A 72,089-nucleotide genomic window follows, 5' to 3' on the forward strand; every position below is an offset into this window, starting at 1 on the left:
AAATGAAAGCAAGAACTCAAAGAGATATTTGTACACCCTTGTCTATAACAGCATCATACACAAAGCCAGAAAGTAAAAAACAAAACAAAAAAACAACCCAAGTGTCTAGACAGATAAACAAAATGTGGATGCAGCGAAGTTATTAAGCCTAGAAAGGAATAAAGTTCTATCACAGGCTACAGAACACAGATGAACCTTGAGGACATTATGCTGGGTAAAACAAGCCAGACACAAAAGGACAAATACTGTAAGAGTCCTCTTACATGAGGTGCCTAGACTAGTCAGATTCATAGAGATGGAGGGTAGAATGGTGGCTGCCAGGGGCTGCAGGAGGGGAAATGAGAAGTTAGTGTTCAGTGGGGACAGAGTTTCAGTTTGGGGATATAAAACAGTTCTGGCCATCGATGGTGATGATGGTGGCACAACACTGTAAATGTGCTTAATGCTGCTGAACTGTACACTTAAAAATGGTTAAAATGGGGCACCTGGGTGGCTCAGTAGGTTAGGCATCTGCCTTCAGCTCAGGTCATGATCTTGTCCTGGGATCAAGTCCCACAAAGGGTCCCTGCTCAGCGGGGAGCCTGCTTCTCCCTCTCCCTCTGCCTGCCGCTCCCCCTACTCATGCTCTCTCTCTCTCTGTTAAATAAATAAGTAAAATGTTCTTTTAATAACGGTTAAAATGGCAAACTTTGTATTATGCATATTTTACCACAATAAAAAAGATAAAGAAAAAAGAAGCATAAGCCAAGATGACTAGAATAGTGTTGTTTTAATGAAGCCAGTGTAAGAATTAAGAATTGAATGTATATAAAGTCCTTGGAACAGTGTCTGATAACAAAGTTAGCATACACATGAAAATAGCCATTACCATCACAATCCTTGTTGTTAATATTACTATCTCCTACCAACATGTTTTATCCTACAGTTTTGTTCTTTTCTTAAGATTTTATTTATTTATTTTAAAGATTTTGTTTATTTGTTTATTTGACAGAGAGAGAGGTCACAAGTAGGCAGAGAGGCAGGCAGAGAGAGGAGCAAGCAGGCTTCCCGCTGAGCAGAGAGCCCGATTCGGGGCTCGATCCCAGGACCCTTGGATCATGACCTGAGCTGAAGGCAGAGGCTTAACCCACTGAGCCACCCAGGTGCCCCTTATTTATTTATTTATTTTTAAAGATTTTATTTATTTATTTGTCAAAGAGGGAGAGTGAGAGAGAGGGAGAGAGAATACAAGCAAGAGGAGCGGCAGGCAGAAGGAGAAGCAGGCTCCAGGCTGAGTAGAGAGCCCTTGTGGGACTCAATCCCAGGACCCTGGGATCATGACCTGAGCCGAAGGCAGACGCTTAACTGACTGAGCCCCGAGGCATCCCTAAGATTTTATTTTTAAACAATCTCTACCCCCAGTGTGGGGCTCAAACTCATGACCCCAAGACCAAAAGTCACAGGCTCCACTGGCTAAGCCAGTCAGGCATCCCTAGTTTTGTTATTTTAAATACAAAAATTTCCTGGTGTAATGAAAAGTAATCTCAATAGATGGCTCTCTCTGGCACTTTTACCTTTCTCAACGGAAAATTGATTGCTTTGTCAGAGGGCAGACTCCAGGATTTATTCCAAGCCCTGAACCTTGAACAAAAGGGCCTGAACTAGAGCAAGTTTTACATGAACCTTCATCTCCCCGACATCTGGAGCCACGCCAACTATTTCTTGGGATCATTTATAATAACTCACTTTAAAAGATAACAGAAAATGCAAGTGAAAATAATACTTCATTTTCAGGCCATACAACATTTATTCAATGCCTATAGATAAATGCTTTCAAGCAGTTCTGTTTTTTAATCTTAGGAATAATTTCTCCATTTTCACAGTGTTATCGCCATTTTACAGTGAGGAAACTAAACTTCAGAGCAGGTAAACACTTTGTCCAGTGGGATACAACATGTCCCACAAGGAAATAGAGAACACCCAATCCCCCTGACTTACCAGTCTATTATTTGCAACATGTACCTCAAAAATTAGAAATAAATTTCTTTTTTTAACTTCAAAGCTAAATAGGGCACCTGGGTGGCTCAGTCAGTTAAGCATCTGCCTTCAGCTCAGATTATGATCTCAGGGTCCTGGGATTTAGTCCCACATTGGGTTTCCTGCTCAGTGGGGAGCCTGCTTCTCCCTCTCCCTCTGCTGCTCCCCCCGTTCATGCTCACTTGCTCTTTCTCTGTCAAATAAATAAACAAAATCTTTAAAAAAAAAAAAAAAACTTCAAAGCTGAATAACATTTCATCAAACTAAAATGTAGTGCTTGTAAGACAAAATTTGAGACCCTAGAATTTGATGAATCATACATCATATGTGGCCCAGCCAAAGAAGGCCAAAGAAGCCTTGTGAATTCTAATCCATTGTGGTGGATGAGTCAAAAATCCAATTATTTGTCTAAGAAATCTGGGCAAACCTACAGACTGGGGAAATAAACAAACTTCAGAAGAATTGTTCCTAAGACAACTCTGTCCGACCTCAAAGAAACACAGAAGCAAACAGACTTAGAATCTCCAAACTGCAAGTGTGATAAAATAGACCACTAGAAACATGCATCCCTGGGGGAGGAGCCAACAAGTAAGCCAGCGTCAGGTGAGTCCTGGAATGGGGAAGCCAGCACATGGTCTGAGCCTTCCTCTTCAGGTCAAGTCTCCAGACTGTCCAACTTAATATACCTTTGTGGTGATCAACTCATCATGCCTAATATTTTCAATACTGCCATCAACAGCTTATGAAGTAATCTCTTACTATTGCAGGTTTCAACAAATAAGGCAAAGATCCCAAGAGATCAAGGAAAATGAGAATATAAAGTCATTATTTTCTGACCAGGAAAGAAACACACACCAATAAAGAAATTCACTAAATAGTTCACTCAGGGGGAGATGAAGGGACTAAAAATAGTGGGGTATGGGTGTGGTAGAAGGAATGAAAACTGGCACTCTGATTAGGGCAGAGTCCACAGTAAAAAACTGGTTAAAACAAACTCCATTGCTGCTCAAGAAAATTCTTCAGTGAGGCCTAAGCAGGGTCTGACGTACAAGGGTCCCTCAAAATCCTCCATGTTTTATCAATATCAGTCAGTTGGAATCGGTTCTGATGAAACACAATCTTCAGTTTTGTTATCTTTTAGACAAATGCTGATGGAAATGGAAATTTTTCCTTATACATAACAACCACATATAATGTATGACATCTGATTGGACACTTACTTGCAAAACCAGCAGTAAAGATATTTGGGGAAAATCTGAACATGATCATGGCTTAGATAGTACATGAGCAGAAAATGTATTAAAATGGAAATGGTTGGCTGACAAAACAGGTCACAAAACTGTACACTATGATATCATTTTTATAATAATGGACGTATATGTACATATAGAAACACAACTAGAAGGGTATGCACAAGTGTGACCACAGCGAGTTTAGGCAGAGGGAACATGATAGGATTTCATTTTTATTTTTGCTCTACTTTCTAATTTTCTACAATGATCACGGGCTGTTTCTGTATTATTGTGGATTGATGCAGCGTAAATGAGCTCACGTGTCTCTCTCTAGACAGACAGAAATGGCAACTTGACTTCTGAAAACTGATGAATATGTGCCTCAAACCCACAGCTCAAACCTCACTGCGTGGCAGCCCTGCCTAAGTCAGATCTCAAAGTAGTCACGGAACCCAAAGAAAACTTCAGGAAAGTGTCCAGTTCTTCACCTGCGTGAATGCCTGGAAGCACAGCATTACTGTGGTAATGTTCTGGGCCAAGGCAACTGGTCACTCAAACGGACTAATGGTGCCCTGACACCCAAGACCAGGAATTAAAGACCAAGTACAAACCAGTAGGTGACCGTCAGGCTTTCTAACTCTCTGTGCCAAAGACTAGACTTCATGACAAGGAGACACAATCCCCACTGATTTATCCTTCCTTTATCCTGTAACTGAACTGGTGATTTCAAGTCTGCTCTGTGATTATATCAGGAACTACTTGGGTGGAGGTTTAAAAATGCACAGGAATGTCTTTTCTAAACCAAATCAGATCTGTAATTTGCAAATCCCAAGAGCCCAAGCAGGATGGTAAGGGCAGACCCCAGGTTATCAAGAATAAAGAGAGGGCAAAGTTCAAAGTTTCGGGAAAATCAAAATAGGCAACTACCGGATAGTATTAACTTAAATAAACCAAATGTAGGGTTAAATAGGCCCTCTGGTGTTAAAGGTTACATCATTACTCAACTTCAGCCTTGTAAAACAATGAAGAAATGTGAATAAAATTACCTACTAGCATAAATCATTCTTACCCAACCCAAATCCCAGAGAGGACTAAGGAATTACCTACTTGTACAAAGATAGATGAGTTCTCTAGGCTCTTTGCAGGAGCAGCAAAAGATTAACCTGGCCTCACCACAGAAATTCAAGCAATGATAAAGGGCAAAGACCACAGGAGTTCATAGCCATCCAGAATGTCCCACAGAAAGACGGTTTTTGTTGCATTTAATATTCTGTTATTTTAAGGCTATAAAACGGAATATAAAAAATTAATCTTCTTTTAAGCCAATTACATTTTTGAAAAGGTAATACATGTTTAAATTTTAAAAAGCTACCACATGGTTAAATAAGACCTAAATTTCTAACAAGAACAAATCTTCTCAATCAGCTTTACCTAAAATCATTATTTTGAGGTTCTTTCCACTTACAGTAAAAATGATATATACACCTATTAGATTACAAACTTGGATGACAAGAGTTTGTATGGTATTACTTGCTATCCATTGCCACAGAAAGTGTCCAGTAAATAGGAATTCCATCACTGCGATTGCATCTTGAATTCTTTAGAATTTTCAGATCATAAAGAAACTACGCACCAACTAAATAAGCTTATAGTATAAACATTTGAGGGTGCCTGGGTGACTCAGTTTGTTAAGCAACTGCCTTCAGTTCAGGTCATGATCCTGGAGTCCCTGGATCGAGTCCTACATCAGGCTCCCTGCTCGGCAGGGAGTCTGCTTCTCCTGTGACCTCTCTCCTTTCATGCTCTCTCTCTCATTCTCTCTCTCTCTCTCTCTCAAATAAATAAATAAAGTCTTAAAAAAGAAGATTTAAACATTTGACTTACCAAAGCATATATGCTGACATAACGGTTAAATTCTTATTTAGGGGTGCCTGGGTGGCTCAGTGGGTTAAAGCCTCTGCCTTCAGCTCGGGTCATGATCCCAGAGTCCTGGGATTGAGCCCCGCATTAGGCTCTCTGCTCAGCAGGGAGCCTGCTTCCCCCTCTCTCTCTGTCTGCCTCTCTGCCTACTTGTGATCTCTGTCCGTCAAATAAAAAATAAAAAATCTTTAAAAAAATTCTTATTTTAGGACACAGCCAACATAACTCTTCAAAAACTCTAACAAAAGGGCAGGTATATATCAGCATTCAATTCACTCCATGAAGTAATTTAGTTATCCGCTCAAGGAGAAATTAAAGTAGAAGATCCACGATAATGAGTAACACAACATACTTATGAGAATGGCTAAAAGCCCCCAAAATGACAACACCAATTGCTGGCCAGGGTGGGAAGCAAACCACTTACTGACTGCTGGGGGGGAATGCAAAATACTATAGCAATTGAGAAGACACAATTTTATCGTATGACTCTATAATCATGTTCCTAATTACTTATCCAACTTATTTGAAAATTTATGTCTACATTAAACACTTGCATGTGAAAGTTTGCAACATCTTTATCCATAAATGCCAGATACTGGAAGCATCCCCAAAATATGCTTCAATAGGTGAATGAGTAAACAAACTGGTACATCCACACAATGGAATATTATTCAGAGATAAAAAGAAATGAGCTCTCAAGTCACAAAAAGACATGGATGAATCTTAACCCACATTACTAACTGAAAGAATACAATCTGAAAATGTTACTTACTGTATGCTTCCAGGTATATGACCTTCTGGAAAAGGCAAAACTGTAACAATGGTAAGAATGAGCACTTACCGGGGTGGGGGTGAGGTTTTGAATGGTTGAAGCACAGGGCATTTGCTTTAGGGTGGTGAAACTATTCTATATGATACCATGGTTGTGTGTATACAACACTGTGCATTTGTTGAAACCCACAGAACTTTACAGCATAGAGTGATCCTTAATATATGCAAAATTTTAAAAAATCACTTAGGAGGCAGGGTATCCCAGAGTGGAATTCAGACTCTGACAGGAGACTCTAACTGTACTACAAATGTATGAAATACCCTTACTGAAGGTTCAGGGAGGGGGAGAGGTACTGACCTAAGTAACCCTGGAAATGACTGAAGTCTGTAAGATTAAAGGCAAATAAAACTGTACCTGAGCCACTGTCCTCTAATTGGTAAGGTGTTTCCCATGGGGTTAATGTTAACAATTTTGGTCCCATACTCTGTGCGCACTGGAATGGAACAACTAAGCAAATGGATGGCTGATGAAGGGGGTCCTATTTCTCCCTGCGGGAAGAGGAGCTGAAGGAGAAGTGAAAGGATGACATGTTTGATCCATGGGGTAATGTGTGCAGTTGGAAGCTTCAGCATGGACTCATATTTAGTTTAATTACAGGTACAGATGGCCACATTTGGAAATACTTATAGGTATGTGTATATACACAGGCTAGATAGATAGATATATATAGCCCCACATAAGGCCCTCTGCTCAGCAGGGAGCCTGCTCCCCCCCCCACCCACACCTGCCTCTCTGCCTACTTGTGATCTTTGTCTATCAAATAAATAAATAAATAAAAATTTTTTAAAGTTTTTTAATGTATTTGACAGAGAAAGAGAAAGCACATGCACGTCTGTGCCTTGTGTATGAGTGGGGGGAGGGGGAGGGGGAGAGAATCCTCAAGAAGATTCTCTGCTGAACACAGAGCCGGAACCAGTCTCCACCTTATAACTGATGAGATCATGACCTGAGCCCCAACCAAGAGTCAGCCACTTAACAGGCTGAGCCACCCAGGTGCCCCACGACCTTGGTTTCTAATATCTTCCACCAATAAAAGGAACCAGAGCTTTTTGGAGAAATGGCTGATTCTAGGACTGGGGTAGGGAATATACAAGACAAGCCTGGAGCATTTTGTAGTACCAGGAAATAAGGAAATTATCAAAACAAAACAAAAACCTACCTTGATGAGAATATGCCAAGGGAGCCGATGAAAGAGCACTTCATAGCAAAAGTTAGAACAATTTGAGCTACAAAGTAAATAAATTAGTATTAGGTTATAACTCCAGTTATAAAATAAATATCCGTGAGTCCATACTGATACAAACAAATGATTGAATAAATAAGTGATTGGGGGAGAAGAGGCCAATTTCTTGTGCAGAAGAATTCCAAATAACTTATGTCGATACTATGCCTTTAGGGAGGTTATGCATGGTAATGCACTTTCCATTCCTGAAGTGTTCACTGCACACAGTAACTTAATTCCAAAGACGACCATGTGGAAAGTGGGGGAAAGTAATCTTGCAGTGGAGAAACCTGACAAGCAGTACCTGAGCCAGGTGGTGAAGGTCAGTACTCACAGTGATGTCATGTTGATACTATACAGTCTTGATACAATGTGATGAAAATAGCACTTTCCCTCTGTGGTCTTCCTGTAAACCCATAACCCCATGCTAAATGAATCATGAGAAAAGCAGCAAGAAAAAAAAACCAACTGAGGAGTATTTTACAAAATACCTCACTAGTATTCCTCAAAACTATGGAGGTCATCAAAAACAGGAAAAGTCTGAGAAACTGTTTTAGCCAAGAGAAGTCTAAGGAGACATGATCACCAACTGTACCATGGTGTCCTGAATGGGATCCTGGAACTGAAAAAAGACATTGAGGAAAAACTAAGGAAATCTGTATAAAGTACGAGCTTTAGTTAATACTAATATATTGGTTCATTAATTGTAGCAAATGTGCCATGCTAACATGAGATGTCCATCACAGGGCAAACTGGATGCAGGGTATGTGGGAACTCTACTATTGCCACAATTCTTTTGGAAATCGAAAACAGTTCAAAAAAAAGAAAATTTATTTTTAAAAAGTCAAGCAATGCTAGACAATACAAAACAAAAACCAAGTGAATTAACATCTCTATTATCCAAAAGAAAAAAAAAAAATAGAAGACTTGAGGGCAATTTGTCAGTCCCATCAGAATCTAACCCCAGGCTAACTTAAACATCTCTGCCTCTCCTTTAAAGTGAAGAAACAGAAAGAATATTCAAATTGTCAATGAGAGTTATTAGTTATTATTGTAATCTAATACTAACTCTAACAAAAATTAAAAATCAAGAGATAATAGGGGATGTTGCTTGTTTACTGAAATAACTAATACGTCTTTTGTTTCACAAACTTTGTTACTGGCCAAACACAAAACAAAATAAATCACCAGAGGCAAAGGGCTTTGTTAGCTGTATTTTAAAATACTGACCCAGTGTCCAGGCGAGGATGACATGATAGATATAGGGACATAACTCTCTAGAGGTCTCCCCTCCAGGAAAGGGTGTTTTAATGAACCTCCCAAAGGAGACTCTGAAAGTGGTGTGAAACAGTTTGCACATTTAAAAAAAAAAAAATACAAACTAAAAGAAACCTTGGAGGAACATTTTAACTAAGGGGAGAAGCCTAGAGACACTAAAGAGGAAGGGGCTATAGAAGTGGGCAGCAGACCCAGGTGACCAGGGTCTGTCATCTAAGCACGGAGATGTCCAGTTCTCTCAATCTGCCTTACCCTTCACCTATTTACATCTCTTCTGTGTGTGTGAATCCAGAATGACAGTATTTTAAAGATTTCATTTATTTATGTATTTATTTGAGAGAGAAAAAAAGAGAGAGAGCATGAGCAGGTGGAGGGGCAGAGGGAAAGGGAGGAGCAGGCTCCCCCTCACTCACCAGGGAGCCCCACGTGGGGCTCAATCCCAGGATCCTGAGATCATGACCTAAGGCAATGGCAGATGCTTAAACAACTGAGCCACCCAGACGCCCTTATCACTACATTTTTTAAAACATACTAATTTCATAATTTGTGGCTCCATTTACATGAAAGTTTTCTAAGAGTCTTAATTTCACTTTTTAAATTTTTTTAAGGATTTTATTTTTTAAGTAATCTCTACACCCAGTCAATGTGGGGCTCAAACTCACAACCCCAAGATCAAGAGTTGCACACTCCACTCACAGAGCCAGCCGGGTGCCCTTTAATTTTGATTTTTTTTTTCAAAGACTGTTACCTAGCATCCTATCAGGGTTCCCTGACTGCTTTCCAACAAGAGAGAAGAATCTCCCAAGAGAAAAATCAAACATGAGAATAATTTATTCAAAAGTGGGTGGGATATTTCAAAAATTTGCTGTCTATAAAAATTTTCTTCCTCTTCTTACTAAGTAACAGAAAAAAGAAAGTTCTATCATTCAGCATTCAGTGATTCCCCAGATCTTATTTGCCAGACTAAAACTTGCATTTCTTGTCCACTTAACACGGACCTATCTACATTTGTGGTAAATAGGAAAAACTTGTGTTTGAGAGCAATTTCAGGGCTTACCCAGTTTCAGAATATGAACTTTTGCTTTACAGTTGAGCTTAGGAGTTTGATCAGTTCTGGGGAAAATGGACTGGACCTTAAATTAGCAAAACAACAGCAAACAAACCGCAACTGTGAGTGAGGACAAGAGACAGTTGGTGAGGACTCCACGTGTTGTGGAAAATAAAACTTCTTCCCTCAAGATGACAGCAGTTCTGTTATCACAATTATCCAAATCCCTACCCGGCTAAGAAACATCTCACTAAGGCAAAGTCAAGTCTGGCCTAAAGTCAACAAGCTACTCCCAAGATCCTGGACGTGTGCTCTGTGTGCCAGAGAGCCCCTGGGGTTCTCTGTGTGGCCAGTGGTGGTGCCGGAACTAGGACAGGGCAGAAAAATCACTGTAGCTGGGACAGGTGTAACAGGTTTCTCCAGGAGCAACCACTGAAACAATCCTACAGAGTGAGTCACATTCCCTGGGACCATTTCTCCAGCTGTGTGTGTGGTTTTTTTTAATAGCTTACATTTCCTAACATGTTAAGGAGTTAACAAATTCGCTGGGCATTGAGGAGTGGCAGGGAGAGAACCCAGTGCCAAAGTTCCCAAGAATGATGAATACGGGCTTCTTGAAAGCTGGGGTCAGATCAACCACGAGATTTTTTTTAAATCTTAGCTCTCACCATGTTGTCAAGCACTTTCTGCAGTGAAACCAGGCTGAGAATTGAGCCTTCTTTAGAACTGAGCAAAGTGAACTCGTGGGCTTGGAACAGAAGCCCTAAGTTATTAGCATTAGCCTGGAGCAGCCAAGTACAGTGAGCCTGGCTAGAGGTATCCTGGCCGAGGACCGGGGTCTCCTCCTTAGGCGTTCCAAATTTGTCTGGGACCAAGGAAAACTGTGTGTCCTCCAGCCAGCCCCTTCCATCCCCCATTCCCAAATCCTAACCCTCCTTGTGAAACTTCATTAGCAGGATTTAAGAAGTCTACCACCCTTTATTGGGAGCAGATTGCTCTTTGCAATTGCTTTATACAAAATAAGGCATCCATAAATGTTTGTTCTAACGGTCTGTCACATAATATCTGATCCTTAGAGGGCCTCTTATCCTGCCTCCTCACTAGCCTGCAGGTGTGAAAATAAAGTGCCTTGTCTTTGGAGGTGGAGGGTCCCTCCTAATAGGTGGATAGGCTAGGTGATAGATAATGCAAAAAAAAATCTTAACTTGGAACCGGAAATTTGCATCTGATTGGACCCTCACTGGGAGCACCTGCCTGGTGCTGGGGATGCTTTTCAAATGGGGGAGAGGGAAATTTGGGGGGTCAGGACTCAGAGCTTGCAGATTTGCAGGAGCCTCAGGCTAACTTTTGAAACCTTCCACTTTTTTTTTCATCCGGCACTTGGTCAACTTAGTGCATTTCCAGTTTGAGTTCTGAGAGAACAACAATAAACAAGTGTTAAAAAATCGTTCAGTCACTAGGAGAGCAAAGAGGACAAGCACAGCTTGAATTCAGAGGGCTCCGAATGCGCGCACCACTGCAGCCTGGGGACCTCGTCCCCTCCAGTGTGGTTGATGTTGCCCAAATCGTGAAGCCACACAGAAGCTTGAAAATGATTAGAAGAGAATTATCTGAGCTCTTGGAGATTTTGTAAGCCCCAAAGTTTTCCCTTCCAGAGAAGCACGAGCATGTGGTGGTTGAGAGCAGCTCACAGACTACCCCAGTTCAAGACCAGTGTGCAGCTTTTGGGCTATGTGGTGACACGTCACTTGTTCACTCTGAGCCACAGCTCCCCTGTATAGAATGAGAACAGTGATAGCACCTACCCCCATAGGTTTTTTGGGAGGATTAATGTATATTAATGTATATAACTGCCTGGTGTTATTATTCCCAGCGCCTTCGCTTGTGAGTTTTGACTACTTAAGCAGTCAGTCTGTGACAGGTACACATTCCACTTTATGCATGCATCCAAAACAGCCCAGGCCCGAGACTGATGCATACCAGGAACCAGATATCTGCATCCAGTGAATTGGCATGACGCATATATCCTTCCCCAATTCCCTATTCAAAAGTATATGTGGTTACATATGACTCATTTATAAAGTTCTATCTGTTGTTTTGCCTTTTAAAATATTTTATTTTTTAAAAAATGGGGTACCCAGGTGGCTCAGTCGGTTAAGCATCTGACTCTTCATTTCAGCTCAGGTCATGATCTCAGGGTTGTGAGGTCAAGCCCCGTGACTGCCTATGCACTCAGCTGGGAGTCTGCTTGAGATTCTCTCTCTCCCTCTGCCTCTGCCCCTCCCCTTCCCCCCCCAATAAATTAAAAAAAAAAATCTTAAAAAAACAAAAGAAAAACCTGGAGATCTAAAAAATCTTTTGCATTTACATCTTGGTAATGATAAATGGCAAGTCAGAAATCGGTTTTGAAAACAGTGGAAAATTTTAACAGTTATGGTAAATCATGGAAGAAAATATGTTAATAAAGTAAATGTATACAGTTGAAATCTAAACAGAACATTGAGGTGAGGGGAGTTCATTCCAGATAAAATTCTCAGAACTTCAACATTTGTACATCCTATTCACGGCTAAAGGTTTTTGTTTTCCATAGTCAAGGTTAGGTAGTGGTAGAATTCAGCCCTCTTAATAGATACCATCCTCCTCACCCACTTCTCCTCTCCACACCTGGAATAACTTTCAATAGTATTCTGTTGTTCTGAAATCTCTTTAAAAAAATACATCTCAAATCTACTAAGTTGATCCATGACCAACACAGGGGTAAAATCTTCAGACCCCCATGCAGTCAAAAACCAACATATAATTTTTGACTCCCTAAAAACTTAACTAGTAATAGCCTAGGGTTGACCAGAAGCTTTACCAACAATATAAACAATTGATTAAACACATATTTTTTATATTATATGTATTGTATACTGTATTGTTACAGTAAAGCAAGCTAGAGAAAAGAAAACCATAACAAAGAAAAACACATTTACAGTACTGCACTATATTTATCCAAAATATCTGGGTATAAGTGGACCCACACAGTTCAAACCCATGTTGTTCAAGGGTCAACTGTACTTAGCTTATGAAATTAAAAATCCAAGATACCATATCATCATTTCAGTCTATTTCTAGCTACCATTTTTCCTGCCTGAACAAAGAAAAGATCAGGACACCATGTAACATCTCTTTAGAAATCTTACATTATTGGAGAATAAAAATGTGGACTTAGCAATACCATACCTGCTGTTCCTTCTCCTGGAAGTTCTCTTGTCCCCTCCATGCATAAGCTTCTATCCCTCATTTCAGTCAGTTATCTGCTCAAAGAGCAGCCCTATCACTCTCCAATTGCTCACTCTTTTGCTTTTTGCACTGTTGTCATTACACATCTGTCTAGCTATTACCAGTCTATTTTCCTCACTGACGATTGGCTGTACAGAGCACACCATTGATTTGTTCATTGTCAGATCCCCAGCACTGAGAAGAGGGCCCAACATAGAACAGCTACTTGATAAATATGCGTTGGTCACCTGCGCTGATTTAACAGCGCTATTCACTGGTAAAATCTTTGTTCTATCATCATCAAGTTAGGTATTGTTAGAACTCTGCCTTCCTAATGTGTATTGTCTTCCTCACCTTATACCTTCTACACAGTTGGTGCTCAGCAAATGTTTTGTTTGTTTGTTTGTTGTTGTTTTTTAGCAAGTAGGCTCCACCCCTAGCGTAGAGCCCAACACGGTGCTTGAACTCAAGACCTCAAGATCAAGACCTGAGCGGAGATGGAGAGTCGGATGCTTAACAGACGGAGCGACCCAGGCACTCCTCAGAAAATGTTTTATTAATGCGTTTTTCTTCATCAAAAAGTACTCCTTCCATTAAATATTATATAAAAAGGCAAGACATAATGATATATGCCTTTTTGATTACAAGACTAGCAAATGTGCTTTTGAAAAAGACTATAAGGAGGCCGGACAAAATGGTAACAGGATTATGATAACTAGGTGTTAGTCTTTCTCTTTTTCCGTATTGTTTTATTAGGTGTCACTACCTTTTGGAGAAGGGATGGGTAGGAAGCATCCACTCTTGTCCTTTCTTTTCCCGAAACGTAGCACAGAACTTTATGAGAAAGGGGTAATATCTTTTACTTATTACTAAAGATTATGAAACAAAAAGAAAAAATTACTCTAAACTTCTTGATTCTTATAGGCAAAGTGCTCTCAACAATATTGACAAGGTGTTTCATATAGATTTTTATTTTAGTTTTTTAAATGTATCCCAGATATATGTATGTGTATATATATGTATATGTGCCTGTGTACACGCACACACACACACACACACACGAAATATACATAATATTATGTACAGGTTTGGTTTTATTTGCATTTCTTTGATTATTGGTGAGTGGACATATGTACAATATTCTTTGTGAATTTCATTTGTGTGTGTATCTTCTTTATTCATGCTTTTTATCAATTTTACTTTTGGAGTGCAGAAACATTTACATATTTTGATACAGGAATTTATTCTAAGAATGTGCTATTATAGGGGTGCCCTATTACAGGGGCTCCTGGGATGGAGCCCCCCATCGGGCTCTCTGCTCCTCCGTGGGGAGCCTGCTTCTCCCTCTCCCAGTCCCTCTGCTCTGTTCCCTCTCTTGCTGTGTCTCTCTCTGTCAAATAAATAAATAAAATCTTTAAAAAAAAAAGAATGTGCTATTACTCTTAAAATTAATATATATATATACATACATATATATATATATATCTCAAAAATAAATTCACTGAGTTCTATAATATAACCAGTACATTAAAGAAGTAATGGGGAATATGGTTATAATTTAACCATTGCTTCTGCCCTCAAAATGAGTGCAGTCTGCTTTGAGGAAAAAGGCAGAAAACACCAGAGAGAATACGATACTATTCCATGGCACCACAGAATGGAAATCCCCACTGTTGGCCAGATCATACCCATGACAGTTTTAATGACCAGGGAGGAATGTGAGGTGTTGCATTTAGCCAAAGCTCTATGAGAAGAGGGAGACCTTGAGCTGGGACTTTAGGAACTGGGGCAATTTGTTCATGGTCGAATATGGACTGGATTGCAGTGGATTATACTCTGGGGAGTCAGATTCTAAGAGATGGGACAGTGACAGATGACCTGATTGAAGCACAGGAACTGGTGGGGAGGAGCAGGGGCAACGTGGTTTACGAGCCCAGGAATAGGGGAGGGTTCTACTTGCTGAGCTGGGTGCTGACAAAGCCACGGGCACTTTTGCTTGAGAGGGGCAGGGCAATGAAAGTGCTGCTCTGTTAAAAGTTGACCTGACAGTAATAATTGACCCAAATCTTATAAACTTGGAGGACAGAAAGAAAACTTTAAAAGCGAGCTTCCAGGGGCACCTGGGTGGCTCAGTGGGTTAAAGCCTCTGCCTTCTGCTTGGGTCATGATTCCAGGGACCTGGGATTGAGCCCCACATCAGGCTCTCTGCTCAGCAGGGAGCCTGCTTCCTTCCTCTCTCTCTGCCTCTCTGCCTACTGTGATCTCTGTCTGTCAAATGAATAAATAAAATCTTAAAGAAAAAAAAAAAAGGCGAGCTTCCAAAATACATAAATAAATAAATAAATAAAAATAAAAGCAAGCTTCCTGTATGTACAAACCCATCGGTTTTTTAAATGGGGACAGTTTTCTTCTTTGAATTATAATCATAGTCTGAATTTCATTTTTAAAAAAGAACCGCTTTCTGGGGCACCTGGGTGGCTCAGTGAGTTAAAGCCTCTGCCTTTGGCTTGGGTCATGATCCCAGGGAGCCTGCTTCCCTCCCCGCTCTCCCTCTGCCTGCCTCTCTGCCTACTTGTGATCTCTGTCAAATAAATAAATAAAATCTCTATATCCTTTGCTCATCATTTCCTTTTTGTAATCCAGTCTACTGGGTTTTTAAAGCATTTGTAAATCTCTTTTATTACAAATATAACACAAGCATCTAAAATATAAATGTACAACTTAACCATTTTATATAATGTAAACAAAACACTGCACCTCATGCCCGAAGCTCTTTGTCTGTCTTCCTCTTCCCAATCACAAACTCTTCCCCCCCACAACAAATAACCAATATTTTGACTTACTAGTCATTACTTCCCAGCTTTTCCTTATAATTTTAGCAGCCAAGTATTCGACCTAAGTATTATATATATATAAATATAACTAATATATTTAGTTATGACTATTTTGAAAACTTTATATAAATGAAATGTCCTCTTGTCTCTGATCTCTTCCACTCAACGTTATATTTGCCGGACTCCTTCAAGTTGTCGCCCATGGCCTTATTCATTTCAGCTACTATAACATACTCCTTTTTATAAATATGCCACAATTAATTAATCCATTCTACTGTTGAAGAAGTCCAGTTTAAAGCTATTATAAAAGTAAAGGTGCCATGAAAATACACACATCAACTGGGAAAATGTTCACTTAATTCTTTTGATTGTACGTCTAAGGGTGGAATTCCTGGGTCATAGAGAAAGTACATCCTTAAGTGTAATAATTCCTGCCAAGGGGTCTTCCAAAGCGGTTCTCAGCAGGGCACACCCTTAGCTCGTGTTCGTGTTTGTTCATCCCCCCCAAACTCAGCGTTGTCAGGTTCCCATCTGCCCACCTTTCTTAGGTGTGTAGAAGTAATCTCATCACTGTGGTTTTAATTCACAAGTACCTTTCCACGTAGGACCCTGATTCTCTCTTTCGTGAAATGCTTTTTCAACGGCTCTTGCCCATTTTCATGCTAGTTGTCTTCCTGATTTTGTTAATTTGTTTTCCTTTATACATTCTCGACATGAGTGCTTCGTCAAATGAAAAGTTCACTTTAAAATCAGCCTCTTTTAGGGGCGCCTGGGTGGCTCAGTGGATTGAGCCTCTGCCTTCTCAGGTCATGATCTCAGGGTCCTGGGATTGAGTCCTGGGTCTGACTCTCTGCTCAGTAGGGAGCCTGCTTCCCCCTCTCTCTCTGCCTGCCTCTCTGCCTACTTGTGATCTCTCTGTGTCAAATAAATAAACAAAAATCTTAAAAATAAATAAAAAAATAGATAGCAATATAGTACAACTTTAATTGGAAATTAAATTTTGTTAGTTCGAGCACCAAAATAAACAACCAAATGGGTAAGAAATCAAAATCTAGAAAATAAAAGTGTTCAAATACTAGAAGATAATTCGGTAGATTCCTTTATAACCTGCACATAGGGACAACCTTTCAATGATTCAGAATCCAAAAGCAATAATAAGAAAGAGTCATAAATTTCATTTCATAAAAAAATTTAAACTTTTCTGTAATGACAATGACAACAACAAAACCTCATGAGGAAATTCAAAAGACAGATGACAATCTGGGACAGAGTGTTTGCAGATTCTATCACAGATCAAGAACTCACGTCTCTGATTTACAAAGCATTTTAAGTATTGAGAAAAAAAATTAACAAAACATCAATAGCAGTTTACAGAAAAAAATAAGTAAATGGGAGTTAAAAATAGTAAAAGATGCTCAACTAAGTAAAATGTATCCTGAGACAACATGTCTAACCTATCAGATGGCTAAAAATTTTAAAAATTGACAACATACTCTCCTGGTGAGCCTATGGGAAGATAGGCCTGCTATTAAATTGAGGGTAGGGGCACAAAATGATACAAACCCTATGAAAGGAAATTTTGCAATATCTGGTAAAACTATATACTCTTCAGTCAGAAATTCTGCTTCTATAAATTCACCCTGAAAGATAACATCCCAAATATAAAACAAGATGCCTGAGGTCACCCATCATATTATATTTAGTGCACAGTAATAGGAAAAAACTAAATGACCATCCTTAGAAGAGTGGATGAAAATTATAGTGCAATCACATGATAAAATTCTACACAGCCTACAAAGGAATGTTGAAGATCTCTATGAACAAATATGGAGCAATTTTAGGACATAATATCAAATAGAAAGGGCAAGATATAAAAAATGCATATTTCTTTCTTTTTATAAGAAAGAAAGGGAAGTAAGACTACATATAAGTATAGGCTTATTTTCTTTAAAAACAAAACACAGGAAAGATAAAGCAAAAATAAGAATAATTTTCTATAGTAGGCAGGTAAGAGAGGAATAGAGGCAACAGGGATAGAAGTAAGGGTCCTCTGAAGACACGTCTTTATAGTTAAACAAAAATCAAATTACAAAAAAAATGGATTAGAACAAAACCCTAAAATTAAATACAGATGGAAACATATCAATCACGTTGTGTATCAAATTGATCACATAATCACACAGATAAAAGATTAATTCAAATAACTTTTGATCACAGTACTCTGACTATATACTTTTAATGAAATATGTATATTCAGGACAAAAATTTGCAAAAAAAGGGGCGCCTGGGTGGCTCAGTGGGTTAAAGCCTCTGCCTTTGGTTCAGGTCATGGTCCCAGGGTCCTGGGATCGAGCCCCACATCAGGCTCTCTGCCCAGCAGGGAGCCTGCTTCCTTTCCTCTCTCTCTGCCTGCCTTTCTGCCTACTTGTGATCTCTGTCTGTCAAATAAATAAATAAAATCTTTAAAAAAAAAAATTTGCAAAAAAAAATGTTGAACCTAACCTAGTAGGTTTGTTGTTGGCAAGGGAACAAGTATTACATTCTGAAAGTATTTTCTACATATCAAAGGACAGAGCAAATGAATTGAATACCTACTGTTATTGGGAACCAGGAGTTTCACAGTGGGAGAGGAGAGGTACCAGTATTTAGTGGGCAAAACTCTGTGATATTAGAGAAAACCACTATATGGTGTGAGTGTATGTGTGTGTGTGTACATATATATATATAATATTTCCAGCTCTGGCCCTTGAAACAGCCTAGAAACAGTGATGCCTCTTTAGCCATAGGTATACCCAGGACCCAGATCTTTGTTTCTTTTTTTAAGATTTATTTATTTATTTATTTGTCAGAGAGAGAGCGCGCGCGCGCAAGCAGGGGTGAACAGCAGAAGGAGAGGGAGAAGCAGGCTCCCTGCTGAGCAAGGAGCTGAATGTGGCACTCGATCCCAGGACCCTGGAATCGTGAGCTGAGCCGAAGGCAGACACTTAACAGACTGAGCCACCCAGGCATCCCCAGAGCTTTGTTTCTATATACATGTCCCCTCTAAAAGAAAACAAGGCTCCCTGAAGAAATGGCTTCCAGATCTGGGCAGAGAAAGTATGCGGAGCCTAGAGCACCAGACTGCCTCAGACAACAAGACTCAAACATGGAAAGGGCATGTCAATAGACAGAGGGATCTAGCTCAAAGGGTTTCTCACTGCACAAACTTGGGAGTACTTGAACATCAGAAAATAATGATCGCGATGGATTATAACACGCTGAATTTAAGCAGAAAATCCATAGATTGAAGTAATCATAGGGATGCTCCCAAGGAAATGAAAGGGAAAGAGAGAGAGCTCTTCTGTGTAGAAGAATTCTGTTAACAAATGTAGAAGTAATGACAACTAGAAAATCCCCATTTGGACCCCCCATTGTCATCACTGATTCAGGCAATGATTATTAATGGATGCAAAACCCACCAGGTCAATGTTATAGGGATATAGGTTATTCCAAAGTCTAAAAGGCCCCTACAGATTATCTTTGTGATAGGGGGACTGGCAGTGACAACTTTAAGGGAACAAACTCAGCCTTAGCAGGAGAGGGTGACATTGGTGTCACCTGATGGGATACATCTATCAAGAATTCTTGCCAGGGGGCGCCTGGGTGGCTCAGTGGGTTAAAGCCTCTGCCTTCGGCTCAGGTCATGATCCCAGGGTCCTGGGATCGAGCCCCGCATCGGGCTCTCTGCTCAGCAGGGAGCCTGCTTCTCTCCCGGCCTCTCTGCCTGCTTGTGATCTCTGTCTGTCAAATAAATAAATAAAATCTTTAAAAAAAAAAAAAAAAAAAAAAGAATTCTTGCCAGAAATGTTTAACCTTGAATTTAGTCATGAAGAGGCAATCAAACAAATAAAAAATCCAGAATATGGGATATTCTACAGGATAACCACTCTAGGCTCTTCAAAAAAATTCAATGTAACAAAAAATCAAAAGAGAGTAAACTGCTCTAATTAAAAGATACTTGTCATGTGTGTATGTCACATTATTTGAGAATGTTAGAAACTGTATTAGAGATGAGAAAGCAAATAAGGTAGGTAAAGAAATTAAGCATCGAAGCAAGTGGTTTGAGACATGGTCAGAATTCATAAGATGTTTTAAGTATAGTCCAACCAGATAAAATACAACCTAAATGTACCAAACGTACAAAGAAAGATATGGAAAAATCCAGAAGGTACTAAATATTCATGCTCTATAAAACATACAGATGTATATTGGCATTCTATATTCACAAAGTCTTAAAATCAGCTACTCATTGATGATATTCACCTTGTAGCCCCTCATCAGGTAAATTGGAGAGCTTTAATTAGCTCTAGCTATCTGTGCTTCTCTCACAGAGCAAGCATCTGTCTAGGTCCCCAAAATCTCCCACTGCTGGGGCCACTGGCTCAGACCCTGTCTCTGGCCCATATAACCACAGCATCAGCCAGGAAGACAAAGCCACCGAGAAAGGATTATGTGTGTTCTGTGTCCCCTTGCTGTTGAGATATATATATATATACATATATGTGTATATATATATTTTTTAAGTTTTATTTATTTCTTTATTTATTTGTTAGAGAGAGAGAGAGAGAGAGAGAAAACACGCGTGCCCACAACCAGGGGGACGAAGCAGGAGAATCAGCAGGCAGAGGGAGAAGCAGACAGCAGACTCCCTGCTGAGCAGAGAGCCTGATGTGGGGCTCGATCCCAGAACCCTAAGACCATGACCTGAGCTGAAGGCAGAGGTTTAACCCACTGAACCACCCAGGTGCCCCTCTCAAAACTAATTTTTTAAAAAACTGTCATAAATTGGGGCGCCTGGGTGGCTCAGTGGATTAAAGCCTCTGCCTTCGGCTCAGGTCATGATCCCAGGGTCCTGGGATTGAGCCCCAGTCAAGAGCTCTGCTCAGCAAGGAGCCTGCTTCCCTTCCTCTCTCTCTGCCTGCCTCTCTGCCTACTTGTGATCTCTGTCTGCCAAATGAATAAATAAAATCTTAAAAAAAAAAAACTGTCATAAATTAAGCTCAAGGTTTATTCCTGTATTTCCAGCATTCTATCCATTGGTTCGGTCCAGTTAGGTGGACAGCACACATTTCTCTCGCTTCCTCCTTTCTTGTCCCTCATGGAAAGTGAAAGTAAGGCAATGTTTGTCATTGAGATGTATTGAGTTTTTATGTATAAATTCATAGCTTTGGTTTCTTACTAATTCTTCATCAGAAATTTTCTATAGTTTGGGATAAGAATTTCTTTGCCAAAGTTAAACCTTAATATTTTGATGTTACTTGGTCGTCATCAGGTCTATTGAAGTGATTGCTTTCTTTACAAAAGCATCACATCTTGCACTCTTTCACTGAATATGGCTAGCTGACTTTTAGTTAGTAAATGTGAAGTGAAAAATGTGTCCACAGACTACTTGAAGTGTTCATGCAACACGCATAGAGACTAAAGTACTGTCCAAATTCTTTTATTTTATTGCAATATTGTTGCATTAACTACAGTATCAGTAACTTAAATTTTTAAAAACTAGGAACTTAGTATTTAGTCCCGAGACTTGGTCAGTACGGTGATAGTTATAGTTAAGGAACACCTGATAAGTGTCCTACTGTAAGATTCACCATACACTTCCAGGCAAACCAAGCCAAAGGTTGTTAAACACCGGCAGGAGGACATTGTATGAAAATGCAATGCTAACAGCTCAGGGCACGCCCTTTGTTCCACCCAAGCTGTACCTCAGCTGAGAAACCCACAGAGGAATCAGATAGCCATGGAAATGAGATCAAGTGCACAATAGCTGTGAAGATAAGAAAAGTTCACAGGAGGCAGACATCAGAGAGAAGGAGTGGTGATTCTTCTCTTGGCATTTTCCAGCTTTGGAGAGACACAAGAGATGACCATAGGGGAGGCTGCTTATAGGTTAAAACAGAAATTCCCTATAGGAAGACAGTTTTTACTAACCTCAAGTAATTCAGGAGATGCTAACAATGGGATAGCTTTTCAAGTTTTCATCTGGTTTAAATTGAATGACTTTAATTATTTTTTAAAAAGGTGCTACTTGCAGGGGCTCCTGGGTGACTCAGCCCCTTAAGCATCCCACTCTTGATTTCGGCTGGTGGGACTGAGCTGCATGAACCTCAGGGTGATGGGATTGAGCCCCATGCCGGGTTTTGCTCTGCACTCAGTGCAGTCTGCTAGACTCTCTCTCCTCCTCCCTCTCCTCTTCCCCTCACTGCATGTGCAAGCACATACACTCTCTCTCTCTAATAAATACAACAAAAGTCAAACGGAAGAGCAAGATAAGCTGTGAAAAGTCGGTTTCTTTTCTTCTTCCACCTGCCCAACTACACAGTTCTTCCCAGAGGAATGCCTGCATCTAAGTGGTAGAAAGACAAAAGTATGTACATATTTTTGTGAGTCCTTTTCAAAGTTGAAGAAATAGTCCATATAAATCCTGCCCTTCTCTTCTCCCTAAGACTCCCTCACCCTCCCTAGGACTCTCCTGAAGGCCACTTCTTCCTCCCCCTCCCCTCTCCTGACACCTGCTCTAGACAGTGTTTCTTACCCAAAGGGAAGTGCTCCCCGCTCTCCAATGTACTAGAGCTAAAAATAAGGTTGAGGCGGTGTGCCTGGGTGGCTCAGTCGATTAAACATCTGCCTTCTGCCTTTGGCTCAGGTCATGATCCCAGCCAAGGTCCTGGGACTGAGCCCCACATTGGGCTCCCTGCTCAGCAGGGAGTCTGCTTCTCCCTTTCCCTCTGCCCGTGCTCAGGTACGCTCTCTCGCTCGCTCGCTCACTCACTCTCTCTCCCAAATAAATAAATAAAATATTTTTTAAAAAATGTTGAGGCCCACTGAGTTAAATTCATGAAGGTACCATTGTTTGCTGAAGAAATGAAGGGGTTATGAATAATGTACACAAAACATAATGACATACAAAATTACTCATTTCTTCACCTGAGCCCGAATCAACTTGTTCATGTAAAGAGAATAAGACTGAAAACTGTAAACCCTATAAAAAGTCCTGGAAGAGCTGAGAACAGTTTCTATCTTGTTAAGAGAGAGACTCCTGAACCCCTTAAGCCATTAAAAAGCAAGTATTCCTGATATTTTCCCAATTCCTATTCAGTATGCATTTGCTGTTGCCACTCACAAATGTTAGTTGGACGTTGGTAATATATATCTACGTTTTAAAATTGCAAGCCAATCAAATGGAGGTCAAGCAGCATGGGTGATTGAAGAATTCACCAGAGGCAGAATAAAGGAGATAGTTTATTGAATGTCCTGCAAGGGAATTGCGGGAAAGATAGCAAAGGAGAGACTGTCTGCCATGAGGCAGTGGTAGAGGGCTGCAGTTAAAAGGGGAAGTTAAGGGGTATGGGAACATATGGAATTTTCCTTTTTTGGTAGCTGTGCCTGGCTGTAAAGTAACCCATTGGCCAGCTAGGGTTTATGGTTGATTTGATGTGGGTCACCTAAGGGGTCTGTTTGCATTCCGCCCGGGGTCACTGAGCCTTCCACCTTACTCAGGTGTCCGTTGCTCAGGTGCTGGTTGCCTAAAAGCAGCCTCCATGTTAACAAGTTGCAAACCTCTTGTTATTAAAACATCTTTTGTACAGATGGATAATCAAAATTGTCCACCTCTTTCTGCCATCTTCCTGGGCCACCATAATAGTGTACATAAACGTCCTGGCTGATGTTCTAAGGAGCATAAAGAATGCCCAAAAATTCTTATGAGGTCATGCTCCAAAGTCACCCTCCAGATTCCAGCTGTGATGATGAAGCATGGTTACATGGACAAATTTGAAACCACTGATGATCACAGAGCTGGAAAAATTGTTGTGAACATTATAGGCAGATTAAATAAGTGTGGAATGATCAGCCCCAGGTTTGATGTGCGACAGAAAATTCTAGAAAAATGGCAGAATAATCTGTTCCTGTCCCATTACTTTGGTTTAGGTATCGACCATCTCAGCTAATATCATGGACTGTGAAGCCTACAATAATACACAGGAGGGAAAATCTTGGGATTCTTTTTCTAGGGATCTGAAAATACACACGTGAAAATAAAATGTCTCGATGGAAAACAAACAAAATTTTTCAGTATAAACAATGCCTCCCACACTGATCACCACACTTGCTCACAGAACATCTTCTACATAACTGCCTATGCAAAGGGAAGTCAACCATGTTGCCATATTCCAGGCATTTGGGAAAAATGTCTTGGGGAATATAGAAATTAATATTTTCCCAGGCTCATACTCCCCTTGATATTAAAAACCTTCAATATTTCTTTTCTTCTTTTTTTTAAGATTTTATTTATTTATTTGACAGAGAAAGACACAACAAGAGAGGGAACACAAGCAGGGGAAGAGGAAGAAGGAGAAGCAGGATTTCCACTGAGCAGGGCTTGATCCCAGGACCCTGGGATCAGGACCTGAGCCAAAGGCAGACATTTAACAACTGAGACACCCATGCTTCCAAAAAACCTTCAATATTTCAAGGAAATTATATCTCATCTCTTCTTCATCTATTTTCCCCCTGAATTCCATTGTCTTGTTAAACTGTGATGCCCAGTGGATCTTTGTTAGTGTTCTAACGCTGCATGATCCAATAAGATAGACACTAGTTTATCTTATAGGTGGCTACTTAAATTTAACCTAATTAAAGTTATTTATTTATTATTAGTTAAATAATAAATAATTAAAATCAATTATGTGGCTATTTAAATTTTAAATTGACTAAAATGTCACAAAATTTAAAATTCCATTCCTCAGTCACACTGGTCAGATTAAAAGTGCCCAGGAGTCATATGTACCTAGTGTCTGTATACTCCACAGCACAGATGTCCATCATCACAGAAAGCTCTATGAAACAGCACTACTTGAAAGGCACTCTTTATTTTTCTTTCTTCTTTTTTTTTTTTTAATCAGAAAGTTACATTTTGGCATAAATAAAGTGAATTTTCAAAAAACTAGAGGTTACCAGCGAATTTGAAACACATATTCAATCCCAAAATCTTAAAAGAACATAATTCCAAATATCCGTTACCAGAGCAAATGAAAACAATAAGCCAACACAGGACTTACGCATCCTTTTCTACTGATTGAACACCAAGTCATTTTTTAAGATTCAGATGTCCTAGGTGCACCTGGTTGGCTCAGTCGGTAGAGCATGCAACTCTTGAGCTTGGGGCTGTGAGCTCAAACCACACATTGGATGTAGAGATTACTTAAAAATAAAGTCTTTAAAAAAGAAAAAATTCATCTGCCCTAGTAAGGCTTTCCTGACTCAGTCCAATCCCCCAGGATCTTCAAGGAAATAAGCACTATCTCTCTCACTGACTTCTGTATATGGGTCCAGCAAGGCTCCCAAATTTAAAAAAGAAAAATTTATTCTACATAACTGTCCCTACCTCTGTCTCTAAGAGCTTTAAGAACAGGCACCTTATCCCATAGGTCATTATAACCCTAGCCCACATTACCTAGTAGGGGCATAATAAAAAAATAAGCCAAAAAATTGATAACATCAGGGACACCTGGGTGGCACAGTTGGTTAATCGTCTGACTTTTGGTTTCAGCTCAGGTCATGATCTCAGAGTCATGAGATCGAGCCCCCTGTGGAGCTCCACACTCAGCATGGAGTCTGCTTCAGATTCTCTCTCCCTGTCCCTCTGCTCTTCCTGCTCTTGCTCTCTTCCTCTCTCTAAAGTAAATAAATAAATATTTTCCTAAAATTAATAATAAATAAATTAATTTAATGTATAAACTGACTACATCAGTTACTGAGCATCTGTGTGTGCCAGGACAGGAGCAGTGCTAGATTCCTGAGCTCTGGCTTGACTACAACAATCCAGTCCCACCCTCCACAAGCTCATAATCAGGCATTGATTTCCTTAAATCAGATTTAAAATGTTATACGAACTCATTTAGTCTGGCTCTGCTCTGCCAGAGGAAGAAAGTGTTCTACTTCAGGCTCCTTGCTTGGCAGAGAACTCTTCTTCCTCTCCCTCTGTGTGGTCTCTCTCTCTACCCCCCCTCCAATAAATAAATCTAAAAAAGTTTTTTTAAGAATTTATTTATGTGACAGAGAGAGACACAGCAAGAGAGGGAACACAAGCAGAGAGGGAGAAGCAGTCCTCCCACTGAACAGAGAGCCCAATGTGGGGCTCAATCCAAGGACCCTGGGATCATAATCCGAGCCAAAGCCAGACACTTACCAACTGAGCCACCCAGGTGCCCCTAAACAAGTTTTGATAAAGAAGAACAGTCTTGGGGCACCTGGGTGGCTCAGTCATTAAGTGTCTGCCTTCCGCTCAGGTCATGATCCCAGTGTCCTGGGGTAGTGTTCCACATCGGGCTCTGTGCTTGGCAGAGAGCCTCTTCTCCCTCTCCCTCTGTGGGGTCTCTCTCTCTACTCCCCTCAAATAAATAAATCTAAAAATTTTTTGATAAAGAAAAACAATCTTTGCTCTCTGAAAGGAAATTATTTTCTTGGGTTTTTTTTTTCAATCTTTTCTCTTTTTCAACAATTTGCAAGAGGAATGGAAAATTCAATATAATAAAAGTATTAGGAGTGTTGAAGTAAGTAGCGGTTGGACATGATTACCAGTAAAGTTGGTGGGGCATGCTTCTTACACTTGAAGGTTCAAGCAAGTCCCCTGAGGAGCTTGGGAAAAGGCCACTGTGATCCAGTGGGGCCCGGGTGGAGCCTGTGACAAACTGCCTGGTGATGTCGCTGCTACTGGTTCTCAAACCACGGATCGAGGCAAAGAGGAATTTTCAAACCATAGACTACCACCTTCATCCACAAGCTGGGACTTGCTTTCCCTACCCACTGTCCACTGTCTGCCCCTGGGAACCCATGCCAGCTTACTGGTTGCTCCCCCCAGGTACAAAGCTGAACCTGCCTTGCCACACACATGTGTGCGCACACACACATGCACACACATCCACACACATTTTCCTTTTGTTGTTCTCCTTGCCTAGTATGCCCTCAACATGAATCTGTGTCAGGTACCAGTGCTGGAATGACAACTGTCTGTCAAAGAGACCTACCACAAAGAGCCCACTATCTAACAAGAGATCCAGTGTTTAGATGTCCAATTATAATACAGTGTGCTAAGTAATGCAATTGATAAGCAGGGGTGCTAGAGGAATATGTAAAAAACACAAAAACAAAAACAAAAAACCAAACAAACAAAAGGCCCTTACATTTAGGAGACAGACTGTTAATCTATGTTGGACATCACTGGCACTATTCATAGTTTACTAATAGTTGGGTAATCAGCACATCTAGAATTATCTTTCACTGCCTAAGTCCTGTGTATATAATGAATGTTACACAGTATACCATGCAGGTCGGTTTTAACTGAATTCAATAAAGATATGAATACTTTGTTTGGCTGGCATATATTAAATTATTATACAAAGGGGGACAATGTCCCTTCTCAAGTCACAGGTGGTCAGAGGGGTCCCCAGAGAAGTTGGCATCAAAGCTGAGACTTCATTGGTTGGGGAGCTCCCTGACCCTGGCCACTGGAGGAAGAGCACTGCAAGAAAAAGGATCAGCTGCTGTAAGGTCTGGAGGCAGACATGGGGTGACTTGCAGGAACACATGTGTTTCAGTGCTGCTTTGGACACATAGCTTGACAGGAGGGTGAGTCAGTGGCCAGGACTCAAAGCAGAGAGGACAAAACCGCAGGTCTTATCCCATTGGTCCCACATTCTTACTGATCAGCTCAGTTTATAGTTATTTCTTCTTCCACTAAATTCTATCACATCAATGAACTTTACTACACATCATATGCTACCTTGACTCAGGGACTTATGCTAATGTCTCCTTTAGATGAAAACCCCTTAGAGAAAAGGACAGCTGGATCTTTCCTTGTAACATTGTCACACTGTCTTTCATGGATATGGTGCTCAGTTAATATTTCTTGGATGAATCAGTAAGATCATTAGAGAGGCAGTATTTTCACAATTAAACCAGGCCATGTTCACAATATTCACCTGTTGCTCTGAGCATCTGAAATCAAACAAAGTTGATCTTGTCTTTTATTCTTTAAAACATCTCACACTTATTTCTGATGCTCAGCACAGCCTAAACATGTACTGATTTATTTTCTCAAATCCTTTCTATGTTTTCAACAACACTGCTTTAAGCAGTAGGTCTTGCAAGTGCATAGTTACTTCCTGTTCCGACAGGTGGTCTTTTGATGAGTTCTACCAGAGCATTCTGGGCAGGTTCCTGTCCTTCCAGGTCACAATGTTGTCCAAGTTGCAACTTCCAGCCTGAGCATCACCCAAAAGTATAAGAGCACCTGGGGAGCCCATTTCTCCCCTTCCCTCTCCTGCAGGCTTGCCTCAGCCTCTTCTTCATGCCTGTTCCGTGAAAGGGCAGCAGAATTTATCTGCCCACCTTCCTCGTCCTGTTCCACCCAGCTGTGACCCCAAATGATCTGTCTCTGGATTGGTACAACCCCAGCTCCTGGTAGAACCAGCTTCCCAGGGACTGTGTAAAGGAGTCTCAAAACCCTGCACCAGGGTCTTATTGTTCACAAATGTTCTATTAACAGAATATTTTGAAGTCAAATGTGTTGTGCTGTTTTTTATAAGTAGTGCTTACTATGTACCGTATACTGTTTTAAGCACTCTGTAATAGTAACTAGTTTAACTTTCTGTAAAGAAGGTGCTGTCTGGGGTGCCTAGGTGACTCAGTCAGTTGAGCGTCCAACTCTTAATTTCTGCTCAAGTCATGATCTCAGAGTTATGGGATGGAGCTGCACGTTGGGCTCTGCACTCAGCAGGGAGCCTGCTTGAGATTCTGTCTCTCCTTCTCCCTCTGCCCCTCCACACGCTGCACACTCTCTCACAGGCACATGCACACACACACTCTCTCTCTCTCCCCAAAATAAAGAAATAATTTTTTTTTTAATCTTACACTCCTCTCCTTTTTACAGGGAAGGAAATAAAGTCACAGAACTGGATCTATTTTTGAACCATACTGCCTCTTGCTTTTGCTTACAAAGTTGTTGCTGTTGTTGTTGTTTTCCAAATCAATGGCTTTTATAAAAATTCATTTCTTCTCTTTTTTAAATTTTGAAGAAAACCAATTTTTTCTTTTTTTCTTTTTTATTTTTTTAAGAATTTTTATTTATTCATTTGACACAGAGAGAGAGAGAGAGCGCACAAGCAGGCAGAGTAGCTGGTAGAGGGAGAGGGAGAAGCAGGCTCCCTGCTGAACAAGGAGCAGATGTAGGGCTTAATCCCAGCACCCTGGAAACATGACATGAGCCGAAGACAGTTGCTTCACCAACTGAGCCACCTCGGTGCCCATCTTCCCTTTTCTAAAATCCTGCCACAATGACAGGAGAGAAAATACATATACCCAAAATTATAAAAAGAACGAAGAGGAGACAAGAAATTTCAGACAAGAAATGTCAGAAAATTGTGCAGATACGATGTGGGAGAAGGTAACCGACTTAGCAGGCCAGTTCATCCCAGGGAACTTCTCACAGAAGGCAAGGAGATGGTGCTGTTCAAAACAGGAAACTGTGAAATTCTGGACACAGAAGACCCAGACCCTAAGTCTGCCTCACATTATCCCACAGCAGGGGTAGCTCCTCCCCATCCTCCCCTCCAAGACCAGAGCCAGGAACAGGCTGGAAGAAGATATTCCCACATGGCGTGTCTCGTGCAGGTCCACCTGTGGGCCTTTGTGTTCTAGCCCTCTGCTGTTTCTCCTCTTATCCATGCTTAGGGCCACCTCTCCCACCATTCCTTCATCAATGAGAGATTAGAGTATTATTATTCTCTGATGAAAGTCCAAGAGAAAATATATCCAGATGGTGACATTTGGGAGTACACCAAGGAAATTATTGTCCCCAGGGAGCCTGGGTGGCTCAGTCATTAAATGTCTGCCTTCGGCTCAGGTCATGATTCCAGGGTTGTGGGATCAAGCCCCGGATTGGGCTTCCTGTTCAGCAGGAAGCCTGCTCTCCCTCTCCCACTCTCCCTGCTTGTGACAGAGAGAGCTCTGTCAAATAAATAAATAAAACCTTAAAAAAGGAAAGAAAGAAAGAAAGAAAGAAAGAAAGAAAGAAAGAAAGAAAGAAAGAAAGAAATGATTGTCCCCTATTTCTTTATAGTGAGGCTCATCAGGCAACAAGCCCCTACAATATGACAGGACTTCCCACCAGCTCTTAGCTATGAAGGGACAGCTGAAGATCACCATGCCTTTGAAGAAATCGTTGTATACAAAAATGACAATAGCAGTTGGAAATCTAAAAGAAAACAGATGGCACACCCAAATCTGGAAATTTAAGGATAACTTAATGAAGGGACAGTTGGCAAAAATAAACAAGGCTCAGGGTGAGTAAGTAGGAAGGAGGAGTTGCCAAAATCTGGAGAATGTAGTTGTATGGAGAGTCTAATCACCCAGAACTGTGGCTTTTGGTAGGAGAATCTTGGCGGTGGGTTGTCTGTGGGAGCCAAGACCCCAAATTCATTCTCTTCTGTCCAGCTTTCCCACAGGCCCAGCCCACACAGAATCCAAAGGGCACAGGAGTCTGTTGTTGATACAGCTTCCTTGACAAAAAGCAGATGGATGAATCTGAGTGACTTTGAGTATAGATTCGTGGGGCCAAGGGAAAATATTTATCACCAAGACTGAAACAAACAGAAGAGAGAGAAGAGAATAGAAAAGAAGCAAAGAAAATGCACAGAATAGAAGTCGTAATTACCTCAAAGAAAGAAGAGAATATATACATATACATATATATTTTTTAAAGATTTATTTATTTATTCCAGAGAGATAAAGTACATGAGCAGTGAGGGGCAGAGGGAGAAGGGAAGCAGACTCCCTGCTGAGCGTGGAGCCAGATGGATGTGAGGCTCAATCCCACAAGTCTAAGATTATGACCCAAACCAAAACCAAGAGTCAGACATGCAATCAACTGAGCCATCCAGGTGCCCCAAGATTATATATTAGGAAGATGATATATATTTTAAAATATTAAAGAAGAGATCATGGATGGCACAATATCAGAACTGAAATTTTAAAAATCCAATGGAATATTGGAAGTTAAAATCCAATAAATATCCAGAAAGTAGAATGAGAATGTAAATATATAGAAAGTAGGAAATAAATAAGATAATTAGTGGATCAATTCAGACATTATAACATCTGATAAGTAGTACTCTGGGAAAAAAACAAAAAACAGAGAAAGGGGGGTAATCAAAAAAATAATGCCAGAATAATTTCTCCAATGATTTAGTGGCTTGAAAGGGCCCAACACATACCCACCACAATTAATTTTTTAAATTCATGCAAAGGCATATCATTGAAAATGTTGTTCCTTACATGTAAAGGGAAGATAGAGAGGTAAAGCAGGTAACAATCCAAGGAAAAAGCATTCAAATGTCATCAGATTCTCAACTACAAAGCTGGGTGTTACATGACTTCAAAATTCCAAAGGAACTCTACACCCAGTCAAATTATAAGTAAAGTATGAAGACAGAATAAAAACCTTTACAGACATGAAAAGACCAAAAAAATAGAGCTCTCAGAAAACCTAGATGACTTTAAGTCTGATGATGGCTCTTCAGATAAAAGACCAAAGGTGCAATCCATGAAGGAAAAAATGGATAAGCTGGGTTTCATTCAAATTATAAACTTATGCTGTGCCAAAGACAATGTCAAGAGATAAAGAGACAACTCAGAGACTGGGAGAAAATATTTGCAAAAGATACATGTGATAAAGAACTATTACTCAAAACACACAAGTAACTCTTAAAACTCAACAACAAAAAAAGTAGGTTTTTAAAAATGGGCCAAAGATCCAAATAGACACCTCACCAAAGAAGATGGCAAATAAGCAAAGAAAAGGTGCTTCACGTCATATGCTATTAGAGAAATTCAAACTAAATGGGATGCCACACACAACCTATTGGAATGACTAAAATTCAGAACACTGATGAGGATGTAGAACAATGGGGATTCTCATTCATTGTTGGTGGGAATGCAAAATAATACAGTCACTTTGGAAGATTTCTTATTAAAAAATCTGGCAGTTTGGCAATTTCTTACAAAACTAAACATACTTTTTGCATATGATCCAGCAATCATATTCCTTGATATTTTCCCAAAGGGGATGAAAACGTCTGTCCATGAATGCAGATATTTGTAGCAGCTCTATTCATAATTGCCACAACATGGCAGCAACCAAGATGTCCTTCCATAAGTGAATGAATAAATAAATGGTGATACATCCAGACAGTGGAATAGTATTCAGCACCGTAAAGAAATTAACTATTAAGTCATGAAAAGACATGGAAGAAGCTTAAGTGCACATTACTAAGTAAAATAAGCCAGTCTGAAAAAGGTACATACTGTATGATTCCAACTATATCACATCCTTAAAAAGGCAAAATTATGAGGACAGTAAAAAAGATCACTGTTACTAGAGGTTTGGGGGTGGATGGGAAGGGATGAATAGGTAGAGCACAGAGAATTTTTCGGACAGTGAAAGTGCTCTATACGATATTTGTCCAAATCCACAGAATTTATAACACCAAAAATAAACTCTAATATAACAGACTGCAGACTGGGTAATTATGATGGGTCAGTGTGGGCTCATCAGCTGCAACAAATTTACCATTCTAGTGATAGAGATGGATAATGGAGAGGCTGTGCATGTGTGGGGGCAGGGGAATACAAGAAATCTCAGTCCTTTCCCCTCAGTTTTGCTGTAAACTTAAAACAGCTCAAAAAAATAGTCTTAATAAAAGAGAGAAAGAGAGCGAGAGAGAGACAGTTCTGATATATACCTTCTCAGATTGCTACTGTATGGGGTGCTTCAGTAAACAAGGGAATCAACAAGAAAAAAGGGAACATGGGATCCTACTACAATAGAAACCTATGCAGAAAACTGGTTCATGAAAAAATAACCTAGTAGCATGTTATTTAGAAATTTGGAGTTTCTAATTAAAAATATATATATATACATCTGGAAGAGTTGAAAGAAGTTGTCCCTGGGGAGTAAAACCGGGACGACTATTTTTCAATATAATGCTCCAGGTACCATTTTAAAGCTATGTAGATATTTATTTATATGAAAATTAAAATCAATAGATGATGTTTAATTTACTACCTTGCCTGTTTCTTCTATATTATCTCACTTAGAATGTCTCAGGAACACTTCCCTTCCCTCCCAGGAGATTGCCATCCACTCTTTTGTTCACCAGGCTATTTCCAATTTTTTTTTTTTTTTTTCAAAAAAATCCCAAGCAGGATTCTTTTTTTTTTTTTACTTTTTTTTAAACTTTTTTTTTAAAGGATTTTATGTATTTATTTGACAGACAGAGATTACAAGTAGGCAGAGAGGCAAGCAGAGAGAGAGGAGGAAGCAGACTCCCTGCTGAGCAGAGAGCCCAATGGAGGGCTCAATCCCAGGACCCTGGGATCATGACCTGAGCCGAAAGCAGAGGCTTTAACCCACTGAGCCATCCAGGTGCCCCAATTTCCAAATATTTTCTAACTGCCATATGCGGTGTTTGGGCAAAAGTATATAAAGATGTTAGAAAATTCTCACCCATGAAGAATTTCCCATATGATTAAGGAGATGAGACATGAATGATTAAAGCATAATAAAAGAGACATACTAAGTTAGATGGCACAAGTTACAACTGTTACAGGAGGTAAGACATAAATTTGTAAAGAAATCTTCAGGATAAACTGGGATCTACAGTGGGTATTAGTGTGTGGTTATGATCTGGTGAGAGAAAACAAGTAAATATTCAAGTCTGAGATGATAGCCAAGCAAAGATGAAATCAAGAATGACTCAAAGAATTCTGAGCAAATAATGATGGAGAGAAGTTACCAGAAGTGAGTTTAGGGGCGCCTGGGTGGCTCAGTGGGTTAAGCCTCTGCCTTCAGCTCAGGTCATGATCCCAGCGTCCTGGGATCGAGCCCCATATCAGGCTCCCTGCTCGGCGGGAAGCCTGCTTCTCCCTCCCCCACTCCCCCCACCCCCCCCACTCCTCCTGCTCGTGTTCCCTCTCTTGCTGTGTCTCTGTCAAATAAATAAATAAAATCTTTAAAAAAAAAAAAAAAAAGAAGAAGAAGAAGAAGAAGTGAGTTTAGAGGAGCACCTGGCTGGCTCAGTAGGTTAAGCGTCTGCCTTCAGCTCAGGTCATGATCCCAGGGTCCTGGGATCAAGTCTTCCATTAGGCTCCTTCTGAGCAGGGAGCCTGCTTCTTCCTCCCCCTCGGCCTGCTCATCCTCTCTCTCTCGTGCTCTCTCTCAAATAAATAAATAAAATCTTTTAAAAAGTGAGTTTAGAAAGATGAGCCAGAACTAGACAGGTAAGAGTCAGTAAACACAGGACTTGTCTTAGGGGGTGACAAGGATGCCCCCTAAAAGATTTTGACCCTGGTAAAATTATAGCAGTGGTTTGGGCAGATTGATCCAGGAGTTAAGCTCAAAAAGGTCAGAGGGAGCAAAAAATCTTGAGGCATGCTCTCTTAAAATCACTGAAGCATAAAGTTCTTTTTTTTTTTTTTTAAGATTTTTATTTATTCATCTGATACACAGAGAGAGAGATCACAAGTAGGCAGAGAGGCAGGCAGAGAGAAAGGGGAAAGCAGGCTCCCTGCTGAGCAGAAAGCCCGATGTGGGGCTCGATCCCAGGACCCCGAGATCACGACCTGAGCCAAAGGCAGAGGCTTAACCCACTGAGCCACCCAGGTGCCATTGAAGCATAAAGTTCTAAGCATCTGGACCAGTGTGAGTTACTGGACCTCAACTACAAGAGAAGAGTCCTTCAATGTGTTCATTCATCCTCACAACAAACATTTATAGTGCTCAGTATGTCAGGTGATGCACCAGCTACTGGGGAAGCAATGGTGCTCTGCCAAGGAGCCCACCACCAACTGGACAAGAGACAACAAACAACATAAGAGATCTGGTCAGATTTTTATCCAGCTGAGCCAGGCACATGGATGTTTGTCCATGAAGCTTAAAATAGCACTATCAGGATAACAGGATGCCTATAACAAGACTAAGCACAGCAATTGCTAGAAAACACTCAGAGGAGTATCTAACATAATCTTAGGAATGCAAGAAAACGTTCTAGAACAGATATCTTACACTATTCTCATAAACACAATTTCTGACATATTTGTGATTGGGATGTGTCTTCAAATCCAGAACAGGCCATAGTCGGCGTTGGTGGTATAGTGGTGAGCATAGCTGCCTTCCAGAACAGGCCATAGTTTGATTGGGAACATTTTTTTCTTTGTCAGTGGCACATAAAATCATGGTATACCCTGCAATCACATCTTAGGCTTATTGAAATGTGGTATCCAAGCCAGGGTCTTTTCTTTCCAGAGATCTGCCTAGCCATAATGGTCACCCAATCTGGTAAATTCCACTTCTAGAAAGACTTGCATCCACCCACTCCTTAGCATCACTTACCACCACTATTCCCTACTGTAAACTATAACAACACCCCTGTTCTGTTTCCTCTGCTCCAAACCTTGATCTTTTCCCATCTACTACTCACCCCTCAAACCAGGCAGATCTCTCCAAAAACCAAATTTGCTTATGTTACTTTCCTTCAAGGCAAGGTCTAAGCTCAATAGAATGGTGGTGTACAAGGCCTTTTGAGTTCTAGTCTCCACCAGTTTGTTTCTCTACCTCCTCCACTCTTTAACTTGTTTAATTCCTAGTTTACTTTATAGAATCTAAGGCACCATTAATGTTCAGTCACACTGTTATTTCATGGAACATTAAGAAAGAAAAAGAGATTCTCAATCAAAAGGTGACAAGCCGTCAGGCCAGGTTCTCTTGAAAAAAACCTCCAAGAAGATCTGAGTATAGAAGGTTGATTGAGGAAGGCTCTCAGAAAAATATAGCAAACAAATGAGGACAGCAGGACCCAGGATTGGGAGAAGTTAAGCTGCAACAGAGTTAGGGAACTCAGCATGAGTTGTCTTTCATGAAGGGAGCCAGAACTCTGAACTCCCGTGTAGACTAGTCACTGAATGTGGAGTGTAGCCTTGGGTGAGGGAGATCCTCCCAACAGCAGGGAAATCACAGAAAAGGACACCCAGCTGAGAGCTGTCCTCTATCACCACTCCAAGAAGATAGACTCGAAGGGAAGATCTGGGCAGCATCTACTTCACCCACTACAAATGAATATCAGATGTGACATTGTGAGATGGTTTCTGATACCAGACATGCTAAGATAGGGAAAAAGTCAAATCAGTTAAACAGTGTGTGTGTAATCCATTCCTTTTCTGCTTACATCATTTAGTTAGTTTGGTGACTTACAACAAATAATCCTCATGGTACAGAGAAGAAAGAGGTCACAATGATACACCTAGTTATGGGGATTTTTTTAACATTTTAATATTTTAAGTGTACAGCTCAGTAGTACTAAGTATGTTCACCTTGTTGTGCAACCATCACCATCCATCACCAGAACTTTTTCATCTTGCAAAACTGAAACTCTGTACACATTAAAAAATAACTTCCCATTTCCCCCTTCCTTCATTAACTGGCAGCCACTATTCTACTTGCTTTCTCTATCAATTTGACTATTCTATGTTTCTCATATACATAGAATTATGCTGTATTTTTCTTCTTACAACCAACTTATTTCGCTTAGCATAATGTTCTCAAGTTTCATCCATGTTGGAGCATGTGACAGAATTTCCTTCCTTGTTAAGATTGAATAACGTTCCATTGTATGTATGTATCACATTTTGTTTATCCATTCATCCACCAAAGGACATTTGGGTTGCTTCCACCTCTCAGTTATTGTGAATAATGCTGTTATGAACATGGGTGTGAAAATATCTCTTCCTGACCATATTTTCTATTATTTTGGATATACACCCAGAAATAAGATTGCTGAATCAAATGGTAGTTCTTTTTTTTTTTAATCTTTTGAGGAACAGTCATCCTGTTTTCCATAGTGGTGGCACCATTTTACAATGTCACCAATAGCACATAAAGGTTCCAATTTATCTGCATCCTTTCCAATGTTTGTTATTTTCTGTTTGTTTCTTTTTTAATAGAAGTCATCCTAATCAGTGCAGGGTGATATCTCCTCATAGTTTTTATTTGCATTTCTCTAATGATTAGTGATATTGAGTAACATTTTATTTGTCTTTTGGCCACTTGTATATTCTTTGGAGAAATATCTATTCAAGTTCTTTGGCCATTTTTTGACGGGTTATTTGATTTTTTTGGTTGCTGAGTTGTAAGAGTTCTTTATATGTCCTGGATATTAACCCTTTATCAGATAAATGATTTCCAAATTGTACTGTAAACTTTTCAACTTCATACTTTCTTGCTGCCTCAACAACCTCACAAACAGGCTGTGAAGACTTTGCCCAGGTGACCAGTTGCACCACTGTGATAAGGCTGGTCCCTGCCATGAGTTACTTTCTTGTCCTCCCCTAACTGTGACCTAATGACTTTCAAATGCACCAATGAAATCCCTTCATGCCTTTTGTTTGTGTACTCCATCTTGACTCCCCAGTAAAGGCATTAGTGTCCCTCAGCCCCCTCATCTGCTAGGTTGAGTTGGCTCCCTTGACACTTCCCCCATGCAGCCTTGCATGGCAAAGCATGCCTCTTGTCTCTAGACAAGAGGCATGCTTATTTTCTCTTATTTTCCTGCCCTCTCCTTGTCCCTTTTTGGTTGAACCTGGCTGACCATCTCATGAAAGACTACAAAACACAATTACTTCCTTCCATTCCATAGGCAGTCTTACACTCTGCTAATAGTGTCCTTTGACACACAAAAGTAAGTTTGGCATAGTCCTATTTGTCTATTCTTTGCTTTTGTTGCCTGTACTTTCAATGTCATATCTAAGAAATCATTGCCAAATCCGACGTCATCAAGATTTTCCCCCGTTTTCTTCTAGGAGTTTTATAGTTTGGGGTCTTACATTTAGGTCTTTAATCTATTTTGAGTTAATTTTTTATTATAATGTAAGAAAATGATCCAGCTGCATTTTTTTCCACAAATGGATATCCCAACACTATTTCTTTCCCAACACTATTTGTTGAAGAGTCTGCCCTTCTCCCATTGAATGATCTTGGCACCCTTCTCAAAGATCATTTGAGCATATATGCAAGGGTTTATTTCTGTCTGTCTATTCTATTCCATTGTTCTATGTGGCTTTATGCCATGCTATACCATATTGTACTATACTGTACCTTGATTTTGTACTCTGTTTTTGAAGTCAGAAAGTATTAGTCTCCCAACTTTGTTCTCCTTTTTCAAAAATTACTTTAGGTATTCAGGATCCCCTGAGATTCCATATGAATTTTAGAATTTTTTTTCTATTTCTGCAAAAGATGTCACTGGGATTTTAATAGTACACCTACTTTTGAGCACATTGTGCTTACGGTTTCTGTGAGGTGTCCACCTCAAGTAGGCAATTGATTTAGGACTCAGAAGACACTGAGGATGGAATCAGTCATCTTATATAGCATCCCCACTTTTCCAAGAAGTTTGAAATGATTGTTGCCTTCCAAAACAGCGGCAGGAAAAATAAATTCCAATAGAAAAGAAGCATTTATATTGTTGACATTTTTTTTTTTTTTTGCCTTTCTCTCCATCCATAAAGTCTATACTCAGCATTTTAAAAGTAAGATCATTTGGCCTGATTCTCCTCAAAGAGAAATGATAAGATTTTTTGGTGAAAAATGGAGTTTGCTAACAATCATCTTTCTCCTTCTCTTTTACATGAGTGCAGCAACCCAGCACCCACACAGAGTTCCATGAGGTGACTCAGAGCCCAGCAGCCAGCTTGCCCAGACATTTCCCCAGTCCTACCTGAGCAGGACCATATCCCCAACACCAATGCTCCTGCCCCACCATTTTCAGGCAGGATAACAAAGACTGTGGGCTAACCAATGAAGTTCTCTACACCAGATACATTCAAGCTGGGATGCAGAATCCTAGGGCTTGTATCATAGACGTGTTCCCAGCATATTCCAGGTAGGATTTTTTTTTATAGGACGTATTTCTAAATATTTCTAAACCATATACCAAGCTCTACAGAAAAATCTTATGCCAGGGCTCTATTCTTTTCTTTTCAAGCTGTATGTCTCTCTAGAATACTAGATGGAGTAAAAGAGTTCAAGAGCATCTTTTTTTCAGGGCAGTATACTCATAAAGCTTACTTGCCATTGGCAATTAATTAATCCTTTTTTTTACTCAATTTTCTATCAGCATCCAGAGGGTGGTTAAGTGTTGTCTAAAAAGTCTCCATCTCAACTCTTGCACTGGAATCAGCAAGAGTGCTTACTTAAATTCTTGGAGACCACTCCATATCTACTGAGATCTCAGGATAAGGCCCAGGAATCTGCATTATAAACAACTCCCCAGGAGATTCTTATGCATATGAACGTCTGAGAGACACTGAACTAGAGCAAATAAAAGTTTTACCCAAAGGAATTCAACTAAGAATATAATTATCATAATCATAGGATAATAGTGATTCTTGCATAGTTTCCAACATACAATCAGATATCCATTCACACAGTAGGGCATTTTATAAGTTTAGGGTAGGCTGATTATCCATTGGACTCTTATATCTTATTCCTGTTTAATTCTTTTAAAATGTGAAGCTTATTTTTTAAAGGAATACAATCATAAAATAAACCTTGAGCTCTGTTACTTACTTTCTCTTTAAGATTGAATAAAATTCCCAACCCTATTTTATTTTATGATTCTCACACTTGGGAAATCCTTTACACTAGCTGTTAAAATCATTAAGCCAATGTCCTCGATTTAATCTTTAAGGTTGACCAGCCAACATTGAGTCACTGTAATCTTCTAGGTCAGACAGGAAAAGAATTGACGTCGTTACCAAATACCACTGCGTAAGTGTCTTTGAGAAAATGGCAGCCAAGTGTACACAGTTGGGTAATGAGATGTGATGGGTAACAGTCCCTGAGCAGGTGAGCTGGAAGGCCTGGCACCTGGCATTCCATCCCTAATGATGCCCTTGTGTGAGCTGTCAAGGATCCATGACACACTTTCTCTGACATAACATATCTCAGGGAGTTATCAAGATGTTTCCTCTCTCCAGAAGATCAACCAGCCTATTAGGAATGATAATTTGGCACATGCTATGCTCAAGGGACAGAAGCAATAAGGGATGTTTCATACAAAGGGGCTTCCACCGTGAGCCAGCAATGTTGATCTGCAGCTAAAAACAGAGATGCATAAAAATAAACCTTCAACCTCTCACCCTGAACAATGAAGATGTTTTCCAGAAAACTGCACAGAATCTAAACAGCCTCAGAGGTCACAGTTCCTTTCTCCAGCTTTTACTTTTTAAAAAAGGAAAAATTAAAAAGAAGATCAGCTGACCTAGTTGGTTTACCTCACTAATCTGTAACACTGACTGCCCAAGAGACAAGTATAATACAAACTTGGCCCAACGTCTTGTTGGCTTATTTCTAGCTTTCAGAAACAAACAAAAAAGTTATAATTAGCTATAATTTAATACTCTAAATTATTATGAATACTTCCCTGTCAGAAGTTAATGTTAGTCTTCAACTCCTTTTAAAGAGAGATGCCAAGATAACTCAGCTCCAGTCACACATTCATTCTCTCTCCCTCTCCCTTCCTCTCTCTCCCAGCCCTCCCCAACTCAAGTCAAAGGGAGGGAAAACTGAGATGATTACCTGGGCATGAAGAGGCAGATGATCACATTAGCCTAAATGACCCAGGGTCTGTGCCCATCAATGCAAGCAAACCCAGGAACCAGCTATAGCCCGGAAGGGTCAAACTTTGAAGACAAGGCAAGTTTTAAGTTAATTCATGTCAAAATTAATTTTTTAAAAAAATATTTCCCTCTTACTCCCGGATTTTGGATCAGTAAGACAGGAATATATGAACCCATGCCTATGCAACGAATTATTGCACAAGGAGGGCTAAAGTTAAAGACAGAGGGTACTGCCCCCCAACTTGCAAGGCCCCTGTCAGGGAAGGAAGGGCAGGAGGTCAGGCACTGAATATCGAAGGCAGTGGGGCTATTTGCTTATCTGTGTTTATATATCATGTCCCTGTCACTATTATTTTCCTATCACTGTCCCCAGATCAGCCCATTCCCATAGACGTCCCCAGTCCCTTCCAACTCCTAATATCTTTATTCAAACGTCTGTGGTAGAAGGTGGCAGTGGACACGTGGGAGCCACAGGTGGTCAGCAGGATTTGACCCTCTGGAGCATGAACACCAAACTCTTCAGCTCTGGGTTGTGTTAGCGGATCCCTCAAGGGAAGCGCAGTGACCACTGCAGCAGCAGCAGCAGCAGCTTCTCACCTGAACCTGGACGCTGTCGGGGAAGCGCTGAAGCGCCCGATCTGCGAGGAGTCTTTCACAGAGGAGCAGCGGCCCAAATGCCCGCACGGTGGCCATACCATCTCCCGGCAGTGCCTGGAGAAGCTCCTGGCCAGTAGTGGTGGCCGCTGTGCCTTGTGCAGCAACCCTACCCGTATAACCAGCCTCACCTTGCTGACAGACAGCCTGAAAGTGCTGAAGATCGTTGACACAGTCGGGTCTGTAAGGCTGTGGGGCTGCTCCTGCGCGGGTCTCGTGGGCGGTGGCTGTGGGAGCTGTGCTGTGGTGTTGTGCGAGCCTGGCCCGGAGGTGGACCCCCACCCTCTGGCCACTGGCCACTCCCTGCCCAAAATGCAGCTGAGGGGCGGTGTCAGGACTTTGGAGAGAAGTCGGCAGGAGTTTAGGGGGGAGCTGCAGGGGAGGGAGGTGGCCTTGGAAGGGGTCTCCCAGGACCTTCAGGCAAGGCATAAGGCAGTTCTCCAGGAATAAGACCAGAGGAGCACTGGGTCCAGGAAGAGCTGACTCGCTCTCGAACGTTCTTCACAGGCTCTTAGGCTGAGGTTGAGAAATCCAATAGTCAAGTGGTAGAGGAGCAGACTTACCTGCTTACCATGGCAGAGGTGCAGGCTGTGTCTCGCTGTGACCACTTCCTGGCCAAGATCAAGCAGGCAGATGGAGGGCTACTGGAGGAGAGAGCTGATGAGGAGGACCCAGAGCTCACCGCCAGCCTGCCTTGGGAGCTTCCTCTACAGACCGTGAAGCTTCCTCAGGTTGGCTATGTGCCCCTCCCACCCCCCCAATCAGGCAGGCTGTTAAAAAGCCCTTGAAAGGGGTGTCTGGGTGGCTCAGTCTGTTAAGCGTCTACCTTGGGCTCAGGTCATGATCCCAGGGTTCTGGGATCGAGCCCTGAGTCAAGTCCCTGCTCAGTGGGCGCCTGTTTCTCCCTCTCTCCCTCTGCCTGCTACTCCGCCTACTTGTGCTCTCTCTCTCTCTCTGTCAAATAAATAAAAAAATCTTAAAAAAAAATAAAAAAAAAAGCTCCAGACAGTCAACATGGAGGATTCCTAGGCTTTGGAGCCTGCAACCTCTGCCACCTCCAACTCAGTTACACTTAGAGAGATGGACGAGTCCCGAGGAAGTGGTGGCCAGCCCTGGGCCCTCACCTGCTCAGTACTGGGTTTGGAGACTGCTGCCAGTATCCCACAGTGCCTCCTTCTCAGAAAGATGGGGACTAAGGCAGCGTTCCAGGCATGTTCAATCCTCAGTCAGTCTCTGTGTGACCAGTCAAGGTGAGAAGCTGGTTGCTGACCGAGGCAACTACTATATACAAGTCTTCACTCAGAAAGGCTTTTTGAAGGAGATCCACAGCAGCCCTAGCGGCCTGATTGTTTTGTGCTGAGCATCCTTGGGGCTGATCTGGCCAATCTCATTCCTCTCTCAGTGGCCATGCACTGCCATGGGCTCCCTAGTGTGACTGGCAGCTACGACAGCTCCCTCAAGGTATACATCTTGGATGGCCACTGCGTGCCAACCCTGGGGCATCACAACCCCTCCACCTGGCCAGTTTGTGGTAACTGATTGGGAAGGTGGAGATCTCTGGTGCTTCACTGTTGACTGAGAAGCAGGGGTGATCAAACACTGCTGCCTCTGTCTTGCCGTGTGGCCTGAGTTTGTCACCTGTGATGCTGAGGGCTCATCTGCTTCACGGGCTTGGGCCTCAATCTGGAGAATTGGCAGAATGAGCACCACCTGGAGGGTGGCTTCTCCATTGGCTCCATGGGCCCCAATGGGCAGCTGGGTTGCTTTGATAACCTTGATTTCATATTTCCCTCTTATTATAATGGGCTTCGTATGTGACACTTTCTCTTCAATTCTGCTGCATTTAGTGTGCATGCTCCAATGGGATCTGCTCCCCCTTTCATTTCAGACATTATATCCTGGGGCACCTGGGTGGTTCAGTTAGTTAAGCGTCTATCTTTGCTTGATCCCAGGATCCTGAGATCAATCGTCAGGGTCCTGGGATCCAGCATCTCATCAGGCTCTGTACTCAGCAGGAGCCTGCTTCTCCCTCTCCCTCTGCCTGCTACTCCCCCTGCCTGTGCTCTCCTGCTCTCTCTCTGTCAAATAAAGAATAAAATCTTACAAAACAAACAAACATCGTATCCCTGTGGCATGATGTTTCTGGTCTCTTCACCTTTACCAGCATGAAAGCTCATTCACTTAGTACCATCAAGGGAGGTACACAGTCCCTTTGCGGAGCAGCACCTCTTGCTTCTGGGGGCTTTGTGCCATCTTGGATTGATCTTCAATTGCAGATGTGACAGAGAATGGATTGACTCTAGTTGGTTGGTGTTAAAGACTTTTGCCTGGAAATCGATTGCCTTTTACAGGGATGTATAGATTGGAATTACGTCAAAACACAGAAAGATGGCAGTAAGCAAACACAAATGCAATACAGTCAGCAAACACGCTTGAATACTCTCTAGAGCTCATCATTTTTCAGCTTTACCTCACTCCATTGACCTGTGCTAAGAGCTGTCTGCAGAACTGTACAACACAGGCCAGGGTCAGCCAAGTGGGGAGAGGTGGATACATCTTGTTTTTTCATTAGCCAAAACTGTTGGGTCTTTATTCTATAGTTTCCTCAAGTGACTGAACAATATTTGGTTTTGAGATTTATTTCCATTCCTCTATCAAGAATTAAATAATTGATAACCATTTCTTAAAATAAATAAATAAATAAATAATATCTGTGGTAGGAGCTACATTCCACCTGGGTCTTTTTTTTTTTTTTAAGATTTTATTTATTTATTTGACAGAGAGACACAGCAAGAGAGGGAGCAGAAGCAGGGGGAGTGGCAGGCAGAGGGAGAAGCAGGCTTCCCACCGAGCAGGAGCCTCATGTGGGGCTCAATCCCAGGACCTGGGGATCATGACCTGAGCCAAAGGCAGACACTTAATGACTGAGCCACCCAGGAACACCCCCCCACCACCCTTTTTTTTAACAACAGTCAACCCAAGCAAAAGAAATTCAACATTCTAGTTGAGGATGTAGAAATGAGGTTTGTCAGGGCTCTGCCTCTAGGACATATGTGATCGGCCACTTTGGCCTGCCTCCCCATGCCACTTAGTCTTCCTGGCCTCAGTCTCTATCTGCCCAGTGGTAGTGCCCTTCTGGTTGTTTTTAAGGCTTCTTCCAGCCACTGGTTCCCTAGGGTGGAAATCAAGGTGGTTCCTATTTCCAATCCTCACCTCTAAATCCACACTCCCATATTCCCCCACAGTGTGAAAACACACACCCAATTCTGCCGCCCCTATAGTGGGCCTCTGACCAGATTTGGGAGAAGGGAATGGGAGAGAGAGGAACTGGTCAGGCCCATCTTAAATTCCACTGGAGTGCAAATCCTGACAATTTCTCAGTGGCATACCTGTGCAGGAGAACCTGAGAAGTCTCCCACATTTTTAATCAGGATAGAACTCCATCCCCCTTCACGAGGCAGCTCTAGTGGAAATCTGAACATGCCCAGGTCAAGGAAGCTGGGGTGGGAAGGAGAGATGTGCAGGGACACAACATGTGAAGGCTGGAAAAGCAGGACTTTGGGACACCCCTTGACAATGCCCAGTTCAAAACAACTGTTCTTATCAATGTTGGAAGAATTATTAAAACAACCCTGTTCCTGAAAGAGAACCACAAAATGGAAGTGTGAGATTCTTGAGAATGTGGCCAATGAAAGCCTAAATCTGAAAGACAATTTCTTTACTCTTGCTTTCAGAATAGATTCATTCATTCTTTTCCTTATTTTCTGCCCAGGAAATATTTACGGAGCACCTGCTAAGCCTCCAAAACCATGCTTGATGTGGGTTATAGTGATTTACTTTAAATTGCTTCAGTATTATCAGTGTGCAGGCGTGTGAGTGCCAGCTGATTTCAGCTTGAATCCGGCCACATGCTCTCAAGAATATACGCTCTGGGAGCAGTTGGTTAGCTGGACACACCAAAGAGGCAGCTCCCTCTGCTTTCTGCCACACAGATGCCGTTGACACAGAGGATTTGCTCTTTAGCAGGCTATCAAAAATGGATATTCTTTGCTGACACTAGTGACTCATGAGTTGTCATGATGAATGAGAGAAATGGGCTCTTAACTGTTGAAAATGTCAAGATAGGAGAAATGGTTAAAGGCTTAGACATTCGGTTTGAGATGATGAAGAAGTTCTGGGGATGGACTGATTGTCCAGAAATGTGAGTACATGTAATGCTATTGAACTTAAAAATGGTTAAAAGGGAGGGGGTGCTAGGTGGCTCAGTTAGTTGAGCATCCAGTTCTTGGTTTTGGCTCAGGTCATGATCTCAGGGCTCCATGTTCAACACAGAGTCTGCTCCAGATTCTCTCTTCCTCTCCCTCTACCCCTCCCCAGCTCATGCTCTCTTTCTCTCTAAAAATAAATAAGTTAATTAAATCTTTAAGAAAATGGTTGAAATGGTAAATTTTATGTTATGTATATGTTATTTCAATTTTTAAAAATTTTAAGGTGGAGCACCTGGCTGGCTCAGTTGGCAGAACATGTGACTCTTAATCTCAGGGTCGTGAGTTCAAGCTCCACATTGGGCGTGGAGCCTACTTAATTAAAAAAAATAAAAATAAAATAATTAAAAATTTATAAAAAATTTTAAGGTGTAGACACTGTCCATCCTTGCATGAATAGGGACAAACAACAGGGACACTGGTCACCAAATGTCCCCTGAGGCCTGGTCCCTGCTGGGGCTGTGCCTCACCTTTGCTTTAGGAGGATTTCTGATTGCTGAGTGCCAACGAAAGGGTTCCAAATTAGGTCTCTAGAGCACTGGTCTGCAAACCCTTATAGTCAAAGGCCAGAGGGGTAAATATCCTAGTCTTTGTGGGCCAGGAACTGTCTGTTGAAACTGCTCCCCTCCATCATTCTAACAGGAAAGCAGTCACAGGCTATACCACCTGAATGAGCGTGGCTGTGTTCCAATAAGAATTCATCTACCAACATCTGACTTAGAGCTTCATGTGCTGTCCCATGCTCTCCATCACTGGAATATTGTGTCTCCCTTGAGTGTCTTTTCATGCCAGGTGAGGTGGGAGCACTTCTACTTGCTTTGCCAAAGCCACATGTATTTGCTATCTGTGGGGAGGCCCGTGGGGTAAGGCCTCCTTCCCTCCTGGCCCAAAAGTGCGGTGGCTGGGTTGTCAGACTTCACATCTCAGACAACCTGGGCGGTCTGGTCACCTGCCTCAGAGAGCCCTAGAGTTGTAGGGAGCCCGCTGGCCAGCACCTGTTCACAAACAAAGACTCCACCTGGAGCGTGGGGTACAATAGAGAATATAAACAAAAGATTTTAAAAATTGCTCCAGGCATTATAAAATAAGAACCCTGACAAGGCAACAAAGAAAAGCCATCTGAGGCTGGAAAACAACAAAAAAAAAAACCTACAGATTAGCCCCTCAGTGCAGAAAAGACGGGTCTGGCCCATTCAGCCAGCGCTAAGAACAGTGGGCAAGCTCCCAAAGCGGGGGAGACTTTAGGAAGGAACCGGATTCTCAACTACAAAACCGCAGGTTCCGTGAGGGACATCTGGAGTGCAAGGTTCATTCGTTTTACCAGCCTTGCAGAAGACAGACTAAATCTGCAGGACAATTCAATGAACTTCTGCCAGTGATTATCACAGGTCTATGGCAGAGGGAGGAAAGTCGAGGGTTGTTACAGGCGGTGCTTCTGCTGAGCTGCTGCCATACTCAAACTGAAATCTGTTTCAGTGGCACCTGGGTGGCTCAGCCGGTTAAGCATCTGCCTTCGGCTCGGGTCATGATCTCAGGGTCCTGGGGTTGAGTACTACATCTCGCTCCTTGGTCAGTGGGGAGTCTGCTTCTCCCTCTCCCTCTGTTCTCCCCAAATTGTGCTCTCTCTCTCTCTTAAATAGATAAGTAAAATCTTTTTTAAAAAGTAAAAAACAGATTTCAGACTATATGTTCTTCCTTCCGCCAGCATCCTTTTCTCCTCTCCATTGGATCTGCTTACAAACCAATCAGCACACACCCTGAATGACTGCATGGTGTGTAGGGACAAGATCCAGTTTAAACCACAGAGGGAACAATCTTCAAACATGAACTACATAGTTGACTCGATTTCCTCAAGTATAAAAATTTCTTCTTGGGGAGGGGGGTGGGAGGGATGCAGTAACAGGGTGATGGACATGAAGGAGGGCAAGTGATGTAATGAGCACTGGGTATTATATAAGACTGATGAATTACTGACCTCTACCTCGGAAACTAAGAATACACTATATGTTAATTGATTGAATTTAAATTTTAAAAAATCTTTCTTTACAATGTTACCATAAGAAGTAAATAGCTTATTTGTTAAATAACATGGGGTTTTTTTCCTGTCATTTTCTTGAGCTTTTACTATATGAAAGACTCTATAAAGAGTTGTTGTTGTCCCTAATTAATTGATTTATTTATTGAATACAATTGAAGTACAGTTGTCATACAATATCATATTAGTTTTAGGTGTACAGCATAGTGGTTCAACGATTCTATACATTACGCAATGCTCACCATGATAAGTGTAGTTATCATCTGTCACCATACGAAGTTACGATGCTATTACAGACTATATTCCCTATGCTGTACTTTTCCTCCCATGACTTACTCTAGTTCATAACTGGGAAGTTTGTACCTTTATTGTTGTTTTAATGTATTTGCCCCTTTAAGTCACAATTATCTCTGTATTACAGACAAGAAAACTGAGGCTTAAGAGAGTTTAACTGAAATAAAATTGTAAAAATTTTGGCACATAGTGGGCATTGAATAAATGTCAACTACTACCGCTTCCAGAAAAAGTCTAATTTCAAATATGTTGTGTTCTTCCCTCTCAAAGAGATGATATGCTGAGGGTGGTGGAAGGTACTGCTTCAGGCCAGACACGTGTCACGGTGTTTCTCTCCACATGTTTAAGTCTTCTTTTCCTTCCACCAGAGAAGTTGTATTCATTCTTCACACAAACTGAGGCACCTGTTGGCTTTATTCTGAGCTGCTTGATGAGTTTGTGGCCATTTTTTTTTTAATTTTATTTGTTTATTTGAGAGAGAGAGAGAGAGGTAGCAGTGCTACCTCAAGGGGGAGGGTGGGGAGTAGAGGGAGAAGCAGGCTCCTGGCTGAGCAGGGAACCTGACGCAAGGCTGGATTCCAGGACCCTGGGATCTGGACCTGAGCTGAAAGCAGACACTTAACTAACTGAGCCCCTCAGGGGCCCCGAGTTTGCAGCTATTATTAATGGAACTTTCCAGTGATGCTTTCTATTGGCCATTGTTGCTATAGAGCAAAGACAGAATGTGGATCTGGAGTCCACCTGTCTTATGGAACTCTTACTAGTTCTGTTGGTCTCATAATGGAGATCTTTAAAAAACAAAACAAAACAAAACAATCCTTGCATCTCATTTCTTTCCCTCATCTTAGTGTATTATCCAGAAACTCCAGAACAAATACTGAATTGTAGCTCTGACAGTGGGCATCCTTTTTGTTTTCCTGTCTTTACCTTAATAATTCTTTGGCAGATGCTCTTTGTCCAGGTCACTCAGGTCTCCTGACTTTGTTGCTGTTTGCTGTTTGTTTCCACCAGGAGTGCATGTTGAATTTTGTCAAATGCTTTTTCAGCACCTGTTGACAGAATCAGGACTTTTTTCTTTAAACCAGGTTAACTAGATTCCTTTGCATTGCCTCAGCCTTGTGCACTCGGCTTGGCCATAGCTTATTATTTTATTAACCCATTGCTTGGTTGGATTTATTGTTGGTGGTTTTTTTTTTTTTAAGAGATTTACTAATTAGGTGCATAAATAAGATATTCCTACTGGTTTATTTTTGCACACCCCTCTTCTCTGTCTTTATTAGCAGGATATGTTAACCTTCTAGAAATATTTTATAAGCATCCCACTTTCTCTATGCACTGAATACTGTATGTAACATGGGGATATCTACTTTTCTGAAGATTAGGTAGATTCTTTGGATAAAACTGTACAGTCTCCAACTTTTTGGTGGGCTGATTGTGGATCACAATTTCAAGGTTGGTTTTTTTTTGGTTTTGTTTTTGTCTTTTGCCTTTTTATGAGGGTTTTACATTTCCCAGGTGATCACCCACCTCATCAGGATTTCAAATGTATATAACATAAAATGTAATATAAAATTCCACATAGTATGTTTGCTAGGACTGGCATAACTACTACAAACCTGGTGCCTTAAACAACAGAAATTTATTCTCTCACAATTCCTGAGACTAGAGTCCAAAATCGAGGTGTTCCTTGGAACCCCTTAGAACTTCTCCAAGGAGTTCCTTCCCAACCCTTCCAAATTCCTCTGATCTCTGGTCAAGATCTGCAGATCTGGCATTGGGGAGGTGGCTGCCTTATTTGGGATCAAGACAAACACCTGCTGCCCCTTGTGTTTCCCACAGGACCCACCTATGGCTATAGAAGAGCCCTGAAGAAAGTCTGAGGAAGAATCTGTTCTACTTCTCTATCTGGCCCCCAGTGCTTGCAGGCAATCCTTTGTGTTCCTTGGCTCATACACACATCACTGCCATCTCCATGTCCATCTTTTCACATGATGTTGTGGGTGGGGGGAGGGCCAAGTTTCTTCTTTTAAAGGTACCTCTGAGAGCTGCTTAGTGTGGATTTGAATATGTAAAGCACTTGTTATTTTGCAAAGTTTTTGTTTGTTTTTAAAGATTTATTTATTTATTTATTTGAGGTGGGAGGGACAGGGGGAGGGAGGGGGAATCTCCAGCAGACTCTCCAGCTGAGCAAGGTTGACCAGGGCTTGAGATCATGACTCAAGCTGAAAACAAGAGTTGTATGGCCCATCACCCACCCAGGCGCCTCTCATTTGCAAAGTTTTTAAATTGCAATTCTGATGTTTTCCTTAACCCAGGAATAATTTTGTTAAATTTACCTTATGTTTAATTTTATATTGTTAAATTTCCCAACACCTTGGTTTTTCTTTCTGTCTCCTCATTTGCTTTTATTGCTCATTTCTAACTTTACTACATTCATTTATTGATTGTGGCCTGCGTGATTTCCACTTTGGGAGTAAAAAGAGTTCCATATCTGTCTGTCAGACCAAGCACGTTAATTATGATAATCTAGACATCTGTAGTCTTGCTTGTTTAACTAATTTACCTAGTAAGAAATATGTTGGTAATGGAGCAAGACAGTAGCTATGTAAAATAAGTCAGGAAAAGACAAATACCATATGATTTTGCTCATATGTGGAATTTTAAAAACAAAACAAAGGAAACAATGGAAAAAAACAGAAACAAACAAAAACATGGACTCTTAACCATAGACAACAGATAGTTACCAAAGGGGAGGGGAAGGGGACAAATAGGTAAAGGGGATTAAGAGTACACTTATAATGAGCACTCAGTATTGTATAGAATTGTTGAACACCTGAAATTAATTTGACACTGTATGTTAACTAACCGGAAATAAGAGAAAGAAAGAAAGAGAGAGAGAGAGAAAAGAAGAAAGAAAACAAAAGGAGAAAAGAAAGAGATAGCAGTTGAATACAGTAACAATAATTACAAAAGAAATATAAAAGAATAGAAGATTGCCTTCAAAGTAACATCAAAACCTACAGATATTAGGGTTCTACTTCACAAAATATGGATGAGTAGAGTATAAAGTTTCAACTTCCCTCAAATTCATCTACAAATTCAATGTGATTACAGCCAAAACTCTAACACATTTTAAAGGGATTCAACATAGTTCTAAAAATTTACTTGGAAAATTAAAGGGCCAGGCATAGCTAGGACAGTTCTGAAGATGAGCATCAAACAGAGATTTGTCATATCAGATAGAACTTCCTAAATAAAAAAAAAGAAAAGAAAGATTAATTTAAAAAAAGAAAAGAAAAGAAAAAAAGAACAGACAGACAGATGTTGGTTTCTCAAAATAATTAGGATTTTGTCCATTTTCTTCATATTTTTACTTATTTTAGCTTTTTATTTCCAAATATGTGTGACTAGGCATATATAGATCCATGACATTAAACATATTCCTGATCAATTGTGCCTTATATCAGCATTATAGGAGGCCTGATGGCCCACAGGACCTAAGCACTAACTGTAAACAGGTGTGTGGGTCCATGTTCAGCTCTGTCACCAACACTGTGCTGGAGGCCATTCCATCACCTCTGTAGGCATCAGTACCTCATTTATGAAATGGAGATCATGGGCATTGTCACTACGTGGTGGGTGATGGGGCAGCTAGCTTCTGGCTTGTGGTAAATTCTCAAAGAACCATTTTCTAATATGATAACAATGACAGTGATGATCCACAATCTAAGAAAGGTCCCTACATTTTCTAATGGTTAAAAAAAATAGAGTAATATTTTGTGATGCATGAAAATTCTATGAAACCAAAGTTTCAGTGTCCATAAACAAAGTTGTGCTAGAACAGCCAGCCACTCATCCTCTTAGGCATTGCCTATGGCTACTTTCACACTACGATGCAGAATGGAGTAGGTACAAGAGAGAGTACTTAACACCCAAAGCCTAAAATATTTACTCTCTGGTCCTTTATGAAAGAAGCTTGCCAACCTCTGCTTCAGGCCATTCACCCTACCCCACAAATCTTTAAGACTTTATGATCAGATTACCCTTCTCCTTACTGGTGAAGGAGTATGATCTGGTTCCATGCTACTACTTTGCCTTCCTTTACCCCTTTCTTTTCAATTCTATAAGTCACATGATATAACAACACAAAATTTTTCATCATGTCCAGAAAATAAAGTGTCAATCACATTTATCAGTCTTTAATAATTGTCCCTTCCACCTCTTCTTCCATCTGAATATGAAAATCTCTACTCAAGAACCCAATTTGCTTTTATTTTATGTACAATAAAATGAACAGATTTAACTGTACAGTTTGATGAGGTTTGCAAATATACACAGTGTATAACCAACACCCAAATTAAGACATGGATCATTCCTCACCAATGCAGAAAGTTCCCTCTGCAACCACTCTTCTGGTAACAATCTCTTTTGATTAGTTTTTTTAATCTCTTCTTGAACTTTCCATAAATGAAATAAGACAATATGTACTATTTTTGTATCTGGCTTCTTTAGTTCAGTATAATATTTATGAGATTCACCCGTGTTGTGTTTATCACTTTGCCCTGCTGTCTAGTATTCCACTGTATGAGTAAACTACTATTTGTTTATTCCATTCTTGTTAATGGCCACTTGGGTTGTTTCTGTCTTTTTTTTTTTTTAAAGACTTTATTTATTTATTTGACAGAGAGATCACAAGTAGGCAGAGCAGCAGGCAGATAGAGAAGGGGAAGCAGGATCCCTGCTGAGCAGAGAGCCTGATGTGGGGCTCGATCCCAGGACCCCGAGATCATGACCTGAACTGAAGGCAGAGGCTTAACCTACTGAGCCACCCAGGTGCCCCGGGTTGTTTCTGTCTTGAGGCTATTATGAATGAAGTGTCTATGAACATTTTTCTACAAGTCTTTTTGTGGGCATAGTCTTTGTAGTTCTTAGGAATGGCTGGGTCCTCAGCTATGTGTTTGTTTAACCTTGTAAAGAACTGCCAAGTAGTTTTCCATGGTAGCACACCACCTTACACCCTCTCCAGCAATATAGGGGAGGTCTGGTTGCTTTACATCCTTATCAACATTTGGTATTTTCACTCTTAATAAGTGTAAGATATACCTCATTGTGGTTTTTTTATTTGCATTTCCCTGATGACTAGTGATGTTTGGCACCTTTTCCTGAGCCTATTGGCTATGTGTATATATTTTTGTGTGACATATTCGTTCAAGTCTTTTGCCCATTTTTCAATTGGGTCATTCGTCATATCGTTGATCTACAAGGTTACAAATTCTAAATCAAGTCCTGCAAATATTTTCCCTGCAAAATTTTTCTCAGATGCAGTTTCTCTTTACATTTTCTTAGCAATGTGTTTTGATGAGCAGAAGATTTTATAAGTTATTATTCTTTTCCATTGATCTATTTGTTCTGTTTACACCCATGCTATACTGTCTTAATTACTATAGCTTTACATCTTCTGTTCTTTTTTCAAGACTATCATAAATCATTTGCATTTTCATAAACATTTTTACAATCATCTTATCAATTTCTAAAAAAAAGATAAATTAAATTAAAAGAAGCTCCTGCCAATGTGCTATTCTGATGGCAGAGTGGAGGATTACCCTGTGCCCCACAAAATGGAGCTTGAGGCTATGAGCAGATCCACTGGCCCAGGAAAGCCAGCTGTCTTCCCACATCTGACCACGGTGCAGTTGGCCACTAGCATGTGCTTCACCACCTGGTCCTTTGCTTATGAGGTTACCTCCACCAGGTACACCTGGGATATCTACAAAGACCCCCTGATCTTGGTGACCTTGTTCTTCTTGGGCTTTGGAACCCTCTTCCTGCTGCTCTAGATTGGCATTTATAGATGAGGTGCCAAGAGTTCCAAATGGGTGGCTTCACCGAACCCCTGCTTTTTTAAATGACTCTTTTTAGAAATTCTTTTTACTTATTTGAGATAGAGAGAACACAAGCAGGGGGAGGGGCCAAGGGAGAGGGAAAGGCAGACTCCCTGCCAAGCAAGGAGTGTGACACAGGGCTCTATCCCAGGATCCTGAGATCATGACCGAAGTGAAAGGCAGATGCTTAACAGACTGAGCCACCCAGGCAACTCTTAAATTAATTTGTTTTAAGATTTTATTTATTTATTTGACAGACAGATCACAAGTAGGCAGAGAGGCAGGCAGAGAGAGAGGGGAGGAAGCAGGCTCCCCGCTGAGCAGAGAGCCCGAAGTGGGGCGTGATCCCAGGACGCTGGGATCATGACCTGAGCCGAAGGCAGCGGCTTTAACCCACCGAGCCACCCAGGCGCCCCCTTAAATTAATTTTTTAACTGTTGTTGGAGATGTCGCACCTGCTGCTCACAATAAAGGCAGACGTATGACTATCAAAAAATTAAAACTAACACTAAAAAATAAGAAAACTAAAGATCCTGGTGGATTTTGGTTAGATTTCACTGAATCAATAAATCAATTTGGAGATAATATCTTTTTTAAGAAAAATGAGTCTTCTGGTCAAAAATATGGTTATCCTTCCACTCATTTATGTCCTCATTAGTGTCTCTCTGCAATGCTCATTTAGGTCTTAGTATGGAGTAAAGAGTATAATTTAATTTTATTGTTTTATTTTTGTTACTGTCAGTATATAGAAATACATTTCTCAGGGGTGCCTGTGTGCCTCAGTCTGTGAAGTGTCTGTCTTCAGCTCAGATCATGATCCCAGGGTCCCAGAATAGAGCCCAGGGTCAGGCTCCCTGCTCAACAGGCAATCTACTTGTCCCTCTGCCCCTCCCCCTCACTTGTGCTCTCTTCCTCTCTCTCAAATAAATACATAAAATCTTTTAAAAAATTTAAAAAGAATAAATTTTTCATATTGACTTTATATCCTACAACTTTAAATTTACTTCTTAGTTCTAACAGTTATTTTGTAGAGTCTTATGGATTTTCTGTATAATTATGTCAAAGTTTAAATGTTGCCTTTTTTTGAATCTTCCTATGACTTTCCTGGACAGAATTTGTTATCTACCCCTCCATGAAATCCCACAATGCTTTGTTGGTACCCATACCTCCATCATGACCATTATTATCAATGTTGTAATCGCCTATTTACCTATTGTGCTCTCAGTAAGAAATGTATCGTTTTTTCATTTCATGTTTCCACTCCCTGACCTATTTGGGTAATGAGTGAATGAATGAATATATATTTGAGTTTTCTGGAATTACTTATTCCAAATAAATACTCCAAATATTGTTTACTCCAAATACTGTTTCTGGCCCTATTGGTATGCCTTCTACATGTCTCATTTTAAAACCAAACGGTGGCAGACAACTGGGTGGCTCAGTCAATTAAGCATGTGCCTTTGACTCAGGTTGTGATCCCAGGGTCCTGGGATCAAGTCTCGCAGGGGGCTACTCGCTCATCGGGAGGTCTGCTTCTCCCTCTGCCCCTACCTCGCACTCGTGCACTTGCTCACTCTCCTCATGCACACGCAAACATAAATAAATAAAAGCTAAACTAAAAAAAAAAAAAAAAATCAAACAGTGAACCACAGAGTTGAAATTTCTGTCCAATAACAGCACAGAAGTAAACATGATTGATTCTACCTAAAAGGTAGGAGCTTGGAAAGCTTCATACTGTGTATATTGTTAACTTAATACTGTTACAAGTATGTGACCCCTACTCAAATTTCACACCTCTCCTTTCCTTCTTTTCTCAAAAATAGCTAGAACAATGTAACAGTATATTTTAAAGAGAATCTGGGACTCTTCATGTTACAATGTTGTATCCTTAGGGGGATAAAGTGCAGAATCAGGAGAAGAAGAAAATTCAGGGAGTACAGAAAGCATTGGCAAGGTGAACGAACCCCCAGTCTCCCCACTACAGGACCTTGGAGAGCTTACTCCCTGAACCTGGGCTTCCTCAGATCTACCACACATCTGGGACCAATTGATCTAAAGGACCTCCTGTTCTGAAATTCTCCTAATGCTTATGGCTTGGATAGAAAAGCCTTCCATATTGCTAACCAGTGTTGATAATGCAATACTATTTGCACTTCTATCTGCATGGTCAACAAATCAACTTATTATTTAACAAATGTTTCGTGTATTTCTACAATGTAAGACTCCTTCCTTAGTGAGCACGTACTCCCTAGTGACAAGGCAAATGAGAGACAATCTGCACCCTTATGGGATGTAAAAGCCCTAGTTAATGTAGTGAAGGCTTCTCATTTCCACCCAAGGAGAATGCTTCCAGCTTCCTTCCTTGCAGGAGGCTAAGAGAAATGAGTGTGCAGCTAACATCAAGTGTGGGCTCATGTTTTCACACACTCTCCTTCCTTCCCCATTTCCCTGAACATAAGTTTGTACCTATGAACAGCAAAAAGTTTCACCAGGATCCTCATACCCTATATATAACCAGCTCAAAGGCTAGCTCTTAATTCATCAGGCATTTGATGGAAAGAAAACAGGAAGGAAAAAAAGAAGTATCCTCTGCCCTGACGAAGCTTCTCAGCCAGCCTTTCCAAGTTTTCAAGCCTCATTGAGAAGATGTTTGTTACGGTTGAGCATGGCAGAGTTGAACCCACCTTGACCAACTGGATACAGCCAGAAGATTATGACAGCATGGAGGATATTCTAGAGATGCACGTTTTGAGGGCGTAGTTCCAAAACTCTCTGGGAGAAGCTGAGGTTAGGATTCCTACCCAGAGTTTTCCAATCTGTGGTTCTGCAGTCAATTTAGAGAGTTGTGATCAGAATTATTTTAATCAGACTTCTTTTAATCAAACACATATTGGAGTGGATAAGAATAAATTATGTTTCATGAGAGCGTGTGTGTGTGTGTGTGTGTGTGTGTGTGTGCACATGTGCGCGTGTGTATTCTATATCCTGGCTTGTATATAAAATCTATTCCAACTGTGGGTCTCAGGCAAAAGGCATGCCATTCTCCACCACAGACAACCAGTTCTTTTCATTTAAGAGCAAAACAGACCATTAAAGCCATAATATCTCCAAGAGGATGGAAATAAGGGAATTGGTTTTCGCAGGGAGGAGATGGAGGAAGGGAACCTTGCCTTTCTAGTAGTTACTGGGAGAGCTGGGGGGTAGGTAAGCTTCAATCACGAGGAAAGCCACAATTAGCTTATCTCCCTGATAAGTCAGGCACTTCCCTCAGAGAATCCGCCCTTTAACACCTTCTTTGGTGAACTAGAGTTAAAAAAAACTAAGGACATCATTTTTTTCTCTTTTTTTTATGTTTCTTGATTATATCTTTCTCTTCTGGTTTGCCTTAGATCCAAGAATAGCAGAAAATGTATTTTGTTTTGTTTTGTTTGGTTGGTTGGTTTTTTAAGGTTTTATTTATTTGTTTGACTGAGAGAGAGTACAGGAGAGCATCGACAAGGGGAGCAGCAGGCAGAGGGTGAGGGAGAAGAAGACTCCCTGCTGAGCAAGAAGCCAAAAGCAGGGCTTGATCCGAGGACCCTGGGATCATGACCTGAGCCGAAGACAGTCACCCCATCAAGTGAGCCACCCAGGAGCCCCAAGAAAATGTATTTAGTGGGTGTTTTTTTAGCACCTACACTATTCAGGGGCCAGACATTCAAATCTTGGTTCTGCGGCTTACAAGCTGTGTAATCTAGCACAAGTGACTAACTTCTCTCTGCCTCAGTTTCCATTGTAAATGGAGATAACTATGTTGCAGAGATCAAATAAGAGTATATGAAATGTATTTAAATATATAAAAAGAAGCACTAGAAGCACCCTTGATTATTACCCATCCTGGCACTGCCCTAGCAGTGAAATGTTCCTCTCTGGTCTAATGGAGTTGTGTTCCATTTGGGAAATCAGAAGATATGCTCTTAGCAAACATATTTTGGACAGCATGGTGATATAAGGAGAAGAATATGGCCTCCAGAGCCTAGAGTCAGGCTCGAACTCTTAGCCTATTTATTTCCTCACCAAGTGACCTTGTAATTTAATTAACATCTGGCCCCACCCCCCTCTAAAATGAGTATCTAATACTCACTGGGTAGGAGACAATGGACTGACCTGTTAATTTTCTCCTTTACCCTTTATAACAACTTCCTAGGAAGACGAATGGTAATCCTAGTTCCAGGGCCCCTCGCTATGCTTTCCAGAAATTCTTGGTGATTATTTCCAAGTCAACTTGCAGTACAAGGCAAAGGATGCCTGTATAATAAACTATATTCCAGATGCAAAGAACAAATTGTCATTCTCACAGGAATTGCCCTATCCTCATGGAATGTTTTGTTTCATAAAATGATTTAAAAGGCTAAAAATAAAGATTTTTAAAGAGTCATAATTCTCTTTAATAAACAAAGCAAATGAGAAAAGGGGAAAAAGAGAGAGAGAGAGAAATCAAGAAACAAACTCTTAACTAGAGAGAACAAACTGGTGGTGGGGGTGGTTGGGTGACATTGGTGATGGGGATTAAGGAGGGCACTTGTTGTGAACACCAGCTGTTGTATAGAAGTGTAGAATCACTGTATTGTACACTTGAGACTAATATAACACTGTATGTTAACTAACTAGAATTTAAAGAAAAACGTGATTTTAAAAAAGGGTCAGAATTCCCCTTCTTACCACAACTGTTTTTGTTGTTAGCTATTACCTTGCAGTCTTTGTCTACATGCAGATACGTTTCTCCTAGTTTCTGTCACGTAATAAACTATTCACACTCTACTTTCCTATGTGACATTATTCATTTACCAGTAGAGTTCTCACATTATCCCATAAAGTAGCTCCAGAATTGACCACCATATGGAAGTTTTATAACATCGGATATGAACATTATATTCAAGTTTATGCTACAACAAGTCTCTTTATTTTTTTTAAGATTTTATTTATTTATTTATTTGACAGAGAGAGAGATCACAAGTAGGCAGAGAAGCAGGCAGACAGAGAGAGAGGGGAAGCAGGCTCCCTGCTAAGCAGAGAGCCCGATGCGGGGCTCAATCCCAGGACCCTGGGATCATGACCTGAGCCCAAGGCAGAGGCTTTAACCCACTGAGCCACGCAGGCACCCCAACAAGTCTCTTTATGAGCACAGTTTTATTCTTGTGCATTTTTCTCTTCATAGATTATATTCTTTGGAAAAATTATGAAGGCTTTGATGTTTTATATTTGTAATGCATTCTCCCTTAAAAATGAAAATGGCCCTTTGTTAACAAATGACAGATTCTTCATCTAATGTGGCCAAGAATTTGATCTGGGAGCTGATTTCATACTTGGAGAAATTGGGGTATAAGCACATTCAGACAGACCAGCCACTTATGCAAGCACCCATCTCATTTAAATGACCAGGGAAAGCAATGCTGTGTGTCTCAGCAGTGGAGTCTCATGGAAAATCACCTAGCATTTCGGGAGACAAAAATCACCCTGCACTTAATGAAGTCTATCACTGAAGGAAAGACATGGGGGAGGGAGAACAGGAAGACAGTTAGGACAAATAATCTGTTGCACATACACTGTGTGTAGCAAGAGCAAATTGAAAAGGAGCTCGGCGTGCTTGAAGAGGTAGGATGTAAACCTGTCCTAAATGGGTATTATGTCCTATCGAAGTCTATTGTTTCATGGAGCCCAGGCCTAACAATGTCCCATTGTGGTAAATGCAAAGACAAGCTGGTTAAATCCCAGTTTTCCCTTCATTTTCAGTCTCCAGGACTGTAACCCTGAGGACGGGACTGCTCTCCCTGCCTGGGCTGCCTCCCCTGCTGGCGTGTAAGTAAGGATGGTTTACAAGCCCCTGGATCTGACTTGAGGGCGTTAAAAATCTTTCGACCTTGCTCTGACTTTTATTAAGTGTAAAGACTATAGCATATATTTCTGGAGAGATGACATGGGAAAAACTATGCCTGGAATTGCCAACCTAGGGCCCATGGCTTATCTACAGAGCCACCTTTGAAATTATTAAGAATGTTTCACACAGACGGAAGATGCTTTGACGAGTTTTATGCTAATTAGTGGATGATTTAGTATTTTCATTTAAAAAGGAATTTAAAGACCAACTTATATTGCAAGGAAGTGTTTTGCTTTAAAGAAGCCTGGAAGGAGTGTTAATGCTAAGTGGATTTTAAAATCCCAGGACTAAAACAACATTGTATGGCTACCAACTGCTCTCACTGCAGACGCATTTCTGGGTCACATGACATCTTTGTATTGCCACTGACTGCACAAGGACAGGAGAACCAGCCGCCTGGGAATGGTTAATCGGCACTGGGATCTTGGAAATCATCTACTTCATATCTCAACTTCCAGATGGAGAAGGATGTGCCTTTTTATGGGGAGGGAGGTTTTACGTTGGTTGTTGATGGTTTCCACAGAGAAGCAAAGTAATGAAAACCCAGATATTTCCAAGAAGGGAAATGGTGTCATTGCCAGTGTGTTCTGTGGTTGTGCCCTCTGCTCTTTCCTCCCTACCCGAGTCAGAGGATCTTGCTATGGACTGACCTTGGTACAAGACCCAAGATTAGAATGCCTGTTGGACTTGAGGCTTCACAGAAAGAAGAGTCTTGGGTCTTGGGGTCTCCTGGGCTGATTCCTTTGAAAAGGGATGAGTTGCAGAAATGTGTTTCTGTACCAGGTCGGGGAGCCTGTGAAGTGTAATTGGAAGAAAATCATCCCAGCCCTGACACTCCCCCTTTTTGGGTGACCAATGGACTGACTGCTCAACCTCTCTGTTGTACCCCTTCCTCCATCTATAATATGAAGGTGTAGCTATCCTATTATCCTCACCAGGATATTGTTGAGGAGCAAAGAGGTCTAGTGCAGTTGAAAGTGCTATATACAAGTAAGTTATTTGTATTTTGTGTTGATAACAAACATTTAGGGATGGTCCTTGAACTTGGTCCGTGAGATTACGCTCATGGCACTCTTCTCCAGGATCTATTAGTAACAGGTGGACCTCTCCTTAGCAACCCCTCCTTTTATACACTGACTAGTTGAGAGTTGAAAACTGCTTTGCATATTTGCTAAAGTTGTCTTTCTTCCTTTCCTCTGTGGGGGTTGGGGTGTTGGAAGACCTACTGATATACCTACTCAGATCTAGTGGGAGCCCATTAGGATTCAGCTCTGTGGAAAAGGTGGAAATAGGCAAAGGGAGATGAAGTACAAACCATAATACGTATTTCTCCCACTAGAACTATTTGGTCAAATCTGATTTTTTTTTTTTTTGTGAAAAAATTTATATTTAGATTTAGCTGGCTGGACTCAGTTTCTCTGTTAGGTGATCCCAATTTACTGTCCACATCCAAACCATCATAGTCAGGAGCCAGTCAAACATATGTCTTCTCTCCATCATGCCTGATCAGGGTATTGACCTTGGCCACCTCAATAGGGCTTTTTCACAGCCTATTTGATCTGGTGCTTGTTGGCCTTGACATCCACAATGAACACAAGTGTGCTGTTGTCTTCTATTTTCTTTATGGTTGACTGGGTGGTCAGGGGGAACTTGACGATGGCAGAGTGGTCAAGCTTGTTTCTCCTGGGACATTCTCTCAAGGATATGTGGGGTGGCTTCAGAGACACAGTGTCTTGGGCTGTAAGAAGGTAGGTGATGTGTGGATCTTCTCTTTTCTGTGACTGTGGATGCCTTTCAGCACAGCTTTCTTGGCCTTCAAAGCCTTTGCTTTGGCTTCAGCTTTGGGAGGGGCAGGGCCTTCGTCTTCACCTTCAGCGCCATCTTTGTGAAAGGGATTTCTGATCAAACCTAACTTGGTGAACAAGACTTGGGTGCCATGTTCTAAATCATTTTATGATCTTCTTAATTTAAAATGTCTCTTTTCTAAGTGTCTAACACAATATGTATTTTTAAGATTTTATGGGTCCCAATTCTTTAGATCTTTAGCCAATACCCTGATTCATTAAAGTGCCATCCTTTTTCCTCTCTGATTGTGAACAAATAGAAATATGTGTGCTAACTAGGTGAACACTGCATTTCCTTCACCAGCCTCAGTGAATACTTAGGTAGTAGGGGTGACTGAATGTCACGTGGAACCTTCATCATGATATAGTAAAAAATAATAAGGTAAGTTATAATCCTTCCATATGACTCCTACGAGCACTGTTTCCCCATCTGAGAAATGAGGGCTTTGGATTAGATAATTCTATCCAGTTCAAAAATGGAGTAAACAATATCCTTTCACTAGGGGATTTTCTCTTCTCTTTCTGCCCCCACCCACCCTTTCCTCCTCCTCTCCCCAGAGCTTAGTAAATAGTCAACCCGTCCATAGGGGCAGTGAGTGGAGGGAGGGGGAAGTCCTCTTGGATTCCTCTGGTCTACTCAACCCTTGCCCACTTCTCCAATACTCATCAGTGGGAAAACCGAAGATTTCTCTGGGCGAGTTTAATTCAGGTCAGCAATTGTATGGGAATTGACTCATAAAACAAAATCTGTGCTAGGCTCTGGGAATGCAAGGTAAGTGAGTGCCTGTCTTTTAAGCTCTTTCCATCTCCTTGGGGGAGAAAGTCGGACTAACAGAACTGGAACATAATGAAGTCAGGGCTCTGAAAGCATGTGCTCAGGTAGGGAGGAGTGTTCAGATTTGTGCTATTTCATGGCTAGCTTATACCAAATGGAATAAACCAAAGTGTTGGAACTCTAAGGACTTTTGAGCTACTTTCTCAACCTTCTAATATAATCAGATTTCTTTCTTTTGGAGGTGAGAGACTAGTGGCCAGAGATCCAGGTCTCCATTAACCTTCACACAATAGGGCTGATAAAGCCCCCTCTTCAAACAATGTCTTGGCAATCACTTTATCAGATGTAATTACATTTTCTAATCTTACAGTGACTTCCTTACAGGTACTGAGGGACTCAGGTTAAGGATCTTCCCAAAGGTTATCTGTTTGGGTTCTGTCCAGTTTAAGGCTGCAGTTCTAAGCTTTATTAAGCATTGTCCTGCTCTACAGGTGGTGTCCCAGCAGAGCAATCCTCTAAACCTGGACAGATTGACCCCCAGTGCTAAGGGCCAGCTAATCAACGGCTATCTCTGAACAATGTCATCTATGCGCCACCCATGCCCCTCCTTTTTGCTTGTGGAGCCTGTGACTGATTCACCTCAAAGACATTTGGTGAAATTCGGACTGAGGAGGTACCTGGTCCTTTTAGTGTGATCACCTGAGCTATTTTCACCTCACAGATGAGATCTGGATTATACACGAGGCTCATGGCTGCTAGATCCAAATATTTCACATACTAAGAAGCTGTCAGTGTGGATGACGTGACTGAGACAAGCAGCATTAAGACCTTCCCTGGTGTGAGATTGTGTTAAAAAAAAAAAAAAAAGACCAAAAAAAACCCGCAACAGGTAGATGAGTCGCCCAGTTTGGTTGTACGCTTGGTCATCATCCAACACTTCCTAATTGTGAGTTGATTAAAGAGAAGTGCTAGGGGGAGAGGCAGAGGAGGAAATAACATTAAATATCTTAAAGTTACCCAATTCTTCCTTTTGGTGAATTTTTTTCTTTTTGTGGAAATATTTTTCCTAGTAGTTTTGATGTTATCCAGCTCTGCCCATGCTGCTGCTTAATACTGATTTCATTACCAGCCTTCTACCCTCTCCGTAGACAATAAAGAGACCTCACTATCCACCATATGTCAACCCACAAGGGGAAAAATCTCGCTCTTTCTCTATTCAAGTAAGAATTTAGGATATCCATTTGGTTCAATCCTACGAACTTGCAGGCCCATTCTTTGGAAATAGCTGTGAAATACCCTCATCCCTAACACACTGATTCCTCTCTTTACCCTCTCAGTCCTCATGCTTTACTTCTGCAAGTTATACCAAGTTCAGGAGCAACTGTTAAAATGCAGAACAGCAAAGGTGTCAGGATGAAAATGTTCTTCTGTATTTTTGTTGCAAATTTGTCCTTTCAGAAGTGATACATGTTTCTGACATCCAGTTAATTTAAGTACTGTCAGATGAAAATGACAAGATGGGATGAATTAGTACCTGCTCTGATGTGATCAGGGAAGTCATGCCCACTGCAGTTTGGAAGGCTGGTGTCCTGTGAAAGCACCCCCCCCCCCAAAAAAAAGCTCATCACAGTTCTGCTGCTAAGCCAGCTCTGAGAATCTTGAGTCGCTGGACCGATTCGCAGCTTGAAATTTACCTTTTTTTTTTTTTAATTATTCTAAAAGAGAGAAAGAGAGCATGAGCCAAGGGTGGGGGGCAGAAGGAGAGGAAGGAGCAGACTCCCCACCAAGCTGGGAGCCCACATCAGGACTAAATCCCAGGACACTGAGATCATGACATGAGCCAAAGGCAGACACTTAACCCACTGAGCCACCCAGACACCCCTGAAATTTACCTTTTAATGAGGGAATGGGACCTGTGATGTCGCTTCTAGGTCTAAAATGCTAAAATGCTCTGAAGATTCTATTGGTCAAACACAGATAGTCTGTAGTTACACAGGGACCTAAGCTTGGACAGGGTGCCTTTTTTTCTTGTGCCATCTTCAACTTATGGGAACTGTTTAGTCTAAAGTATTTAAAGAGAGTGGTGCTACTAATGCCAAGATGAAGACTGTCAGCAAAAAACTAAATCTGGGGCCCCTGGGTGGCACAGTCAGTTAAACATTCAGCCTCAGGTTCTACTCTGGTTGTGATCTCAGGGTCCCGGGATTGAGCCAGTGCAGAGTCTGCTAAAGTTTCTTTCTCTTTCCCTCTGCCCCTTCCCATGCCCACTTGTGCACTCTGTCTCTCAAATAAATAAATAAATAAATCTTTAAAAAAAGAAAGAAACTAAATCTTAACCACTTTTTTTTTTCTTTTAAAAGTAGACTTTAGGGGCACCTGGGTGGCTCAGTGGGTGGGGCCTCTCTGCCTTCGGCTCAGGTCATGGTCTCAGGGTCCTCGGATAGAGCCTTGCATTGGGCTCTCTGCTCAGCAGGGAGCCTGCTTCTCCCTCTCTCTCTCTGCCTGCCTCTCTGCCTCCTTGTGATCTCTCTCTCTGTCAAATAAATAAATAAAATCTTCAAAAAAATAACGTAGACTTTAATTTTCCACAGAAATTAAAAGAAATAGAACCAAGTAAAAAGAAGTAGAAAACAAAAGAAAGAAACCGGTAATTCCAATAACATTTTTGTGGTTTTTCCTTCTGGTACTTCCTTCTCATGGTGAGTGTGTATATGTTCTTTTATTTTTTTTTTTAATTGTGTTATGTTAGTCACCATAAAATACATCATTGGTTTTTGATGCAGTGTTCTAAGATTCGCTGTTTATGTTCAACACGCAGTATTCCATGCAACAGGTGCCCTCCTTAATACCCACCACCAGGCCCACCCATCCCTCTACCTCTTTCCCCCTCTAAAATCCTCAATTTGTTTCTCAGAGTCCACAGTCTCTCATAGTTCCTCTGCCCCTCCGATTTCTCCCAATTCACTTTTCCCTTCCTTCTCCTAATGTCCTCCATGTTATTCCTTATGTTCCACAAGTAAGTGAAACCATATGATAATTGACTTTCTCTGCTTGATGCATTTCACTCAGCCTAATCTCCTCTAGTCCCAACCATGTTGATGCAAATGTTCGGTGTTCATCCTTTCTGATGGCTGAGTGATATTCCATTGGATATATGGACCACATCTTCTTTATCTATTCGTCTGCTGAAGGGCATCTCTTTCCACAGTTTGGCAATTGTGGACGTTGCTGCTATGAACATCGGGGTACAGATGGCCCTTCTTTTCACTGCATCTGTATCTTTGGGGTAAATACCCAGTAGTGCAATTGCAGGATCATAAGGAAGCTCTATTTTTATTTTTTGAGGAATCTCCACACTGTTTTCCAAAGTGGCTGCACCAACTTCATTCCCACCAACAGTGTAAGAGGGTTCCCCTTTCTCCACATCCTCTCCAACATTTATTGTTTCCTGCTTTGTTAATCTTTGCCGTTCTAACTGGTGTAAGGTGGTATCTCAATGTGGTTTTGATTTGAATCTCCCTGATGGCTAGTGATGATGAACATTTTTTCATGTGTCTGTTAGCCATTTGTATGTCTTCTTTGGAGAAGTGTCTGCTCATGTCTTCTACCCATTTTTTTACCTGATTTTTGGGTGTTCAGTTTGAGAAGTTCTTTATAGATCTTGGATATCAGCCCTTTGTCTGTAGTGTCATTTGCAAATATCTTCTCCCATTCCATGGGTTTCCTCTTTGTTTTTTTTGACTGTTTCCTTTGCTGTGCAGAAGTTTTTATCTTGCTGAAGTCCCAAAAGTTCATTTTCGCTTTTGTTTCCTTTGCCTTTAGAGACATGTCTTGAAAGAAGTTGCTGTGGCTGATGTCGAAGAGGTTACTGTCTATTGTCTCCTTTAGGATTTTGATGGATTCCTGTCTCATGTTGAGGTCTTTCATCCATTTTGAGTTTACCTTTGTGTGTGGTATAAGAGAATGGTCAAGTTTCACTCTTCTATACATAGCTGTCCAGTTTTCCCAGAATGATTTATTGAAGAGACTGTATTTTTTCCATTGGATATTTTTTCCTGATTTGTCGAAGATTATTTGACCATAGAGTTGAGGGTCCATATCTGGGCTCTCTACTCTGTTCCATTGGTCTATGTGTCTGTTTTTGTGCCCCCATGCTGTCTTGGTGATCACAGCTTTGTAATAGAACTTGAAATCAGGCAACATGATGCCCCCAGCTTTGTTTTTCTTTTTCAATAGTTCCTTGGTAATTCGCGGTCTTTTCTGGTTCCACACAAATTTTAGGATCATTTGTTCCAGCACTTTGAAAAATGCCACTGTTGTTCAACATAGTACTAGAAGTCCTAGTAACAGCAATCAGACAACAAAAAGCAATAAAATGTATTCAAATTGGCAAAGAAAAAGTCAAACTCTCTTTCTTCGCAGATGATATGACACTTTATGTGGAAAACCCAAAAGACTCCACTACCAAACCACTAGAACTCATACAGCAATTCAGTAATGTGGCAGGATACAAAATCAATGCACAGAAATCAGTTGATTTCTTATACACTAACAATGAAACTGTAAAAAGGGCAATTAGAGAATCTATTCCATTTACAATAGCCCCCAAAACTGTAAGATACCTTGGAATAAACCTAACTAAAGAGGTAAAGGATCTATGCTTGAGGAACTACAGAACACTCATGAAAGAAATTGAAGAAGATACAAAAAGACAGGAAAACATTCCATGCTCATGGATCAGAAGAATAAACCTTGTTAAAATGTCTAAGCTCCCCAGAGCAATCTATACTTTCAATGCCATCCCAATCAAAACACCAGCAGCATTTAACCACTTTTTTAGAGTTACATTTATTAAATTAACATTTGCTACCAAGTACCAGGTAAGTACTTCACAAGGAATTGCTATGTTACACCTCACACCAGCCTCTGGCTATTATCATATCCATATTTGAAATGAGGAAATAGGAGCACAGAGAGGTTGGGAATGAACTTAGGGTCACACATTCATAAATACCAGAGATGGGATTGAAATGAATCCTGGCCTCAGGTTCTTTGCTATTATTCATGGTATCTAAAATTCACAGCAATTTGAATGGTGTCTCCTCTGTGAACACCAGGAATTGCATATAGCACTCAGTGTGTTATAAGAGACAGGGGATGGAACTGACCTAAAATTTTCCTTTATTGACATGAACTTGGGTTTTTGTTTAAATTTCCTTTATATATTTCCAAAGTAAAATCTATTAAGTTCCTGCACAAATCAGAAGACAATGTCAAAGATGCTTGTGGGGGAAGGAGAGTATGAGATATAACTAGATGGTTGAAGGCAATGATCATTTTCAAGCTGCTTTAATCCACTAACTCTGTATTTATTGTACAAGCAGAATGGGAAGATCAAAGCCAATCTGTGTTCCTACATTTAGGGAGTGATCATTGTGACTGGTCAGTTCCTGAGTGCATGTTAACAACCTCTGCCTGTGTCCATTCCTCCCACTCCCAATAGCACCACAGACCCTGAAGCCTGAGCACTCTGCCTCTCTGTTAATACGTGGTGGGGTGGGTGGGGGTTGGGAGGCATTGAATGTAAGCACACAAGCTGTACAAAGAATTCATAGAGGACACACAAGTTCAAGAATGGAATGGTCTCCAGGCTCTCCAAAGTATCTCATTTTCAATCTTATTTTGTATTAGAGAACGTGGTCTGGAATCACAGCCAACCAGAACTAAAAGACAAAGGCCATTCTCCATGAGGGAGGGCCCTTCTCCACCTAATGTCTTTCCTCCCATATTCTTACAAAATGATGACTTGCTGGCCCTCTAAGTGTGGACTCTCCCTTGAATTTCCCGTTGGCTGCCTTGCCCACAGCTAACACTGAACTCGCTGATAGCCTCCTCTTGTGAGTAAGCTGTGGACAAATTTCCAAAAGTGGGTGGGAGAGGACATTCAGAGCAAAGGAGCAAAGACCAGGAGAGGAGCCAACATGCAAGGAGCTGACAAACACTGAGCAGAGGTTTTCCAAATTGGCTGCCGATCAGATCAGCTGGGGAGCTTAGGGAAGATCCAATGTTCATGTTGCACCTTGGATTAATAAATAGGACTGTAGGGGCACCTGGGTGGCTCAGCGGGTTAAGCCTCTGCCTTCGGCTCAGGTCATGATCTCAGGGTGCTGGGATCGAGCCCCGCATCAGGCCCTCTGCTCAGGGGGGAGCCTTCTTCCTCTCTCTCTCTAATTGCCTCTCTGCCTACTTGTGATCTATCTCTCTCTGTCCAATAAATAAATAAAATTAAAAAAAAATAAAATAAATAGGACTGTAGGGTAAGGACACAGACATCTGTGATCTAGTATGTAGCCACATTTGAGAACCAGTATCCTGGAGGGCAAAGAATGAGCCCAAAGAAAGGCCAGGGGTGAACCTGAGGGCTGGCACTGGAAAGTAGGTAGAAGAGGTAGTTTGAAGCCTTTCATGAATTTTCTGCTTTTTAATGATGAGAGGAATGTGACCAGATGTTGGTGGTGGTGAATAAGGAATGGCAAGACAAGAGTGAAGCAGGAAAGACGGTGAAAAGGCTGCTGCCACATTGTCTGGCCAGGCCTAATTCCAGGTACAGTAAGGCTCCAGAACACAGAGAAGGTGGGGTTGAGATAGTAGAAGAAGTGATATGGGAAGAGTCAGGGAGTGGAGACAGCTACATGATCAAAGGGAATAATGAAGAGTGGCTCATGACTATCCAAAGCAACCTCATCAGCTCCCACTACTGTTTTTAGGATGTGCTAGCTGGGACATGCTTACAAGAGCATCTTTTGGGCCCCTGCACTGTGCTGTCATGCAGGCCACAAGGGTCACTTGCTCCCCACATGTGAATAGATAGACTCAAAAGAGCAGGAGTTATCATCTCCAGGCCAGTACGGACCCACATCTACATCTTAGGGCCCTGAACAGGTTCCATCAGCCTAATGGAAGAATCTATCAAGTGACCTTCTTCTCCCAATCAAAAGTTAGAACACATGAGCTTCCTATGAATTTGTATAATGCTTCAAGTATAATCTCTGAGACATGATTTGGATACCAAAATATTGAAATTTCTAGTTCCTTTTTACTTTTTATATGAATATAGAGTATTTAAAACAGGAGTATCCCAGAAAATCCTAGAGATATAATTTCTATAATGATATATTGTATATATTACATACTTGAGTAGAAAATCTTGAAGATATTTGCCAAAAATGAAGATATTAGCACAGAAAGAGTAACAGGCTTTCTTATTCTTACAAATAAAATCGGAAATAATACTCAATGTGAAGCCACCCAACTTAATTCAGCTCTTCTCTGTGCTAACTCTGCCATGTGTTTTTTTTGTTTTGTTTGTTTGTTTGTTTGTTTGTTTTAAAGGTTTTATTTATTTATCAGATAGAGATCACAAGTAGGCAGGGCGGGGGGAAGCAGGCTCCCCGCTGAGCAGAGAGCCTGATGCGGGGCTCGATCCCAGGACCCTGGGATCATGACCTGAGCTGAAGGCAGAGGCTTTAACCCACTGAGCCACCCAAGCGCCCCTCTGCCATGTTTTTTTTTTAATTATTGATTCAACTTTACAAAGTGAAAATGAGCATAAGTCTTCTAAAGTCTTTCATAATTCAAACCTATGCAAAGTTGTTTTGAGAGAGGAAGGAGGAACCAAAAAATAGAGTTTCCAGAAATGACAAAACAAAAAGAAAATCCTTTTATATATTATGTCTACAGAAAAATAGTAATTTGAATTACGAAATAAAACTATGAGCAAGAGACCCAGCCCTACAATTGTGAATTTAAGTATGTATTTAGCATTTAATCCATTTGTAGATATATTTCAGGGTACCAATAAATTATAGTGTCAAATAAAGACTGCTGAAAGGAGCACTTGGTCCCAGCCTGGTAGTGCCCTCACACTTTCTAGGAGATCCCAGCAGCTCCTCTTTTCTGGCCCTCAGATGCCACTTCTGTTTAATGAGTCATTGTAATAAATAAATGGTTTTGCCACCCTGTTGCCCACTGGAACCACCTACAGAGACTTTTAAATGTTTCATGCCCCTAGAAATTTCCAAAACTGTTAAATTGGACTCCGGTAAATGGGACCTTGACCTCAACAGCTTTAAGAGCTCTCCAACTGAGTCCAATGCATTGCCAGAGTTGACAATTACTGGAGGTGTGACATGATCTCTATGTTTTCTGTCATAAACTAGGCTACTGGAGCACCTGAGTGGCTCACTTGGTTAGGCTTCTGACTCTTGATTTTGGCTCAAGTCATGATCTCAGGGTCATGGGTTGGAGATCCCCATTGTGCTCCACACTCAGTGTGGAGTCTGCTTGTCCCTCTCTCCCTGCTCCTCTTCCAGCTCTCTCTCTCTTTCTCAAATGAAAAAATAAAATCTTTAGGAAAAAAATTAACTAGGTTTCTATTTCATGGGGCACTTTTCCCTCAGACAATCAATCCAAAAAGAAAATTCAGACTAGCACAAGCTTCCTTTCGTTTTCAGCTGTGAGATACACACATGCAAAGACACCACACATAGAGGTCAAGACCAATATTTTAAAAGGGGAAATGCTTTCAGACTCTAAGTATGACCCTTAACATCATGATGGCTTGGTTTGTTTTAAAGAGAAATTCTAAATTACTTCTAAAAGGTATCTGGTGTTTTCAGGTGCACTGTAAGGTCTTCAGGTGTGCAAAAAGAAAATGAAAATTGGACAGAGCCTCTGGCCAAGGACAAGCACTGTTCTGCGAGGCCAGCACTCACATGGGAAACTGGCTCTCCTTGGTGGTGGCAGTCTTGCTACTAACCTTTATGCCAGTGGAGTGAGCAGTTTCTCTAAATACAATAGAACCTCTGCCACTTTGAAGATAAGCTCACACAGGCTGCTTAAAACAATAATTCTGTACTTTCTTTCCTGTTTCTAGATTTATTTTAAGTATTAGTATAAAATGTCAGAGCAGCTGATAGCAGCCAGATCAGTTTGTATAAAACTCGACTGCCTGTTTGTAGTATATTACAGCTATATTTGACACAGGAAAGCACTTAATCATGCAAGCTATCAGCACACCACACCCAGCTTTGTGAGGACCCTTGGAGGCTATGAGATTTATCACTGTGAACTTGAACTGGATGGACAGGCCCTACTGGATAATGCGGGCTGCTTCTGAGAAGTTAGGGCTAAAAGTGTACCATCCACAACCCAACTGCCAAGAGAAAGGTCAGGAATGTAAAGCCACCTCCCAGGAACGGCCTGAGTGCATCCCACCTATGCCCTGACTTTTAGCTCAAGCTGTTGAAATTTTGCTGAGTGTAAATCTGATGACATTGTAAGAAACTGCCCATGCCCCATTTTGCATTCAAAATAGCTTTTTGTGAGGGCCCTACTGTATTTTTCTCCTCGTGCCAACTGGTCAGTGACACTGCTTACATGGAAGAGGCTGGCACTTGGGGACGTTTGCCACCCTCGTAGGGGCTGGGTGGCGGTTGTTCCCTCTGTTTTCCACTTTGAGCTGACCAAGGGGAGACTGTCCATGGGGAACCCCAATCCAGAAGTCCTGGCCCTACGTTCTTCCTTTTAAATGTGAAGTGTTTGGGCCATGTGAGCAGGTGTTTGCATTTCACTAGAAGTCAAGAAATCTGGATTCCACTCTTGGTTTCAACATTCTGCAGTGAATATGTGACCTTACCCAAATCATCTCTGACTTTTGTCTCCACCTCTGTAATGGCAATGACTAGGGATATATCTAATGAAGGTGCACCCAGAAGGGGACACATAGTTCAGCAGATTGGAAGAGAATGAATATCGGAATAAAATGAATAGGATGAATATGAAAGTATTATTTTTTCATTAACTATTAATATTATTACATACCTGTTTGGAATTACACTCTGTAACCAGACTGACTGGTCATAGCTCTGCTCTTCCAAGGCACTTACTAAACTTCTCCTAGCCTCATCTACTTCATTTGTAAAATAGCAATGGTAGGATCCATAGTTTT

At 41.1% G+C, this 72,089-nt stretch overlaps 1 pseudogene across 1 annotated transcript; it reads left to right on the forward strand.

The window, feature by feature from the left end:
* Positions 1–7,472: 7,472 nt before the first annotated feature.
* On the forward strand, positions 7,473–42,886 carry LOC308341614 (E3 ubiquitin-protein ligase TRIM32-like; annotated as a pseudogene). The gene is made up of 3 exons: positions 7,473–7,544; positions 40,967–41,861; positions 42,074–42,886. The product of its transcript is annotated as an E3 ubiquitin-protein ligase TRIM32-like (transcript).
* Positions 42,887–72,089: the final 29,203 nt, after the last annotated feature.

This window comes from Martes martes (assembly GCF_963455335.1).
Source record: "Martes martes genome assembly, chromosome: 4".
Classification (NCBI taxonomy): domain Eukaryota; kingdom Metazoa; phylum Chordata; class Mammalia; order Carnivora; family Mustelidae; genus Martes; species Martes martes.